This window comes from Zophobas morio, unplaced genomic scaffold (assembly GCF_036711695.1).
Source record: "Zophobas morio isolate AGI-343-1 ecotype UQ-CSIRO unplaced genomic scaffold, CSIRO_AGI_Zmor_V1 ptg000078l, whole genome shotgun sequence".
NCBI classification, from domain to species: Eukaryota; Metazoa; Arthropoda; class Insecta; order Coleoptera; family Tenebrionidae; genus Zophobas; species Zophobas morio.
Genome location: NW_026972183.1, coordinates 176,661 through 237,608, shown reverse-complemented (window position 1 = coordinate 237,608; position 60,948 = coordinate 176,661). Strand labels below are relative to the sequence as shown.

The 60,948-nt window shown below is 32.4% G+C and overlaps 3 protein-coding genes and 2 long non-coding RNA genes across 7 annotated transcripts in view; 3 read left to right on the top strand and 2 right to left on the bottom strand.

Annotated features, from left to right (window-relative positions):
* The first annotated feature begins 10,457 nt into the window (after window positions 1-10,457).
* On the top strand, window positions 10,458-13,747 carry LOC135143922 (uncharacterized). The gene is made up of 4 exons (XM_064075824.1): window positions 10,458-10,593; window positions 12,455-12,619; window positions 12,671-13,415; window positions 13,609-13,747. The coding sequence occupies exons 1-4, from the start codon at window positions 10,458-10,460 to the stop codon at window positions 13,745-13,747; spliced, it is 1,185 nt and encodes a 394-aa protein (XP_063931894.1).
* Window positions 13,418-16,386, top strand: LOC135143943 (uncharacterized). 2 transcript variants are annotated; one of them, XM_064075841.1, is made up of 6 exons: window positions 13,418-14,212; window positions 14,273-14,323; window positions 15,235-15,327; window positions 15,747-15,833; window positions 15,886-16,086; window positions 16,143-16,386. In XM_064075841.1, the coding sequence occupies exons 1-6, from the start codon at window positions 13,747-13,749 to the stop codon at window positions 16,340-16,342; spliced, it is 1,098 nt and encodes a 365-aa protein (XP_063931911.1). In that variant the 5' UTR covers window positions 13,418-13,746; the 3' UTR covers window positions 16,343-16,386. The 2 variants fall into 2 exon arrangements, with proteins under 2 accessions (XP_063931911.1, XP_063931912.1); XM_064075842.1 differs by lacking the exon at window positions 15,235-15,327.
* A 2,915-nt stretch (window positions 16,387-19,301) lies between these two features.
* On the bottom strand, window positions 19,302-26,450 carry LOC135143905 (uncharacterized). 2 transcript variants are annotated; one of them, XM_064075814.1, is made up of 6 exons: window positions 25,901-26,450; window positions 25,795-25,845; window positions 20,360-20,452; window positions 19,855-19,941; window positions 19,602-19,802; window positions 19,302-19,545 (listed from the first exon to the last, which is right to left on the bottom strand). In XM_064075814.1, exons 1-6 carry the CDS (start codon window positions 26,448-26,450, stop codon window positions 19,346-19,348), a joined length of 1,182 nt encoding a protein of 393 aa, XP_063931884.1. In that variant the 3' UTR covers window positions 19,302-19,345. The 2 variants fall into 2 exon arrangements, with proteins under 2 accessions (XP_063931884.1, XP_063931885.1); XM_064075815.1 differs by lacking the exon at window positions 20,360-20,452.
* A 3,515-nt stretch (window positions 26,451-29,965) lies between these two features.
* Window positions 29,966-32,405, bottom strand: LOC135143907 (uncharacterized). Its single transcript, XR_010282940.1, has 3 exons — window positions 32,329-32,405; window positions 30,212-30,376; window positions 29,966-30,160 (listed from the first exon to the last, which is right to left on the bottom strand). It is a non-coding gene; the product is annotated as an uncharacterized LOC135143907 (long non-coding RNA).
* A 28,150-nt stretch (window positions 32,406-60,555) lies between these two features.
* Window positions 60,556-60,948, top strand: part of LOC135143955 (uncharacterized) — a 478-nt gene continuing 85 nt past the window's right edge. The window contains exons 1-2 of the long non-coding RNA XR_010282956.1: window positions 60,556-60,610; window positions 60,658-60,948. The exon at window positions 60,658-60,948 is cut by the window's right edge and continues 85 nt beyond it. This is a non-coding gene — a long non-coding RNA (uncharacterized LOC135143955). The remainder of the gene's footprint in view (window positions 60,611-60,657) is intronic.

The window sequence follows — 60,948 nt, the reverse complement described above, 5'->3', positions numbered from 1 at the left end:
ACTAGAGAGCGGAAAATATGCAGCAAAATTTTGGGAAATATGATCATATGACATGCACCAAATTTATGCAAATATGCAATAACTTTCTTAATATATGCAGAGATATGCAATTGCATATGCTCCAAAAATAAAAAAAAGCGTAATAACCGAACTAAATTTATTTACAAATTGCAAAAACACCTCACCTTTTATTACAAAAAATACATAAATCACATTGCAAAGTGTTTAATTAGATCTCACTGACAAATAAATGACATTTTTTAAGATAATATTCTTATACTCAAAAATAAATATTTGTAAACAGAACGAATTAAAAAATAGTAGTAATCGACTATTTAATTACTATTTTGGTAACAATTTATTTTTAAATATTTTTCGAAATATTCTAACAAAAATTTTTCCGGTGATTCTAAAGTATGTATTTGTAAATAGAAAAACTGCGTACTGCGTCCACAGATGTAAAAATACTTATCGGATTAGAGCAGTCACAACAAAACACAGTTCCTTCTTGAAGAATAAGTTCAGGAAAAGGTTTAATTCATAAATTAATTTGAGTTATCTACACATTGACACACATCTCTATCGCTTTAAATACTTAAATGCAAACTCACGATGAAAAATAATAGGATAACGTCCCTTCGACCATCATAAAACACCATTAATACAACGAACAAAAATATTGAAATGAACGGTATTTCCAAAAGTAATTAGGACCCGAATTTACCTGGAAGGATGGCTTAACACCCGGTGGTTCCTCGAAACTACTATAAAACCCAAACCTTTCCCAGTTATTTGAAGCTCAGGACAATATTTGCAATATTATTAATGAAATTTCGTTTTTATAGAAAAATGCCGATCGAATGGCATTTTTTTTTTCAAAGTAGCACAAAAATTGATAAAAATGCAAAATATGGACCCGTTACGTGAAATATGCAGCAGAAGGTAAATATATGCAAATATGCAATTTTTTTATAGCTGTTACTTAGTTTATATCGTGGATTTCAAGCCGATTGACTCAGTCCGATCCGATTGAAACTAATGGTATAAACGCCGCAGATCGAATGTTGAAGCGGATTGACTATCAAAATTCGATCCGACAAACTAGTCGGATCGAATCGAACCGATCGGATCTAAGACGGATTCAAATGCTTGAAGATGCGATGTAAACGGGCTTGAACTTTTATAGGTTTATTATTTATGTTGACCACTTCACAGATAAAAAAAAAAATAATGTTACACTATTATCTTTCTCCAAACGTCAAACTCAAACCAATTTCAAACTACAAATCAGTAGATCGAACGGACTGTTTTCCGTAATATAAACGCCCGTAGATTAAAGTGAGTTTGACAATTTCGATCGTCTCGAAATTCGATCGGATCGAAATCTACGATATAAACAAACTATGTATTCATTTTTAATTAGCATGATTCGTTCACATATTAAATATCAAGACTTATATGCACAAAATAACGGATATGCAAATTTCGTAAAATCCGCTCTCTAATAATAATCAATACATCGGGTATGTTTCTGTTGTTGTCTTCGTTGGACACCACTGTATTTACAGTATCTAAGCAGGTATACGTTTCCGCCCCTAAAATCCCACGTGCGGCATCCTTTGCCCACGTAAATACAGTACCTGGAATGAAAACAGAAACAGAAATAGTTTTACAACACCTTATCAAAATTTAAAAAAACCACTATGGTATTATTTGAAATTTATTGTTAAAGATTATATGGTCAATTAGATGTGGGTCGTCGTATTCTTTAAAAAGTGACCTTCGTCAGTGAGTTCGTAATGCTTAATTAATAATTATATTCAGAGCGAAAAATACAACGGCTTTATTAAAAATATACCAGAGACAAGTTTTTTTCATTGTAATAATTTCTAAGAATTATTTCTGTAAACTTGTTCACTTGAAATGTTATTTTGTAAGTACCTACTTGGCAAATTATAAATAGAACATCTGTAAGGTGACCAGATTTCAAAAGTCCGAAATCGGAACATTAGTTTCCATTTCCATCGTAATTTGATATATAACTGCTTTGAAAATTTTTAGTTGTAATATACTAACAGTACTGACATATGCTGACATTTAAAACAGTGCTGACAACCATACCGATACAAGTTTTGTTCCCAATTTTTCACAAAATAAAATTACTATTCATGAAAATTAGTGATTTATCCGAGGATTTATTTTTATTCTTATCAGATTTATATAGAAATCGGAACATTCACGGAACGAATGTTTTAATCGGAACATTTATTAGACGAAATTTGAAATAGGAATTATTAGAGTATTGAAATCGATACAGTTCCCATCACATCGGCAAGTCTGGTCACCTTAAACATCTGGGGTAATATAGGGAAGACCCAACGACACAAACAAAGCCATAAAAATTCTTTGCCCATTGTCCCTGAAACGAGACAAGGTTTTGAAGAGTTCATTCGTCGAATTTTGATTTTATAAAGACGTTTATAAAGCGATGATAGGTAGCAAAAAAACTAGAGAGTGGTTAATTTTGATTTTATTAAATTTATTTTATCTAATGAAAAAATAACGCTCAACTTCTGCATTTACTATCCACCAGATGTTTGGGGGGTGCAGTCGGACCTTTGTTGGTTTGGTTTGTCTATGAGTCGGACGATCTCTTTTTTCCGCATTTATGGTTATTGCACTTCACACTCACAGTGAAGCTGTCGAATTCCATTTAGCCATTTCGTTTACAACCACCGAACCTTTCTCGTGAATCCGTAACTCACTTAATTTTTAATGCAGTTTTGTGAAATTGTGCCATTCAGCGTGGGTTGAATTTACACTAGGTAAGTTAATATAATTCTAATGAAGTAATCATTTTAATTTTTACATGCTTCTGTTGTTTTTGATAACTGTACGTAAATAACAACAACAGTTTTTTCAGACAAACTGGAAATACCACCATTAATCACTGAAGATACTCCCGCTGATTTTGAAGAACTTACGGTGATTGTTTTTGAGAGTGAGGCGCTTTGCCATAACATGTTGCAAAGGTATGTTACTGCAATTTTTTATGAACTAGGTGCTAATGAACATAATTTTACTCTAGACTTGAAACAAATACAAAAAATATGTGCGAAATAAAAGAAATTCTAAAGGAAACGAGTGAACAAATCTCCAATATGAAAACGTCATCAAATGTGACAAATCAAAGTAATAGAAGATATGCCGCCAAGACCACAAGTAACCAAATTTTGAGGAATTAGAAGATTATCTCTGCCTACTACAACAAGCAGGTTTCTTTGTAAGTTAAAAAAATACAATTAGTCCAGTCAAATTAGCGATCAACCTCGGAATGAGAGATAATAAGCTGAATTTTCGTATATACCTTCATTTTAGCGTTCTAAAAGTTGTCTCAAAAGTCTCATAAAATCTCGTGTCTGCGTCGTAAATTATTCAAGGTCAAAGGTCAAGAAAAACATTATTTTGCGATTATCTCGGTTTCTATTGCTCTAATGATGTTAACACCTATTATCATAATTGTAGAGCACAAAATTTGGGACAAATTTTATTTGAAACATTTTTTGATACACTTAATTGTTTTTGAGATAGAGGGCAGTGGGCGCGCAGCGTTCATCAATACATACTGTAATGCAATCAACCGTGAATATCTGTGAATACTACCTTGAATTTTGAAAAATTTGTATTATTTATCAGTTAATACATTGCATTTAATAACATTTTGCATATTTTCAATACATTTATTTAATGATACTTACCTACTTTGTGTAATTAAAAACTCTTTAAATGACATTTATTGTAGGTATATCTTAGGTTAGATTATTGTATATCTTAAAGTTATATTAATTTTTTCAAAGTAAATTTTAAGGAAGTAAAACGAGTTAATATATTTTAATTTTATCTTTATTCAGCAGCTGTACATTTCTTACGATTGAAATTGAATTGCAGTGAAAATCTATAAATTTTTAATAATTTAAAGAACAAAAGTATCAATTTTCTTCTTCTTTACCGTCATCTTCTGGACGTTCGGGAATTTCTGTTTCATCTTCGTCATCTTCGGTGCCCTGAATTGTTGTTTCCAGACCTTCCAGTTATAATCATGATAGAAAAATAAGTATTTAAAAACTTACACATTTTAAAGATATAAATAAATTGAGATATACAATAAATATTTCATTAAATGAGTTTTTAATTACACAAAGTAGGTAAGTATTAGTCTATGAATATATTGAAAATATGTAAAATGTTATTAAATACAATGTATTAATTGATTAATAATACAAATTATTCAAAATTCAAGGTAGTATTCACAGATATTCACGGTTGATTGCATTACAGTACGTATGGACGAGCGCTGCGCGCTCACTGTCCTCTATCTCAAAAACGATTGAGCGCATGAAAAAATATTTCAAATCAAATTTGTTCCAAATTTTGTGCTCTACAATTATGATAATAATTGTTAACATCATTGGAGCAATAGAAACTGAGATAATTGCAAAAAACTGTTTATCTTGACCTTTGACCTTGAATAACTTACGACGCAGACACGAGATTTTATGAGACTTTTGAGACAACTTTTAGAACGCCAAAATTAAGGCGTATACAAAAATTCAGCTTATTGTCTCTCATTCCGAGGTTGATCCCTTTTTTATGCTAAAATGACTGGACTAAATATATTTATATGTACTTACATATAACATAATTTTCGATATTATATACAGGTAGATGCCTGTAATACTATAACACTTTTTAGTCACCTACTAAACATGACACATTTCGCTTAACACGTTACATACATAGTGGGTTGCAGAAAAGTCTTATAGTGAAGCACCCTGTATGTTATACATACGCGGTGACTTCCAAATAGATTCGGAAAAAAAAACCTTTAATTGTCACACGGATTCAAAGTAATTAAATTGCTGCTCCAGTTTCGAGAAACAAATACGGAACATCTTGTTAAATGTAAATCATGCGGCAATGATTTATTCAGTTTCCATTGTGACTAAATTTTTTCTTTATTTTTGCTGTGTGTTGCTTAGATGAAAACAAATGGCACTGAATGATATTTTTTCCCCTGAATTAGGACTAGATAAAAGAAATTACTTAAAATTTTCTCTACTTCGTGATGTTGTGGTTTTATTTTCCGAACTTATTTCAGAGTCACTCGATATATACACATAAAAATATTTTCTTCTTTTCTTATTTCAGGAACTGCTATCGTCCCAGACAGGTGGTAATGGGAAAAAGAACAATGTGGGGGGTATATTAAAAAAAAAAAAAAAATTCAGTGAATTTGCTGTAGCTTGTTTGTTCGGTAGGAAAATTCCAAAGTGGCTGGGACAAAAACAATGAATATTATGAAAGGTATTTTTTTTTTGCAATAAATATAATTATTACAATTTTTATTTTTGAAGAAATTACAATGAAAACCCATTCCGCAATAGAAAAAGAAGTAGAACAACGCTGCTCAGAGTGGCTAGGGCATTCTAGTCAACGCCTGAAGAAAGAAAAAACAACGACAGTTTATAGTTTCTGTGTCTTTTTTTAAGTGTAAATTATATTGTATTATTTTCGAATTAGGAAATCATATATATATTTATTTATTTATATTATGAATTTATATTAATTTTTATATTTTATTACTTATTACATATTATATTTTTTCAAACATTGAATAAAATAATAATTTACTGTAAGCTCTAAATTTTACTCTCCATATCCATATCCCTAAATGGTAACTAGATTTTCTGAAATGCCTATTCATATCGCATAGATCATGTTAATAAAATATACTGAGAGTCATATGTTTACGATGTTGCGATATATACGTAACGTCTCTGTCCATTTAATACGTTATATTGGCGTTTAAAATAAAACGTAACAGATACATCAAAATGTAGAGAATCTAGCGACATACTAACACAACGTTATGATGATGTACCAGCGAGCACGTCTCTAGTCTGAAACAGTGTGGATGTCACCAGTATGTTACAAGCATGGGTCACTGTTGATTACATTACATAGCACAGGGAAAGCAAATGTACGCAGTTTGGGATGTAACAGCTAACAAGATCGTAGACAGAGTTAAGTGGCATTAACATCGTTACGACGTAACTGTGTTTACTGGGTTGTATGAATTTATCAACCGTTTTAAACAGAAAATTAGCATTTTACAAGAACCAATTTCCTAGTGTGTTCTTTCAAATTCATTTGATGTTAATGAGGTCACAGAAGTAAAAATTGCGGCTCCGAAAATTAATATCCACAACACAGTGCCATTTTAGCATTTATGGTGCGTAATTCAGAAGTACTGTGTATTTGATTTTCGTCAATTGAAGTTCAAAATGTAAATGTGACAAATAAGTACATTGTTAAAACTATAGATACAGTCATGAACAGAAACTGACAAATTTTAAATTTACATTAATTTTACACTGATGTTCAATTTAGTCAACTTTATCATGCAGAAGTACATCAGTATATGTGATTTACGTCAACTAACAGTTCAGAATGTAAATTTGGCATGTATATCGTATAAAAATTGTGTATACAGTTTGGCGTCATGAATCGAAATTCGCAAATTTTCAATGTATGTTATCATTTAATAAAAATTTTAAAGTATTGATAAATTTAGTAAAATTCATAATTCAGAAGTGACAGTTCAAAATGTAAATTTGATAAATGTATTCTCAAAATTGTAGATACAGTTTGGCATCATGAATTGAAAATGCCAAATCTTCAATACAGGTTATGTGTGCAAAATAAATTTAAAAATACTAGAGGAGTATCAATTTTTTTCAAATTCGTGATTTGGAAGTAATGTGTATGTGACTTCCGTCAATTGACAATTAAAAATATAAATATGTCTAATATATTCTGAAAATTGGAGATAGAGGTATTTGGTATTATTTTTGGCGCCATGAATCGTAATTAATAAATATCAAATTAATTTATTACCAATTTCTTTGTTTTTTTTTTGTTTCAATTTTCACAGAATCCTCTCTAAACATTGAGGTTTTAAGGATACCTACTATGAATATCATTATTTTCTTAGTTAGGACTGTGATTCTTTCACACAGGTTTAGCTGAAAAAAATGTTAAAGGATTAAAATATTTAGGTAAATCATCAAAGCGAAAATTTGAATGTTTACATAATCATCTCAAAATGCATAAGCTACAGTTTGCCTTCATGGATCGAAACTGCCAAATTTTTAATTTGTTCTAATATTTTAAAAAAATAATTAGAAGGACTGATAATTTTGTTAAATCTGGGATTTGGAGGTACCTACATATTATACAACTGCCTTTTTTAACGATGGCCTTAGGGATTTACGTGCTAAAAACTTTGGTTTATGTTAATTAGTTTTCTAGTAAAATTTGGCAGAATCTTAGACAAGTAATTTATAAATCAGCTTAGTACATTTCATTACATACAGCAAAATAATTACGAAATTTCAGCAAAAATGAATGCATTAAATTCGCCACAAATTCACGAAGTAGTTTCTTCACGTATGTAACTAAACTAATTAATGTTCTTTTTTTGTTATAATTCTGTAATTATTTTGTTCTGTACACTAAAATGAACTGAAGTCGATTTATAAAATACTAGTTCAACATTCAGCAAAATTTCACTTGAAAATTACGGCTACAAAACTTACTTAACACGACCCACAATTTTTTTTAATACAAATCACTGTAGTCTGCTTTAAAAAAGGCACTGTACATGTGATTTCAACAAACTGACTACTTACTGAAAATTTTGCGCAAATATCAGATATTCCTAAAATTGTAAAGACAGTTGTTGGGCATCACGTATCGAAACGAAGAGTACGAATCTTTTCATTTAACTGATTTATTTTTTTGTAAAAATTGAGCCTACCAATTGAGAAACCAGTGATATTTTATAATTTTGCCGGATCGTGCCAAATTGTTAAAAATTTAACTTCATCTTTTAAATATCTACTTATAATTGTTTTTTCCATTTTTTACTCACAATTCGTTTTTAAAGCCAACCTAATGATTCTCTATTAAGAATTATACCTAATAGATGAATTGATAATACTGCAAGGTTGTAGTTGATTTCAATTTCGCTCGTTTTTATGACGCATGCACTATGCAATAATATGCATTTCTCTGTCTAAATTCCGCTGTTTTGTGTCGCAATAACACCTTCGTTTCCCGCGTAAAATATTATTTGGACTACAATACGGTGGCTAAGTTCGTGGTCCATTATTGGGTTTATACTCTGTTTATAGTGTGCTGTTTAATTAATTTGTTACAAGATTGTGTGATTCGTGACGGCATCGGCAGTTTCTTCAAGTAAGTTGATTTCATTTAGTGTCGGTACTGATAGAGAATTTACGATATCCTAACCAAAACAAAACAAAAGCCGCCTAATTTTGCTTTTGCAGTAAAATCACAGGTCGTTCACAAGTACATATATGGCAATTTTGATTAAATGAAACTCTTGTCCTTAAAATACTTTTTTCTGCTTTATTTCTTATTCTGCTCATCCGGTATCCAGTGGCGTGGTTAATTTCAGAACGCATTAATTTTTATATATTTTTTAATTAGTAATTTTTTAACGGTTCACTGTACTAATGCTTCGTGATATGTTATCTTACGTAAATATACAGGGTGATTTTTTTGAACCTGAAACTTTCAAATATCTAGAAAAATAAACACTCCAAAAAAATGTCCATAATCAAAATTTAATTATGCCCCGGGGGAAATACATTAGTGGTAAATTTAGCCCCCCGCTTCCTCTCCTTATAGGTGGGGGAGGGGTTTCGAAACTTTAAACAGGGACTGCTGTTTGTTATTGCAGATTCGGAGTCTACGGCAAAAAATACATATGATTTGTTTGAAAAATTTTTTTTTCGATTCGTGGTAGATGGCGCTGAATCGACGAAATTCAAACTTTCTTGATTTCTCCCACTGAGAACCTATGCATACGATTTTGCAATACATTGGCACTAAAAAATACAACATTTTATGGAAATACTCGAAATTCGTCTTCAAAAAAGTTGTACCTTTACCCGTAGATTTCGATTCTGTAATAAAAACTGGTAGTTCCTATTTAACATTTTTTTGTAGAGTACTTATTTTCCGAAATATTTGAAACTTTCAGGTTAAAAAATTACTCTGTATAGTAAACGTCTTCTTATTAGTACGGTATTTTAAGATTTATTTGTGAATGTATGGTACTTCATAAAAAGTCTAAATCTATTTAATAACCTTTCCAAATAGATCATTTAAATATTTGTCCAGTTTGATTACATTTTAAATGTATTGTTGAAAATGAATGTTTATTAATAATTTTAATTCTCCTTTTTAGCCGTGGTATTATGTGTATAAGGTTTGCCCTTATTCGTTACTCCAATGGGGTATTCGATGTATGCGACGAAAAAATTATTAAGAAAAACCAGAGAAGAATAGAGAGAGGATCAAGTAAAGCATTTTACAATGTTAAGGTTATATGTATTGATGGTAAGTATGAAAATCGAATTTACGTAACCACCTATAGTTAAAAATTTAAATTAAAGTAACGTTTCTATCTTTGACTTTCAAGCAATAATACTTAATTTATTCAACTGGTCTAGTGCAATGATTGCAGGGTTATAAAAGTTACCTAGTGTTAAGTCTTATATTCTTGATGCATTACATCCGTATCCTGATATATATAAATAGGGCTGTATTTTCATAAGTGACAGTGGTTGTGAGCTTCGATCCCGAGTAGGTAAAAAGGCAAGGACGTATTATTTCAAATTGAGTAAAATTTCAAGCAGAAAAATTTTCATGATAACGAAATGACTTTATTAATTATAAACACGTCGCTACATGTTTAAATAAAAATTAATTAAACATAAAATTATTATAACAACGCCCAGTATAATTTCATTATATATTATTATTACTTGTGCTTATAAACTTGCAAAAATAAAAATCTGCACAAATGAATATTTTTTTAACTGTTGCTGTCAGAACTATTTACAGAATTACTGTCACTTATTTCGCTGTCAGAATCGCTGCTTCCGGTATTTGTAGTGATAATAACATTTTATTGTTGTTTTTTTTAATGGATTTCTCCACCTTTTAAACGTGCAGCATACACACCTGAGGTGTTTCATAACGAGAAGGGAAAACCGCTTCGTACAATTTTAAATTTAATGTGAAATTTTAGATATATGATCCATCTAACCCTTTGAGAGTACGGAATGCCTAGCTGCTGCTGATATCCGCACAACAATAATAACAGCATGCTTGATAACGACTATTGAATATAATTTTGAACAAATCTTTATTTTTTAAATATCCAGAGATTGAAACACTCTTAAATCTGAACCCTCTCTGTGGGCCAATTTTTAAAATTACCCAGAACAGATGTGACAAGTATCCACAGAAGCCGACCACATTTACGGGGTTGTTAGAAATCATAAAATATTATTTGGTTACAAATGAAATGCACCAAGTACATATATCTTTATAAGGACAAAGTAAATATAATTTTTGTTTTTTTTTATCTTTCAGGAAACTTTGAAGCCTTAGAAGACTTGAAACAACAACTAAATAAAGAAAAAAAACTACTAATTGGTAAGAACGAAATAATTTTATTTCTCCAGCCTGAACTAGTGAAGTAATGAAATAGGGTCCATTTGACAAATGACTGCTTTTATGTTTTCTCGACGTTTCATGACCTCTGAGGCATAAAAAAGGTCCCACGTTTCCGTCTGTCTGTCGTCTTCGTCGATTTTTATTAGACTCGTCGAGCCATATTATAGGTACACGTTGAAATTATTTTTCGCATTTTTGACTTTATTTTTGAATCCACATGCTTGCCACGTAGACATAGCGTAATCGTATTAGGTATTTAATGTATAATGTGGGTGTGTAATTTTAAAAATATGCAATTTTTAGAAATAATGTGTCTTTATGTAAAAATTACTCTTTTAATTTAAGTAGGGCATGCTGATATTTCAAGCAATAGAACAAATAATGTGGAATATCTATCTAGCACACAGGCTCAAAGTGGATTACATTCACTTTTTTTAAACAGGTTATCATCACTTTTAAACAAAAGCGATGTTTGACTGAAAACATTTCATTAGTTAATGAAAGTGGCAACACAGAATTATTTATAAAAATTAGTATAAAAAAAACACTAACAAATTTTCTTTTGAAAAGTAGTACATACTAATGTTTTGTGCTCAATTTTGCTTATTAAAAATATTTGTACCCCTAATTCTAACACTTCAACGATCTTAGTGTATAATATGTTTAATTGTGTGCGCAGTCATTTGGAATGGAGATAATCTTCGCGTTGTAAAAATTATTCTTTACTATTTCATTCTCTGTGATTCCAAATAAAATAAAGCCCTTTACCAACGGTCGAAGATTATTTTGCCACAACTTCACTCGCCCGTGAAGTACTGTCGAACAAATACGGCTTCTTCAAAATTTAATTTGCAAATTTTATTTCTTTATGATAACCGCTATAAATTAAATCTAAAATATGTGTGAACTGTTACAGTACAGGTAAAGGAGCATATTGTGCGTGTGTTTTAAGTGAGTTTGTCCATCACAAAATGTTTGTGATAACGTCATCAACGTTTTAGGAAACATACGTATATCAATTTGAATAGGTGCAATCTAATATTAATAATAACGGTGCTGTATACTCAAATTTTCGAGAACATAAAGTGAGTCGTTCTTACTGTGATCAATAAAATAAATTCCCTCATTTATAAATTTTTTTAAGCCAGCGTTTATAAGTAATTCTAAAAGCTATTAATGCATTGCTAAATCACAAAAATAGAGGCATAGGATATTGCGCATTTTAGATAAGATTTATTTGACAAAATTTTGAAATGTCATCAATTTTTTGGGAGGGGGTAAATGGATAAGTTTAATATTGATTACCGATTTATATTGCTTCCGATAAACGTAATACGTTTGTAACATTTTAGATCGTACGGTTTTGCAGTTTCAAAGTTCAATTACAAAATGTTTTAAGATTTTGTTTTTTTTTTCAAAAAACGTGATGTCTAAGGTAAAAACTCAACAGTAATCCATAAACCACAAGTGGAGGAGTATGTTATTTTATAAATTTTAAAGATGACGTAATCCTATTGTTGGTGGAGATGATTAGACAAATTTTGGTTAGCGCTGTACCCTCTACATCATAAATTAACTATGTGCTAAGAATATTATGTTAAACGTGATATTTTTAACAAACATACAAAATTTGACAACAATCGGTCTAGTAGTTTCGGACATTTTCTATCTCATAAAACTCTTCATAGAAGACAGACAGGCAGACGGAAACGTGGACCACTCGTACTCAGGTGTCATGAAACGTCGAGAAAAGTTCAAAGTAACAAGTCGATCAATGGAGGCAATTAATGCACTAAATAATACAATGTAAAATATGTTTGTCATTATTGTTTTATTTCAGTATCCGAACGTCTAGCAACAAAAAATTATGGAACAAACTCACGCTATTCGTGCAAGCAGAAGTTTTGCATTTTTTGCAAAACTCTCAAAACTAATTTAGCACGTCATTTTGAAATTTGTCACTCAGAAGAGGCAGAAGTAAGAAAATTCTTAAGTTTCAATAAAGGTTAGTTATCAAGTTAGTTGGAATGTGTAATTAAGTAAGTTTAAATTGCAGGTAGTCCTGAACGTTGCGAAATTATAGCAAATCTACGAAAAAGTGGCAATTATAATTACAACAAGAGCAATAAAGAGAATCCCATTCTTATCAGACGAGTGCAAAAAGGTTCACTAGACTCTTTACCATGCCCTAATTGCAAAGGGTTTTATTCACAGATAACACTATCTCGTCATTATGCCTACTGCTGCAAAGATCTGAAAGATAAAAATGCTAGTAGATCTGTTTTAAGAGCTGCTCGTGCCATGGTTAGTAAAATTCATCCGGCGGCATGTTTGCAACTAAAAGAGAAAATTTTGCCGCCAATGAAACAGAATATAATATTGGATACTGTCAAAAAAGATATGCTGTTAATTTTGATTGGCAATTATTTAGTCCCCAAATATAGAGAACACCAGGAGTATATGATACGGAACAAATTGAGGTTTCTAGCGACATATTTTTTAACTGTGAAAAAAATTGATAATAGCATTGACGAATTTCATAAGTTGTTCTACCCTCAACATTTTGATTTGGCACTTGAAGCAGTAAAACAGATGGGAGAAATTGATAATAATTCATCAGTGTACAGTAAATCAACATCCGCATTGACCATAACACATTATCTAAAAATTTGTTGTAATATTTTGCAAAGTCATTATATTCGAGGAGGAGACGATGGAAACGAAAAAGCTGTTAAAAGATTTTTTAAACTCCTGAAAACAGAAGTTCCTGGTAAAATAAATAAACCAGCCCATAGAGATCTGTGTGAAATGAAAAGAAAAAAAATGATGACGAAAAGAAGTATCATTCCAACGACAAAAAATGTTGAAAATTTTAAAATTTACATTTTAAAAAATGCAGCAAAAACTTACAAGACTCATGACTGAAGAATTTTCTTTTACACACTGGAAGACTTTAGCGGAACTCACACTGATGTGTATCAGTGTTTATAATAGAAAACGAGCTGGTGAAGCCCAAAGAATACTTGTGGAGGATTTTCGAAATATACAGACTTTGCGTGATACAGTACTCCCAGAACTGCTCAACAATTTAGGTGACAATAGAATAAAGAAGTTGATTGCACATACAAATTAATGATCAGAGGAAAACTTCACAGAACGGTGGCAGTTATAATTCCCCATTATATAAAGAAATATTTAACATTTATTAATGACTATAGAAGTCAGGCTGGAGTATCGGACGATAACCCTTATATCTTTGGCTTGCCGGGGAAAATGGTAGGACAGCGATACAGAACTTTAGAAACGTGTCGAATAATTAGAAAGTATACAGCTATGGCAAAATTACAAAATCCATGTTCTATAAGAACAACCCTTCTACGAAAACAGTTTGCAACAAAGACCTCAACAATGAACCTTCAGGATCATCAAAAAGAAACCGTCGTTAATTTTATGGGTCATCAACGAAATATACACGACGAGTATTACAGGCAGCAGATAGTTGTAGGTGATTTAATGATAAAGAAAATCTTAGATCAAGAAAGCCAAATGACCATGGACGAAATTTGTGAAAGAAATGAAGACAAAACTATTGATCCAGGTATTTTTGGAAAAGAAATAGGCATTTTGTTATAACACTTATGTTTTTTTTTTTTTTTAGATATAGAACGACCTCTTGTCACAAATTGTTCTGTTAGGACTTGCACTGAAGGTAATCACTTAATACTAAATTCACAAAATATTGCTAAGTTTTTTAATAAAGAACTTAGGAGAGAACTTTTTAATTCCTGAGCATACTCACGGTACCGGCATCATATGTCTACCAGTGTCTAATACATACAAAAAAATGTTTAGACAACTATACAAAAATTAGTGATAGACATCTATATAACACTCGGAGTGGTAATGGTATATACCTCATTATCTCAGAATATATAAAAGCCGTAATTCAATTAATTACTACGGCCCTAAATACTTTAACAGCTTACCTTGCAATATCGCAGCACTTCCGGAGCCACAGTTTAGGAACACTGTGAGACAAAAATTGTTAGAATCTCCACTTTACGACCTAAATATGAGATCTATAAGCCAGGTTTTTAATTAATTCTACTGATGTACAATATACTAAGGTGTAATTGTTTTGTATACGATATATGTGTATTTATGTTCTTTTATTTTGACCTTACTTAATGTCTGTGTACATTTTTAAAGTATAATAAATATTATTTTATTATTATTATTAATATTATTACAAGTATAGACTCAATATTTCGACGTTCGCAAGATTTTAGAGAATTTGGTTACAAACAATTTTGTGTTTTTTTTTCTAAAAATTTGGGTTTCTAAGGTTAAAAAACAATGCGGATCCAGAAAGTATACATTTAGGAGTATGTTACTTTATAAAATTTGAATAACACCTACTATACACAGTTTTAAGGGTGACCTCATCACATTGTTGGTGGCGATAATTAGATTGGTTGGCATTCCAGCATGTTTCGGAGATCATCTGTTATAATAAAAGTCGATACAGTCATGAAACGTTGAGAACACATTAAAGTAGCCATTCGCCCCATGACATGAATGATTGCGATGATTGACAAATTTTAAATTATATATTTTTAGTTGGGAATTTAACTCCTCCGCCAAGTACCAGTCAGGAACCAGTTTTTACGACTCCAAAAAGTAAAATAAAAGTTGTTAGAAAATTTAATTATTGTAAGTATTAGTTTCATACTAAATTGAAAAGTCTTTTCTGCAGACACTTAACGAATATTGGCACCAGAAAGCGTTATGTAACAATTTTTATAACATTATAAACTTTATAATTTAACGTTTCATACGAATATATGTATTTAAACCTTTTAAAAACATTATGATGGTTCAGAAAATATTAAACAATTGATTTTACCAGGATTTTAGTTATTCCGTAAAAGGACATTGACAACATATATTCCGTAATAAATCCGATTCACTTGTAGAAATTAACTTTTAAAATTTTAGTTTCTGTATTCCTAACAGATTGCAATAATTATTCACGTAATTTTTTAAGAAAAAAAATTTGTTAAATCATAGTTCCGCTAGTTTAGGCTAATAAGACTAATAAGCTGCCTATATTTTGAATCTTAACATTTTAGCTCCATCATCCGAACCATACAGCGGTGGAAGTAGTGATGAGTGGGACCCCGGAAATGTTTCCCACATTCAAAAAACCCTTGGTCCAAGTAAGTATACAGTAATACTTATATCCTAAAAATCAGAAACTTTAATTTCTAGTGACTACAAAACGCCGTGTGTGGTTGACACCAAAAAAGTCGACAGCAAAAGTTCTGTTTAAAAACTGCATAGAAAAATTAACAGTACCTAGTCTGGCAGAATGTTCAGAAGCTATTGCTCACTCAAAAACTCTGCAAACCCGAACGGCGCAGCAAGTAAGGCAGTGGGTGCAACACTATATTAAAACCAATTACTTGAAATGTAGGTCTAATGATTTTATTTATTAAAACATTTCAAATCTGAGGAAAAAATTCTAGGTGATACTGCAAAAATTCGACGTCCCTGGAGTACACCAGAAAAGCAGCTTGTTCGTAAAGCTTTTGGCACCTACATTGCGGAAAAATTGTATCCATCAGGATTTGAAATAAGCGAATTAATTAAAAAACATCCCATCCTCAGAAGGCGCTCCACAGCTTCTATAAAAAGTTTTCTGCAACATGAAAGATCAAAAATGTAATCATTGTGTTTGCTTTTATATGTACCCGTAATAAATAATTATAAATAAAGATAATAACCTAATTCAAATTCTGTTTTATGTTTTATTAGAAATAAAGTGAAAATAATGTCTTTAATTTGAAACTAAATTTTCTTAAAGTGCTATATTAGAATGCTGTACCACGAAGTACATACATAAATGAATTTAATCCCATTTCCCCCTAAGTTAGGCACCCAGTAAAACACGATCATAGCGAATTTCCGGTGCATACAGTTTGGCTTCACGTAAGAGTGCACATAATACTTGAGGTCAAACTGTTTGTTAGACATACATATATGTATGCACGGTATGTTGTTACCTCCGAAGTATATACTAATAGTACGTTGTCACCTCATCTACAACGTTCTGACCTCCGGTTTCGGAGGTAGAAACGTTTTGCCTTGTAAATAATTTATTAATCATCCAGGGGGCGCTAGGAGCTTGATTTTCAATTTTCGTCTGGAGGTCATAACGTGCATCCCATAGTCGCAACTTTTTATTTTAGTTTAGCTGTAGACCGTTGGCGCTGGCGTCGCTTACCTTTATACACTGCTAGTATGTTGTTACCTCCGGCATATAAACTGTACGTTCTGACCTCTGAAACTTGGCAACGTCGCCGTCATACATATATCCAACGCATGGTAGAAGGAAACATGGTATACGCATACGTATCGACTGTTACGTCCAATGGCATCAAATTAGCGGCAAATTTAAAATACATTAATTTGCAATCACCCCGAAGGCTAGACAACGTGTTGGAAAACTGTAGCCGGCAGTTTCGATCTTGTTTGATATCATCAGTACAGCACATTCCATCGAGTTGTCTAGCATTCATTGTGCTTAAGATTTTAAACTTGCTAATTTCACACCACTTTTTTTGTTAATCTTTATGCTCCTTGCCTAATAATTGGAGTTTTCACTCTGTTGAGGCATTGTATCAGTAATAATAAGATTAGCAACCAGCTAAACAGCTTTAAATTGAAAATTTTATTTGTGATTATACAGTTATTGCAGTCGTATGTAATATGGGATCGCAAAATTTAGGTTTTTGTGTAACCACTAACCAACATTAGTGTAGAGTGCACATGTTTCTCCAAAATGTTGACCAGTACCAATTTACTGTTACTTTATTTGTCGAAATTACTGTTGGTTCTGAAAAGAGCCGATTTGATGCTTATCGCTGTGCCGCGCTAGGGTCTATCTGAGCCGTACTGCTCCCTTTTGTAGAATATATACCACCCAAAATGTGCAAATGTGTTCTTATTTGTAATCCATCATTGCACTCACATTTTTTAGATTTTCTAAAGCAGGGGACTCAAAAAATTAATGAATGGGTCAATTTATTTTGTTGATTAAATTAGGAACGCCTCACTCCATTTTCCCAGAAAATTTTGGGAATACAATACTGTTATTTTTAGTATTATACTGCATCAATCCAAGTTGATATACGTGTATTTGCAAAAATGTTGATGACGTCATCACAAAACGTTGCTTTTAGCAATAGTAGTAACTTAAATTCGAATTTGAAGACGATTTTGAGACGATTCAAACACCATTTGTGATAGAATGTTTAATGAAACACAGGTTTAACACATAGGACTTTTATAAACAACTAATGACGTAAGTCAAAGAATTCGAGGATACCGAAATTTTAAATACAATAATCAGGGCTAATTGAGGAAATCGAGCTTGGAATGTCCTACATAAAAAAAGAAGAAGAAAAAAGAAGGGCTCGGACTGTGTCCAGAATGGAGGGCCAGATCTCGAAAATCTTGTGTTGTTACTATAAACTAGCATCAAATCGGCTCTTTTCAGAACCAACAGTAATTTCGACAAATAAAGTAACAGTAAATTGGTACTGGTCAACATTTTGGAGAAACATGTGCACTCTACACTAATGTTGGTTAGTGGTTACACAAAAACCTAAATTTTGCGATCCCATATTACATACGACTGCAATAACTGTATAATCACAAATAAAATTTTCAATTTAAAGCTGTTTAGCTGGTTGCTAATCTTATTATTACTGATACAATGCCTCAACAGAGTGAAAACTCCAATTATTAGGCAAGGAGCATAAAGATTAACAAAAAAAGTGGTGTGAAATTAGCAAGTTTAAAATCTTAAGCACAATGAATGCTAGACAACTCGATGGAATGTGCTGTACTGATGATATCAAACAAGATCGAAACTGCCGGCTACAGTTTTCCAACACGTTGTCTAGACTTCGGGGTGATTGCAAATTAATGTATTTTAAATTTGCCGCTAATTTGATGCCATTGGACGTAACAGTCGATACGTATGCGTATACCATGTTTCCTTCTACCATGCGTTGGATATATGTATGACGGCGACGTTGCCAAGTTTCAGAGGTCAGAACGTACAGTTTATATGCCGGAGGTAACAACATACTAGCAGTGTATAAAGGTAAGCGACGCCAGCGCCAACGGTCTACAGCTAAACTAAAATAAAAAGTTGCGACTATGGGATGCACGTTATGACCTCCAGACGAAAATTGAAAATCAAGCTCCTAGCGCCCCCTGGATGATTAATAAATTATTTACAAGGCAAAACGTTTCTACCTCCGAAACCGGAGGTCAGAACGTTGTAGATGAGGTGACAACGTACTATTAGTATATACTTCGGAGGTAACAACATACCGTGCATACATATATGTATGTCTAACAAACAGTTTGACCTCAAGTATTATGTGCACTCTTACGTGAAGCCAAACTGTATGCACCGGAAATTCGCTATGATCGTGTTTTACTGGGTGCCTAACTTAGGGGGAAATGGGATTAAATTCATTTATGTATGTACTTCGTGGTACAGCATTCTAATATAGCACTTTAAGAAAATTTAGTTTCAAATTAAAGACATTATTTTCACTTTATTTCTAATAAAACATAAAACAGAATTTGAATTAGGTTATTATCTTTATTTATAATTATTTATTACGGGTACATATAAAAGCAAACACAATGATTACATTTTTGATCTTTCATGTTGCAGAAAACTTTTTATAGAAGCTGTGGAGCGCCTTCTGAGGATGGGATGTTTTTTAATTAATTCGCTTATTTCAAATCCTGATGGATACAATTTTTCCGCAATGTAGGTGCCAAAAGCTTTACGAACAAGCTGCTTTTCTGGTGTACTCCAGGGACGTCGAATTTTTGCAGTATCACCTAGAATTTTTTCCTCAGATTTGAAATGTTTTAATAAATAAAATCATTAGACCTACATTTCAAGTAATTGGTTTTAATATAGTGTTGCACCCACTGCCTTACTTGCTGCGCCGTTCGGGTTTGCAGAGTTTTTGAGTGAGCAATAGCTTCTGAACATTCTGCCAGACTAGGTACTGTTAATTTTTCTATGCAGTTTTTAAACAGAACTTTTGCTGTCGACTTTTTTGGTGTCAACCACACACGGCGTTTTGTAGTCACTAGAAATTAAAGTTTCTGATTTTTAGGATATAAGTATTACTGTATACTTACTTGGACCAAGGGTTTTTTGAATGTGGGAAACATTTCCGGGGTCCCACTCATCACTACTTCCACCGCTGTATGGTTCGGATGATGGAGCTAAAATGTTAAGATTCAAAATATAGGCAGCTTATTAGTCTTATTAGCCTAAACTAGCGGAACTATGATTTAACAAATTTTTTTCTTAAAAAATTACGTGAATAATTATTGCAATCTGTTAGGAATACAGAAACTAAAATTTTAAAAGTTAATTTCTACAAGTGAATCGGATTTATTACGGAATATATGTTGTCAATGTCCTTTTACGGAATAACTAAAATCCTGGTAAAATCAATTGTTTAATATTTTCTGAACCATCATAATGTTTTTAAAAGGTTTAAATACATATATTCGTATGAAACGTTAAATTATAAAGTTTATAATGTTATAAAAATTGTTACATAACGCTTTCTGGTGCCAATATTCGTTAAGTGTCTGCAGAAAAGACTTTTCAATTTAGTATGAAACTAATACTTACAATAATTAAATTTTCTAACAACTTTTATTTTACTTTTTGGAGTCGTAAAAACTGGTTCCTGACTGGTACTTGGCGGAGGAGTTAAATTCCCAACTAAAAATATATAATTTAAAATTTGTCAATCATCGCAATCATTCATGTCATGGGGCGAATGGCTACTTTAATGTGTTCTCAACGTTTCATGACTGTATCGACTTTTATTATAACAGATGATCTCCGAAACATGCTGGAATGCCAACCAATCTAATTATCGCCACCAACAATGTGATGAGGTCACCCTTAAAACTGTGTATAGTAGGTGTTATTCAAATTTTATAAAGTAACATACTCCTAAATGTATACTTTCTGGATCCGCATTGTTTTTTAACCTTAGAAACCCAAATTTTTAGAAAAAAAAAAACACAAAATTGTTTGTAACCAAATTCTCTAAAATCTTGCGAACGTCGAAATATTGAGTCTATACTTGTAATAATATTAATAATAATAATAAAATAATATTTATTATACTTTAAAAATGTACACAGACATTAAGTAAGGTCAAAATAAAAGAACATAAATACACATATATCGTATACAAAACAATTACACCTTAGTATATTGTACATCAGTAGAATTAATTAAAAACCTGGCTTATAGATCTCATATTTAGGTCGTAAAGTGGAGATTCTAACAATTTTTGTCTCACAGTGTTCCTAAACTGTGGCTCCGGAAGTGCTGCGATATTGCAAGGTAAGCTGTTAAAGTATTTAGGGCCGTAGTAATTAATTGAATTACGGCTTTTATATATTCTGAGATAATGAGGTATATACCATTACCACTCCGAGTGTTATATAGATGTCTATCACTAATTTTTGTATAGTTGTCTAAACATTTTTTTGTATGTATTAGACACTGGTAGACATATGATGCCGGTACCGTGAGTATGTTTAGTTCAGGAAAAAAATGTCTCACATCCGCTTGATAGTTCAAGTTCAGTATTATTCTGACCGCTTTTCTTTGTAACTTAAATATTCTACAAAGATGCGCTGTGTGTCCCCATGCTAGGATGGCATAAGCATAGTGACTTTCGAAAAGGCTATAGTAAACTAATTTAGTAATAGTTATTGGGACTTGTCTGCCGATCTTGCGTAGTAAATATATTGTTTTATTGAGCTTACGGCAAACAGCATCAACGTGAGCGTCCCAGGATAACTTTGAATCCACTATTACTCCAAGGAATTTTATATTTTCAAGATTCTCTGAAGTTATTGTTTTTGTTGAGAAGATCATTGAGGCCGTTTTGTCTTTGTTTAAGAAGAGACCGTTTTTCAGAAACCAATCCGCCACCTTTGTTTGTGCTGAGTTAAGCCTGTCTACTAGTTTATTTGGTTCGTCATCTTTTAATAGCAGAGTTGTATCATCCGCGTATAGGATCATTTTAACATCTACATCTGCCGGTAAATTATTTACGTATATTAGGAAAAGTAAGGGTCCCAAAATGGAGCCTTGAGGCACGCCGTACGCGATCTTGCAAGGAGTAGATGTGGCGGAATTATATACTGTGACTTGATAACGATCTAATAGATAACTTTCTAGTAGTGTGAGAGATTGATCCGTAATTCCAATTTCTATTAATTTGCTGAGCAGTAAATTATGGTCCACATAATCGAATGCCCTAGACAAATCCCAAAACGCGACCCCAATATACATTTTTTCTTCAAATCCTTCAGATATATACGTTATCAATTCCTGAATCGCCAAAGTTGTCGATCTCTTAGCCCTAAACCCAAATTGTGAAGAACATAACAAATCCTTGCTATAGGCAAATTCCGTTAGTTGTTTGTGTAAAAGTTTTTCTACAATTTTTGATAATGTTAGGATTATTGAAATTGGGCGATAATTACTGTAGCTGTACCCACTGTTTTTTTTTATGAACTGGGAGTAGTTTGGAATATTTTAAACATTGTGGAAAAAATGCATGCTTTATACTCAGATTTATTAGTTTTGTCAACGGCGAAATTATTAAGTTTATTATATATTTAACCATGATAATGTCAAGTTCATCCAAGTCCCTACTATTTTTGTTTTTTATTTTAGTTACTGCATCTCTAAGTTCATTAAAACTTATTTCTTTAAAAGTGAACTTTGTAGGGCAATGTTTATTTGTTTGTGTGTCAGCTAGGTCCGCGAGAATTTCCGGGTCATTCGCCATTTTTACTTTTAAGTCATGAACAACATTAACAAAGTGGCTATTAAAATCCTCCGCATTGAGTACCTCAGAACAATTATTATTTTTATTACTATTTCTGCTGGTATTACTTATTTTCCACGCGTCCCCAGGTAAGTTGGGCGAGCTTTTGAGTACGTGTTCTATATTTTTCTTTTTGAGGTAGTTTACTTTGTCCAGAGACTTTAAATACATAGACTGGCTGTTAGTAACATTTCTAATGCATTTTGGTGAAGCCACGGCGCATGGTAGTATGGACGCCATTGCTATAACTTTTATGTCAAATTCAGTAGTCTCTAGCACAGAACGTTTCTAGACCTCGAAATAAAAGTGGTTGTGTGTCGGGACTTACGAGATTGTTTGTAAATATGGCCATTAAAAATGATTTGGTAACTAAAATGTTTGCCTTAACTTTGCAAAGTAGGACCATACATTTTTTTTCTACATAATGAACATTTGTTTAGTATGGATTAGTTGGACGTAAATAATTCTTATTTTAATTTATTGCTTAAATTAATTTTGAGAAATTATTTGACTCTCGGAATAGGTTATGAGTGCCGCTTAAGTACTGAGCGTGAAAAAGCTATCTCTTTAAGACAAAAATTCACGAAATTAATTTTGTTTCAAGGACATTAATATTTTTAAAGGAATTTACATATACATAATAGATATTATTATGCTAAATAAATAATTACAATTTGTTGTCTTTTTTATTTAACATTTTAAATTGCATTTTGTGACCGGAAAATTCAAATTTCGCGCACTTACGGTTATAAGCAATATGGCGGTCGAAGAACTTCACGTTTTTCCTGACACAGCCAGTCTATGTATTAAAGTCTCTGACTTTGTCATTAAGAAGTTTCTTGTACTCTTTGCATGCAATTTTAAAATATTCATTCCCCGGGAAATGTGATTTTAAACTATGAAATAATTCTACATACTCCTTTAACTGTAATACTTCTGTGTTTTTTTTTAGGAATGCGGTACTAGCAGACTTCTCCTTTTTGAAAGTCTTTAGTGGGAATGATTTTTTTGCTGCATTTGATAGTGAAGTTACAAATTGTAGCCATTTTTGTTCTAGACTGAGGCTGACATCCTCAACAAAGAACCAGTTAATTTCAGATACATAGTTATAGAACATATATAATCCGTGTTTTGTAAAAGGTCTGCACGATATTTTACTCCCACAATTTGTTTCGGACTTTGGAACGCTCACGTCGATACTGATGGCATCATGATCTGATAGTCTAGTCTCAATAATTTTAGTTCTGTATGGTGTATTTATATTAGTTATAATGTTGTCAATGCAGTTTAGCTTTCTCGTGTTTTCCTTAACTAGAACTCTCATTTGGTAACTGTGAATAAGATCTAGGAAAGTCATTACCTTATGATCTGGTGAATTAAACGTAATATTAAAATCGCCTATTATTATTGCGTCCTTATCGCCCAACTTTAAAAGAAGGTTGTTAAATAAGTATAAAAATTCTTCAAAATTACATTTTGTCGGTCGGTAAATGGTAATGATATAAACCCCCTTGCCGACTAAGTATATTCCGGCTGCTTCCAAAACTCTTTCTTTACAAACCGATGTTAAATTTACAACCGAGTATCTTATGCTAGTATTTACCAATATCGCGCATCCTCCATATCCGTTGCTACGGCAAAAACTACCAGCGACCTTATATTTGAGTATTGTTAGAATCTCCATTTGCTCCATCTTCAGCCAGTGTTCGCTAAAACAGATAATGTCAAAAGGGTTGTCTAGAAAAAATAATTCTATTGCGTTAATTTAACATCTCAATGACTGAATGTTAATGTAGAAAATATTCAACCAATTGTCAGTTGTTAAACGTTCCTGGGACAATTTGCTACGTTTCCTCTCACTTGTTATCGAGGTCATTTGTGGTGCTGCGGTGGCTTCCTTGGGTGAAAATATCTTGATATTAAAACTCCGCTTGGCCAATATTCCGGTTTGTTAATTTTTTCGAGGTTTTCAAAATTAATGGTTACTTTGAATCTGGCGTGGTTTTCTTCGTGTTTGTTTTCAAGTAGTTCACAGATCATTTCCGGGAAGTCGTTCACGTATCTTGGGTCTGATGATGTTTAGCGTCCTTTTTTGTGTTGTTTAAGGTCGATTTTGGCAATTTCGAGTTTGTTTTGATTGTAGTGTCGCTTCTCGTTTTTATGTGTTCAATCGTGTCGACCATAGCTGCTGTCTCTCTTGATGGTTCGCCTTCAGCGCTGTTGGCGATATCGTTATCAGGTTTCTTACCGACCTTCTTGTCTGTGTTTTCAGGGTTTTTATAGTGTAGTAGGTCAATGTGACTCTTCATTAATTTGATAACACCTCTTAATTCGAGGATTAACTCATCTTTCTGTTTCAAAATGTAATGGAAAAGTTTATAATCTAGTACTTTGTCATCTGCGTCCAGGAAAATGTCACTTTTGAATTCCATATCCTCGGAATCTTCGGAGGTTTCACGGCAAACAGCGGTGTTACATATCCAGTTCTTCTTCTTATGGAAACCTCGTAGATTCACATTAACGCAGCGGGGGTGGAGCTTTTGGTACACACAGAGCACGTAATTAAGGCCTTAGTGTCGTCTTCGGCCGAATCGCAGACAGCACATATAACACGTGCGTTCTTGTCAGATATCACTATTACACTTGTAAGTAGTTTACCAAGGCATTCATAATTTTTACAAGAGCCTGTGAAAGTATAGATTCATAATATTTTGCATGTTTGAGATAGGATTTATTTGTCAAAATTATGAAAGTACGTCATCAATTCTTTGAAAGGGGATAAGCAGATACATTTTGATTAACAACTTATCTTGGCTATGATAATTTTACAATCTTTGCAAGATTTCAGAAGTATTAGGAATTGCAGCTTTAAAGTTATATTGTTACACAATAGTGATTTTTTCCCAAAAATGTGAATGTCTTCAAATTGTTGGTGGGAATAAAAGAATAAAGTTTGGTTGCTAAAATATCATCTACACAACAATCTTTCTGGTAGTTTTGGAGATCACTTACCTAATAAAGTCGCTGATAGACAGCCAGAAACGAGCCAGAAACTTTTTCGTCTTGAACAAAAATAAAACATCGAGAAAATAAAATCAGCCATCAGAATGAACCCCAGCGTATGCTCAGGAATTAAAAAGTTCTCTCCTAAGTTCTTTATTAAAAAACTTAGCAATATTTTGTGAATTTAGTATTAAGTGATTACCTTCAGTGCAAGTCCTAACAGAACAATTTGTGACAAGAGGTCGTTCTATATCTAAAAAAAAAAGATAAGTGTTATAACAAAATGCCTATTTCTTTTCCAAAAATACCTGGATCAATAGTTTTGTCTTCATTTCTTTCACAAATTTCGTCCATGGTCATTTGGCTTTCTTGATCTAAGATTTTCTTTATCATTAAATCACCTACAACTATCTGCTGCCTGTAATACTCGTCGTGTATATTTCGTTGATGACCCATAAAATTAACGACGGTTTCTTTTTGATAATCCTGAAGGTTCATTGTTGAGGTCTTTGTTGCAAACTGTTTTCGTAGAAGGGTTGTTCTTATAGAACATGGATTTTGTAATTTTGCCATTGCTGTATACTTTCTAATTATTCGACACGTTTCTAAAGTTCTGTATCGCTGTCCTACCATTTTCCCCGGCAAGCCAAAGATATAAGGGTTATCGTCCGATACTCCAGCCTGACTTCTATAGTCATTAATAAATGTTAAATATTTCTTTATGTAGCAAGGTTTTGCTTTATCCAGTGGAATTGATTGTTTGGAAATTATAGGTGAATAAAACTGAACGAAACGATTGAAATGTGTATTGCAACAACGTGGTACATCAACTGAACTTGCATTGTCAAGTGCGCACATGCGCAAGCTTATGTCGGTAATACAGTTAGCAAAAGGGTAGTTTTCTATAATATCAACACTCCCACTAGAAAACTACAACTATCAACAAAAATAATTTTAAATTTAAATAAAGTAAAATTAACGCTTCTTGAGTCCCATTTCCTTCAGGTGCTTTTCATGCAGTTCCAGAGGTAATGCTTTGGTCATCACATCAGCTGTCATTTCCTTCGAAGCAATGTGTTGAACTTGTATGGCCTTTGGAAGTTCTTTTTCAAAAAATACAACATCTCTAGCCTCCACAATTTTCTGTTTTCTTATGTGATAGAGCCGGTAGCCTTTCGAACCATTTGCATAGCCCACATGAATGCATTCTTCTGACTTCGGGTCCAATTTTCTGCGTTGTTGTTTAGGCACGTGAACAAATGCCCTACAACCAAACACTTTTAAATAGGATAGATCAGGTTTCTTACCTGTGTAAGCTTCATTTGGTGTGACATCTTTCAATGTTCTTGTCGGTGCTCTGTTGATCAAGTGGACAGCTGTATTTACGGCTTCTGCCCAAAACCTTTTCTTCAAATTGGCACCAATTAATAAGCAACGCGTTTTTTCTATGATGGTGCGGTTCATCCGCTCTGCAACTCCATTTTGTTCGGGCGTATGTGGAATCGTTGTTTGGTGACAAATACCAGACAATTTCAGCAGCTTGAGCAACCTGTTGTTGACATATTCAGTTCCATTGTCAGTCCTCAGAGTCTTGATTCTATTTCCCGTCTGATTTTCTACCATATTCTTGAATTCTTGGAAAACATCGTGTACTTCTGATTTGTTTCTTAGGAAGTAAACAAATACTTTGTGGGTGAAGTCGTCCACAAAAGTGAGAAAGTATTTTGATCCTCCCAATGAATTTTCCTCCATAGGACCACATAGGTCTGAATGGATTAGTTCCAAGGGTCGGCTTGAGTTCTTGACATGTGGCTTAAATGGTAGACGGTGTTGTTTGCCCTGCACACATACCTCGCAAGGTTCACTCAGCGAATTTTTGAAATTCGTTCCCGTAACGACCCCGTTTTTTATTCGGTTCATGCTGTCCGTTGACGGATGGCCTAGTCTGCTATGCCATAGATGTATATTGTCAGCAACCGATACTGAGTTAGCACCGTGCACCTTATTTTTCGGTCGATCCAGTTTGTACATGCCATTCTTCAGTGTGGCACTGGCGATGAGGGCGTTGCTTTTGTCGTATATACTGCATTTACTGCTCTCAAAGTAGACCTTGTGCCCCTTATTGGTTATTTTGCTTACAGACAGCAAGTTAGTTGTCAAATCTGGCACAAACATAACCTCTTTTACGTTTATTTTGTCAGGTGTACCACCTGTACAAACGTCCAAATTTACCTCCCCCACTGCATCGACATTTAGACGATTTTTATTGGCTACTATAATTTCCTGCGTGGATGAAGGAGGTTTGCTTGCGGATGTCAGCCATGTTTTGTCGTTTGTTAGATGGACCGATGCGCCGGAGTCGATATACCATTCATTTTTTTCAACATGATCGTTTCCCGTTGACAAGACTGTTAAGAAGGATTTCGCTTCCTTCGTGTTGGAAGATTTGCCATTTTCTCTCTGCAGGCGAGCCTTTCGTTTAAAACAATTCTTCCCGAGATGACCAATTTTATTACATTCAAAACACCGTGGCCCATTTTTAGTATAGTTCTTCTTTTCGGCGTGGTTTCCGAAGAACGCTACTCCATTTTTGTTTGAACTGCTTGTATCGACCTTGACCTCTTGTAATAGTTTCACCTTGATGGAGTCACTGGTAATGGCGATACCGGAGCTTTCTAGTCCCATTATCATTGGGCGATAATGGTCTGGCAATCCAGCAAGTAATAACGTCCCGAGCCATTCATCACTTACAACAAAACCAATATTCGTCAATTTATGTCCTGTTGAAATAATCTTGTTAACGTATTCTTCTACGGAATCACAATTTTCCAACTGAGTTGTGATTAAGGTACGTAACAGGCCAACTCTTCGCGTAAGTCCTTTATCGTCGAAGGCCTTGATTAAATTTTCCCATGCCTCTTTCGCGGTCTTCGCATTTTGCACGTGGACATAGTTTATGGGGTGTATCGACAGGATTATTTTGGCCTTAGCCTTTGCAACTTGTTTTGCCGTAGTGTTCGTACCCTCAACACATTCCCACAACTCTTCATGCTCCAAATATGTTTGCATTGCGAATTTCCATGAGTTGAAGTTTTCGCGCCCTAGTAGTTTTTCGATCGGTGGTAGCGTGGACGCTGCCATTTTGTTGCCGGAACACAAAAGTTTTTATCACTGAGATATATCGGATTCACCTTATTTTTACACGCGGCCAAACAATCAGCAGTACCCTGGGCCCATAACCTGTAGCAAGGTTTTGCTTTATCCAGTGGAATTGATTGTTTGGAAATTATAGGTGAATAAAACTGAACGAAACGATTGAAATGTGTATTGCAACAACGTGGTACATCAACTGAACTTGCATTGTCAAGTGCGCACATGCGCAAGCTTATGTCGGTAATACAGTTAGCAAAAGGGTAGTTTTCTATAATATCAACACTTTATATAATGGGGAATTATAACTGCCACCGTTCTGTGAAGTTTTCCTCTGATCATTAATTTGTATGTGCAATCAACTTCTTTATTCTATTGTCACCTAAATTGTTGAGCAGTTCTGGGAGTACTGTATCACGCAAAGTCTGTATATTTCGAAAATCCTCCACAAGTATTCTTTGGGCTTCACCAGCTCGTTTTCTATTATAAACACTGATATACATCAGTGTGAGTTCCGCTAAAGTCTTCCAGTGTGTAAAAGAAAATTCTTCAGTCATGAGTCTTGTAAGTTTTTGCTGCATTTTTTAAAATGTAAATTTTAAAATTTTCAACATTTTTTGTCGTTGGAATGATACTTCTTTTCGTCATCATTTTTTTTCTTTTCATTTCACACAGATCTCTATGGGCTGGTTTATTTATTTTACCAGGAACTTCTGTTTTCAGGAGTTTAAAAAATCTTTTAACAGCTTGTTCGTTTCCATCGTCTCCTCCTCGAATATAATGACTTTGCAAAATATTACAACAAATTTTTAGATAATGTGTTATGGTCAATGCGGATGTTGATTTACTGTACACTGATGAATTATTATCAATTTCTCCCATCTGTTTTACTGCTTCAAGTGCCAAATCAAAATGTTGAGGGTAGAACAACTTATGAAATTCGTCAATGCTATTATCAATTTTTTTCACAGTTAAAAAATATGTCGCTAGAAACCTCAATTTGTTCCGTATCATATACTCCTGGTGTTCTCTATATTTGGGGACTAAATAATTGCCAATCAAAATTAACAGCATATCTTTTTTGACAGTATCCAATATTATATTCTGTTTCATTGGCGGCAAAATTTTCTCTTTTAGTTGCAAACATGCCGCCGGATGAATTTTACTAACCACGGCACGAGCAGCTCTTAAAACAGATCTACTAGCATTTTCATCTTTCAGATCTTTGCAGCAGTAGGCATAATGACGAGATAGTGTTATCTGTGAATAAAACCCTTTGCAATTAGGGCATGGTAAAGAGTCTCGTGAACCTTTTTGCACTCGTCTGATAAGAATGGGATTCTCTTTATTGCTCTTGTTGTAATTATAATTGCCACTTTTTCGTAGATTTGCTATAATTTCACAACGTTCAGGACTACCTGCAATTTAAACTTACTTAATTACACATTCCAACTAACTTGATAACTAACCTTTATTGAAACTTAAGAATTTTCTTGCTTCTGCCTCTTCTGAGTGACAAATTTCAAAATGACGTGCTAAATTAGTTTTGAGAGTTTTGCAAAAAATGCAAAACTTCTGCTTGCACGAATAGCGTGAGTTTGTTCCATAATTTTTTGTTGCTAGACGTTCGGATACTGAAATAAAACAATAATGACAAACATATTTTACATTGTATTATTTAGTGCATTAATTGCCTCCATTGATCGACTTGTTACTTTGAACTTTTCTCGACGTTTCATGACACCTGAGTACGAGTGGTCCACGTTTCCGTCTGCCTGTCTGTCTTCTATGAAGAGTTTTATGAGATAGATAATGTCCGAAACTACTAGACCGATTGTTGTCAAATTTTGTATGTTTGTTAAAAATATCACGTTTAACATAATATTCTTAGCACATAGTTAATTTATGATGTAGAGGGTACAGCGCTAACCAAAATTTGTCTAATCATCTCCACCAACAATAGGATTACGTCATCTTTAAAATTTATAAAATAACATACTCCTCCACAAACAAAATCTTATAACATTTTGTAATTGAACTTTGAAACTGCAAAACCGTACGATCTAAAATGTTACAAACGTATTACGTTTATCGGAAGCAATATAAATCGGTAATCAATATTAAACTTATCCATTTACCCCCTCCCAAAAAATTGATGACATTTCAAAATTTTGTCAAATAAATCTTATCTAAAATGCGCAATATCCTATGCCTCTATTTTTGTGATTTAGCAATGCATTAATAGTTTTTAGAATTACTTATAAACGCTGGCTTAAAAAAATTTATAAATGAGGGAATTTATTTTATTGATCACAGTAAGAACGACTCACTTTATGTTCTCGAAAATTTGAGTATACAGCACCGTTATTATTAATATTAGATTGCACCTATTCAAATTGATATACGTATGTTTCCTAAAACGTTGATGACGTTATCACAAACATTTTGTGATGGACAAACTCACTTAAAACACACGCACAATATGCTCCTTTACCTGTACTGTAACAGTTCACACATATTTTTGATTTAATTTATAGCGGTTATCATAAAGAAATAAAATTTGCAAATTAAATTTTGAAGAAGCCGTATTTGTTCGACAGTACTTCACGGGCGAGTGAAGTTGTGGCAAAATAATCTTCGACCGTTGGTAAAGGGCTTTATTTTATTTGGAATCACAGAGAATGAAATAGTAAAGAATAATTTTTACAACGCGAAGATTATCTCCATTCCAAATGACTGCGCACACAATTAAACATATTATACACTAAGATCGTTGAAGTGTTAGAATTAGGGGTACAAATATTTTTAATAAGCAAAATTGAGCACAAAACATTAGTATGTACTACTTTTCAAAAGAAAATTTGTTAGTGTTTTTTTTATACTAATTTTTATAAATAATTCTGTGTTGCCACTTTCATTAACTAATGAAATGTTTTCAGTCAAACATCGCTTTTGTTTAAAAGTGATGATAACCTGTTTAAAAAAACTACCCTTGTGTAATGTATAGAAAATTGTAGACATATTATATTAAAATTTCATAAAAATAAGCCTGTTAACAATGGAGGTATTCCATTGTGTAAATGTTATTTCAAGCCATTTATAGAGCAAGAATTCAGTATAAAGAATTTAAAAACAAGATGATTACATTCACTTTGAGCCTGTGTGCTAGATAGATATTCCACATTATTTGTTCTATTGCTTGAAATATCAGCATGCCCTACTTAAATTAAAAGAGTAATTTTTACATAAAGACACATTATTTCTAAAAATTGCATATTTTTAAAATTACACACCCACATTATACATTAAATACCTAATACGATTACGCTATGTCTACGTGGCAAGCATGTGGATTCAAAAATAAAGTCAAAAATGCGAAAAATAATTTCAACGTGTACCTATAATATGGCTCGACGAGTCTAATAAAAATCGACGAAGACGACAGACAGACGGAAACGTGGGACCTTTTTTATGCCTCAGAGGTCATGAAACGTCGAGAAAACATAAAAGCAGTCATTTGTCAAATGGACCCTATTTCATTACTTCACTAGTTCAGGCTGGAGAAATAAAATTATTTCGTTCTTACCAATTAGTAGTTTTTTTTCTTTATTTAGTTGTTGTTTCAAGTCTTCTAAGGCTTCAAAGTTTCCTGAAAGATAAAAAAAAACAAAAATTATATTTACTTTGTCCTTATAAAGATATATGTACTTGGTGCATTTCATTTGTAACCAAATAATATTTTATGATTTTTAACAACCCCGTAAATGTGGTCGGCTTCTGTGGATACTTGTCACATCTGTTCTGGGTAATTTTAAAAATTGGCCCACAGAGAGGGTTCAGATTTAAGAGTGTTTCAATCTCTGGATATTTAAAAAATAAAGATTTGTTCAAAATTATATTCAATAGTCGTTATCAAGCATGCTGTTATTATTGTTGTGCGGATATCAGCAGCAGCTAGGCATTCCGTACTCTCAAAGGGTTAGATGGATCATATATCTAAAATTTCACATTAAATTTAAAATTGTACGAAGCGGTTTTCCCTTCTCGTTATGAAACACCTCAGGTGTGTATGCTGCACGTTTAAAAGGTGGAGAAATCCATTAAAAAAAACAACAATAAAATGTTATTATCACTACAAATACCGGAAGCAGCGATTCTGACAGCGAAATAAGTGACAGTAATTCTGTAAATAGTTCTGACAGCAACAGTTAAAAAAATATTCATTTGTGCAGATTTTTATTTTTGCAAGTTTATAAGCACAAGTAATAATAATATATAATGAAATTATACTGGGCGTTGTTATAATAATTTTATGTTTAATTAATTTTTATTTAAACATGTAGCGACGTGTTTATAATTAATAAAGTCATTTCGTTATCATGAAAATTTTTCTGCTTGAAATTTTACTCAATTTGAAATAATACGTCCTTGCCTTTTTACCTACTCGGGATCGAAGCTCACAACCACTGTCACTTATGAAAATACAGCCCTATTTATATATATCAGGATACGGATGTAATGCATCAAGAATATAAGACTTAACACTAGGTAACTTTTATAACCCTGCAATCATTGCACTAGACCAGTTGAATAAATTAAGTATTATTGCTTGAAAGTCAAAGATAGAAACGTTACTTTAATTTAAATTTTTAACTATAGGTGGTTACGTAAATTCGATTTTCATACTTACCATCAATACATATAACCTTAACATTGTAAAATGCTTTACTTGATCCTCTCTCTATTCTTCTCTGGTTTTTCTTAATAATTTTTTCGTCGCATACATCGAATACCCCATTGGAGTAACGAATAAGGGCAAACCTTATACACATAATACCACGGCTAAAAAGGAGAATTAAAATTATTAATAAACATTCATTTTCAACAATACATTTAAAATGTAATCAAACTGGACAAATATTTAAATGATCTATTTGGAAAGGTTATTAAATAGATTTAGACTTTTTATGAAGTACCATACATTCACAAATAAATCTTAAAATACCGTACTAATAAGAAGACGTTTACTATACAGAGTAATTTTTTAACCTGAAAGTTTCAAATATTTCGGAAAATAAGTACTCTACAAAAAAATGTTAAATAGGAACTACCAGTTTTTATTACAGAATCGAAATCTACGGGTAAAGGTACAACTTTTTTGAAGACGAATTTCGAGTATTTCCATAAAATGTTGTATTTTTTAGTGCCAATGTATTGCAAAATCGTATGCATAGGTTCTCAGTGGGAGAAATCGAGAAAGTTTGAATTTCGTCGATTCAGCGCCATCTACCACGAATCGAAAAAAAAATTTTTCAAACAAATCATATGTATTTTTTGCCGTAGACTCCGAATCTGCAATAACAAACAGCAGTCCCTGTTTAAAGTTTCGAAACCCCTCCCCCACCTATAAGGAGAGGAAGCGGGGGGCTAAATTTACCACTAATGTATTTCCCCCGGGGCATAATTAAATTTTGATTATGGACATTTTTTTGGAGTGTTTATTTTTCTAGATATTTGAAAGTTTCAGGTTCAAAAAAATCACCCTGTATATTTACGTAAGATAACATATCACGAAGCATTAGTACAGTGAACCGTTAAAAAATTACTAATTAAAAAATATATAAAAATTAATGCGTTCTGAAATTAACCACGCCACTGGATACCGGATGAGCAGAATAAGAAATAAAGCAGAAAAAAGTATTTTAAGGACAAGAGTTTCATTTAATCAAAATTGCCATATATGTACTTGTGAACGACCTGTGATTTTACTGCAAAAGCAAAATTAGGCGGCTTTTGTTTTGTTTTGGTTAGGATATCGTAAATTCTCTATCAGTACCGACACTAAATGAAATCAACTTACTTGAAGAAACTGCCGATGCCGTCACGAATCACACAATCTTGTAACAAATTAATTAAACAGCACACTATAAACAGAGTATAAACCCAATAATGGACCACGAACTTAGCCACCGTATTGTAGTCCAAATAATATTTTACGCGGGAAACGAAGGTGTTATTGCGACACAAAACAGCGGAATTTAGACAGAGAAATGCATATTATTGCATAGTGCATGCGTCATAAAAACGAGCGAAATTGAAATCAACTACAACCTTGCAGTATTATCAATTCATCTATTAGGTATAATTCTTAATAGAGAATCATTAGGTTGGCTTTAAAAACGAATTGTGAGTAAAAAATGGAAAAAACAATTATAAGTAGATATTTAAAAGATGAAGTTAAATTTTTAACAATTTGGCACGATCCGGCAAAATTATAAAATATCACTGGTTTCTCAATTGGTAGGCTCAATTTTTACAAAAAAATAAATCAGTTAAATGAAAAGATTCGTACTCTTCGTTTCGATACGTGATGCCCAACAACTGTCTTTACAATTTTAGGAATATCTGATATTTGCGCAAAATTTTCAGTAAGTAGTCAGTTTGTTGAAATCACATGTACAGTGCCTTTTTTAAAGCAGACTACAGTGATTTGTATTAAAAAAAATTGTGGGTCGTGTTAAGTAAGTTTTGTAGCCGTAATTTTCAAGTGAAATTTTGCTGAATGTTGAACTAGTATTTTATAAATCGACTTCAGTTCATTTTAGTGTACAGAACAAAATAATTACAGAATTATAACAAAAAAAGAACATTAATTAGTTTAGTTACATACGTGAAGAAACTACTTCGTGAATTTGTGGCGAATTTAATGCATTCATTTTTGCTGAAATTTCGTAATTATTTTGCTGTATGTAATGAAATGTACTAAGCTGATTTATAAATTACTTGTCTAAGATTCTGCCAAATTTTACTAGAAAACTAATTAACATAAACCAAAGTTTTTAGCACGTAAATCCCTAAGGCCATCGTTAAAAAAGGCAGTTGTATAATATGTAGGTACCTCCAAATCCCAGATTTAACAAAATTATCAGTCCTTCTAATTATTTTTTTAAAATATTAGAACAAATTAAAAATTTGGCAGTTTCGATCCATGAAGGCAAACTGTAGCTTATGCATTTTGAGATGATTATGTTAACATTCAAATTTTCGCTTTGATGATTTACCTAAATATTTTAATCCTTTAACATTTTTTTCAGCTAAACCTGTGTGAAAGAATCACAGTCCTAACTAAGAAAATAATGATATTCATAGTAGGTATCCTTAAAACCTCAATGTTTAGAGAGGATTCTGTGAAAATTGAAACAAAAAAAAACAAAGAAATTGGTAATAAATTAATTTGATATTTATTAATTACGATTCATGGCGCCAAAAATAATACCAAATACCTCTATCTCCAATTTTCAGAATATATTAGACATATTTATATTTTTAATTGTCAATTGACGGAAGTCACATACACATTACTTCCAAATCACGAATTTGAAAAAAATTGATACTCCTCTAGTATTTTTAAATTTATTTTGCACACATAACCTGTATTGAAGATTTGGCATTTTCAATTCATGATGCCAAACTGTATCTACAATTTTGAGAATACATTTATCAAATTTACATTTTGAACTGTCACTTCTGAATTATGAATTTTACTAAATTTATCAATACTTTAAAATTTTTATTAAATGATAACATACATTGAAAATTTGCGAATTTCGATTCATGACGCCAAACTGTATACACAATTTTTATACGATATACATGCCAAATTTACATTCTGAACTGTTAGTTGACGTAAATCACATATACTGATGTACTTCTGCATGATAAAGTTGACTAAATTGAACATCAGTGTAAAATTAATGTAAATTTAAAATTTGTCAGTTTCTGTTCATGACTGTATCTATAGTTTTAACAATGTACTTATTTGTCACATTTACATTTTGAACTTCAATTGACGAAAATCAAATACACAGTACTTCTGAATTACGCACCATAAATGCTAAAATGGCACTGTGTTGTGGATATTAATTTTCGGAGCCGCAATTTTTACTTCTGTGACCTCATTAACATCAAATGAATTTGAAAGAACACACTAGGAAATTGGTTCTTGTAAAATGCTAATTTTCTGTTTAAAACGGTTGATAAATTCATACAACCCAGTAAACACAGTTACGTCGTAACGATGTTAATGCCACTTAACTCTGTCTACGATCTTGTTAGCTGTTACATCCCAAACTGCGTACATTTGCTTTCCCTGTGCTATGTAATGTAATCAACAGTCACCCATGCTTGTAACATACTGGTGACATCCACACTGTTTCAGACTAGAGACGTGCTCGCTGGTACATCATCATAACGTTGTGTTAGTATGTCGCTAGATTCTCTACATTTTGATGTATCTGTTACGTTTTATTTTAAACGCCAATATAACGTATTAAATGGACATAGACGTTACGTATATATCGCAACATCGTAAACATAACTCTCAGTATATTTTATTAACATGATCTATGCGATATGAATAGGCATTTCAGAAAATCTAGTTACCATTTAGGGATATGGATATGGAGAGTAAAATTTAGAGCTTACAGTAAATTATTATTTTATTCAATGTTTGAAAAAATATAATATGTAATAAGTAATAAAATATAAAAATTAATATAAATTCATAATATAAATAAATAAATATATATATGATTTCCTAATTCGAAAATAATACAATATAATTTACACTTAAAAAAAGACACAGAAACTATAAACTGTCGTTGTTTTTTCTTTCTTCAGGCGTTGACTAGAATGCCGTAGCCACTCTGAGCAGCGTTGTTCTACTTCTTTTTCTATTGCGGAATGGGTCTTCATTGTAATTTCTTCAAAAATAAAAATTGTAATAATTATATTTATTGCAAAAAAAAAATACCTTTCATAATATTCATTGTTTTTGTCCCAGCCACTTTGGAATTTTCCTACCGAACAAACAAGCTACAGCAAATTCACTGAATTTTTTTTTTTTTTTTAATATACCCCCCACATTGTTCTTTTTCCCATTACCACCTGTCTGGGACGATAGCAGTTCCTGAAATAAGAAAAGAAGAAAATATTTTTATGTGTATATATCGAGTGACTCTGAAATAAGTTCGGAAAATAAAACCACAACATCACGAAGTAGAGAAAATTTTAAGTAATTTCTTTTATCTAGTCCTAATTCAGGGGAAAAAATATCATTCAGTGCCATTTGTTTTCATCTAAGCAACACACAGCAAAAATAAAGAAAAAATTTAGTCACAATGGAAACTGAATAAATCATTGCCGCATGATTTACATTTAACAAGATGTTCCGTATTTGTTTCTCGAAACTGGAGCAGCAATTTAATTACTTTGAATCCGTGTGACAATTAAAGGTTTTTTTTTCCGAATCTATTTGGAAGTCACCGCGTATGTATAACATACAGGGTGCTTCACTATAAGACTTTTCTGCAACCCACTATGTATGTAACGTGTTAAGCGAAATGTGTCATGTTTAGTAGGTGACTAAAAAGTGTTATAGTATTACAGGCATCTACCTGTATATAATATCGAAAATTATGTTATATGTAAGTACATATAAATATATTTAGTCCAGTCATTTTAGCATAAAAAAGGGATCAACCTCGGAATGAGAGACAATAAGCTGAATTTTTGTATACGCCTTAATTTTGGCGTTCTAAAAGTTGTCTCAAAAGTCTCATAAAATCTCGTGTCTGCGTCGTAAGTTATTCAAGGTCAAAGGTCAAGATAAACAGTTTTTTGCAATTATCTCAGTTTCTATTGCTCCAATGATGTTAACAATTATTATCATAATTGTAGAGCACAAAATTTGGAACAAATTTGATTTGAAATATTTTTTCATGCGCTCAATCGTTTTTGAGATAGAGGACAGTGAGCGCGCAGCGCTCGTCCATACGTACTGTAATGCAATCAACCGTGAATATCTGTGAATACTACCTTGAATTTTGAATAATTTGTATTATTAATCAATTAATACATTGTATTTAATAACATTTTACATATTTTCAATATATTCATAGACTAATACTTACCTACTTTGTGTAATTAAAAACTCATTTAATGAAATATTTATTGTATATCTCAATTTATTTATATCTTTAAAATGTGTAAGTTTTTAAATACTTATTTTTCTATCATGATTATAACTGGAAGGTCTGGAAACAACAATTCAGGGCACCGAAGATGACGAAGATGAAACAGAAATTCCCGAACGTCCAGAAGATGACGGTAAAGAAGAAGAAAATTGATACTTTTGTTCTTTAAATTATTAAAAATTTATAGATTTTCACTGCAATTCAATTTCAATCGTAAGAAATGTACAGCTGCTGAATAAAGATAAAATTAAAATATATTAACTCGTTTTACTTCCTTAAAATTTACTTTGAAAAAATTAATATAACTTTAAGATATACAATAATCTAACCTAAGATATACCTACAATAAATGTCATTTAAAGAGTTTTTAATTACACAAAGTAGGTAAGTATCATTAAATAAATGTATTGAAAATATGCAAAATGTTATTAAATGCAATGTATTAACTGATAAATAATACAAATTTTTCAAAATTCAAGGTAGTATTCACAGATATTCACGGTTGATTGCATTACAGTATGTATTGATGAACGCTGCGCGCCCACTGCCCTCTATCTCAAAAACAATTAAGTGTATCAAAAAATGTTTCAAATAAAATTTGTCCCAAATTTTGTGCTCTACAATTATGATAATAGGTGTTAACATCATTAGAGCAATAGAAACCGAGATAATCGCAAAATAATGTTTTTCTTGACCTTTGACCTTGAATAATTTACGACGCAGACACGAGATTTTATGAGACTTTTGAGACAACTTTTAGAACGCTAAAATGAAGGTATATACGAAAATTCAGCTTATTATCTCTCATTCCGAGGTTGATCGCTAATTTGACTGGACTAATTGTATTTTTTTAACTTACAAAGAAACCTGCTTGTTGTAGTAGGCAGAGATAATCTTCTAATTCCTCAAAATTTGGTTACTTGTGGTCTTGGCGGCATATCTTCTATTACTTTGATTTGTCACATTTGATGACGTTTTCATATTGGAGATTTGTTCACTCGTTTCCTTTAGAATTTCTTTTATTTCGCACATATTTTTTGTATTTGTTTCAAGTCTAGAGTAAAATTATGTTCATTAGCACCTAGTTCATAAAAAATTGCAGTAACATACCTTTGCAACATGTTATGGCAAAGCGCCTCACTCTCAAAAACAATCACCGTAAGTTCTTCAAAATCAGCGGGAGTATCTTCAGTGATTAATGGTGGTATTTCCAGTTTGTCTGAAAAAACTGTTGTTGTTATTTACGTACAGTTATCAAAAACAACAGAAGCATGTAAAAATTAAAATGATTACTTCATTAGAATTATATTAACTTACCTAGTGTAAATTCAACCCACGCTGAATGGCACAATTTCACAAAACTGCATTAAAAATTAAGTGAGTTACGGATTCACGAGAAAGGTTCGGTGGTTGTAAACGAAATGGCTAAATGGAATTCGACAGCTTCACTGTGAGTGTGAAGTGCAATAACCATAAATGCGGAAAAAAGAGATCGTCCGACTCATAGACAAACCAAACCAACAAAGGTCCGACTGCACCCCCCAAACATCTGGTGGATAGTAAATGCAGAAGTTGAGCGTTATTTTTTCATTAGATAAAATAAATTTAATAAAATCAAAATTAACCACTCTCTAGTTTTTTTGCTACCTATCATCGCTTTATAAACGTCTTTATAAAATCAAAATTCGACGAATGAACTCTTCAAAACCTTGTCTCGTTTCAGGGACAATGGGCAAAGAATTTTTATGGCTTTGTTTGTGTCGTTGGGTCTTCCCTATATTACCCCAGATGTTTAAGGTGACCAGACTTGCCGATGTGATGGGAACTGTATCGATTTCAATACTCTAATAATTCCTATTTCAAATTTCGTCTAATAAATGTTCCGATTAAAACATTCGTTCCGTGAATGTTCCGATTTCTATATAAATCTGATAAGAATAAAAATAAATCCTCGGATAAATCACTAATTTTCATGAATAGTAATTTTATTTTGTGAAAAATTGGGAACAAAACTTGTATCGATATGGTTGTCAGCACTGTTTTAAATGTCAGCATATGTCAGTACTGTTAGTATATTACAACTAAAAATTTTCAAAGCAGTTATATATCAAATTACGATGGAAATGGAAACTAATGTTCCGATTTCGGACTTTTGAAATCTGGTCACCTTACAGATGTTCTATTTATAATTTGCCAAGCAGGTACTTACAAAATAACATTTCAAGTGAACAAGTTTACAGAAATAATTCTTAGAAATTATTACAATGAAAAAAACTTGTCTCTGGTATATTTTTAATAAAGCCGTTGTATTTTTCGCTTTGAATATAATTATTAATTAAGCATTACGAACTCACTGACGAAGGTCACTTTTTAAAGAATACGACGACCCACATCTAATTGACCATATAATCTTTAACAATAAATTTCAAATAATACCATAGTGGTTTTTTTAAATTTTGATAAGGTGTTGTAAAACTATTTCTGTTTCTGTTTTCATTCCAGGTACTGTATTTACGTGGGCAAAGGATGCCGCACGTGGGATTTTAGGGGCGGAAACGTATACCTGCTTAGATACTGTAAATACAGTGGTGTCCAACGAAGACAACAACAGAAACATACCCGATGTATTGATTATTATTAGAGAGCGGATTTTACGAAATTTGCATATCCGTTATTTTGTGCATATAAGTCTTGATATTTAATATGTGAACGAATCATGCTAATTAAAAATGAATACATAGTTTGTTTATATCGTAGATTTCGATCCGATCGAATTTCGAGACGATCGAAATTGTCAAACTCACTTTAATCTACGGGCGTTTATATTACGGAAAACAGTCCGTTCGATCTACTGATTTGTAGTTTGAAATTGGTTTGAGTTTGACGTTTGGAGAAAGATAATAGTGTAACATTATTTTTTTTTTTATCTGTGAAGTGGTCAACATAAATAATAAACCTATAAAAGTTCAAGCCCGTTTACATCGCATCTTCAAGCATTTGAATCCGTCTTAGATCCGATCGGTTCGATTCGATCCGACTAGTTTGTCGGATCGAATTTTGATAGTCAATCCGCTTCAACATTCGATCTGCGGCGTTTATACCATTAGTTTCAATCGGATCGGACTGAGTCAATCGGCTTGAAATCCACGATATAAACTAAGTAACAGCTATAAAAAAATTGCATATTTGCATATATTTACCTTCTGCTGCATATTTCACGTAACGGGTCCATATTTTGCATTTTTATCAATTTTTGTGCTACTTTGAAAAAAAAAATGCCATTCGATCGGCATTTTTCTATAAAAACGAAATTTCATTAATAATATTGCAAATATTGTCCTGAGCTTCAAATAACTGGGAAAGGTTTGGGTTTTATAGTAGTTTCGAGGAACCACCGGGTGTTAAGCCATCCTTCCAGGTAAATTCGGGTCCTAATTACTTTTGGAAATACCGTTCATTTCAATATTTTTGTTCGTTGTATTAATGGTGTTTTATGATGGTCGAAGGGACGTTATCCTATTATTTTTCATCGTGAGTTTGCATTTAAGTATTTAAAGCGATAGAGATGTGTGTCAATGTGTAGATAACTCAAATTAATTTATGAATTAAACCTTTTCCTGAACTTATTCTTCAAGAAGGAACTGTGTTTTGTTGTGACTGCTCTAATCCGATAAGTATTTTTACATCTGTGGACGCAGTACGCAGTTTTTCTATTTACAAATACATACTTTAGAATCACCGGAAAAATTTTTGTTAGAATATTTCGAAAAATATTTAAAAATAAATTGTTACCAAAATAGTAATTAAATAGTCGATTACTACTATTTTTTAATTCGTTCTGTTTACAAATATTTATTTTTGAGTATAAGAATATTATCTTAAAAAATTGGTCTAAAGAGTTTAGACAGTACTTCCCTCGCTGTCGGAAACTTGACGACTGCATGCCTATTGTGTTTTTTTTCTCATTACATTTTTGTAGTGGGAATTTAAAAAAAAATTGCGATGACGTCATCAACATTTTTGCAAGGACACGTATATCAGTTGGGATAGATGTAGTGCAATACTAAGAATAAAATTATTATATTCTCAAATTTTCGGGAAAATGAATTGGGTCGTTTGAATATTGATTTGTAATAATCAATAAAATAACGAAACAATTTACTCACGTATACCTACGTATCAGAGGCAACTAAAAATCGTGTATGTATAAACATTGTTAATTTAAGATGACAGGCGTAACAGCATACGTGAGAGCCAAACACAGAAACTGTAAACAAAACGACCGTCGGTTTTATTGCTTCGACTTCCGCTTATTATATAAAACATTGGGTTTTATTTTAATTCTTGACGGTGAAATTCACAATTGGTTGATTATAAACATGTCTATTTCGCATTCGCGGAACCAAGTGACCGCATAAAACAAATGCAGATCTGTAACGTTAAAGTCGATGTAAATAAGCGTGCTACCCTTATGTTTCAACCGAGTTTTTCCTTTAACAAATTTTGTGTCTACCAAATTGGGTTGGTTGGGGTGTAATACTAATAATAAGTGTTGCCTTTAATTTAATCAATAAAATAAATTGACTTCATTAATTTTTTTGAACCACCTCTTAAGAAAATCTAAAAAATATGAATGGAATGATAAATCACAAGTACAAACTCATCATATTTTTTGCATTTTAGATAGGATTTATTCAGGAAAATTTAAGGGTGACGTCATCAATTTTTTTAGGAGGGATGAACAAATACATTTTGAACAAAAGTTTACCATGCTTATAATAACTTTAAAATATTCCCAAGATTTCAAAGCATTCGGTTTTGTAATTCCTGATTAAATCGATAAAATAAATTCACGCCTTCATTAATTTTTTTCAGTCACCCTGCATATGCAAATCCAAAAATATGAATGGAATGATAAATCACAAGTACAGACTCATCATATTTTGTACATTTTAGATGCGATTTATTCGGAAAACTTTTGAGCTGACGTCATCAGTTTTTTGTAGAAGATAACCAAATATATTTTGACTAAAAATTTATTATGCTCTTTATAACCTTAAAACATCTGCAAGATTTCAAAGCATTCGGTTTTGTAGTTCCTGATTAAATCAATAAAATAAATTTACGCATTCATTAATTTTTTTGAGTCACCCTGTATATGCAAATCCAAAAAATATTAATGGAGTGATAGTTCACAAGTACAGACTCATCATATTTTGTACATTTTAGATATGATTTATTCCACAAACTTTTGAGCTGACGTCATCAAGTTTTTGGAGGGGATAAGCAAATATTTTTTGACTAAAGATTTATGATGCTCTTTATAGCCTTAAAACATCTGCAACATTTCAAAGCATTCTGGTTAGCAGATTAAAAATTAAATTTCAAAATGTTGTTTTATAATTTTGATTTTTTTTCCAAAAATCTGGACGTTTCGGGTGAAAAGTCGATTCAGAGTTGTAAACTACATGTGTAGGACTATGTTATTTTATACAATTGAAAACCCATTTACTATGTACAATTTTGAAGTGACGTCATCGCTTTAGTGGTGGGGATGATTCGACAAATTTTGGTTAGCGTTTTACCATCTACATGATATTCTTAATATAAGTACAAAATTTCACAACAATCGGTCGAGTACTTTCGGAGATTATCTGTCTAATAAAAATCCGTGACAACAGACGGACAGACGGACAGACGGACAGACGGACAGACGGACAGACGGACAGACGGACAGACGGACAGACGGACAGACAGACGGAAATGGGAGACCTATTTCTTCGTCTTCTAGGGGTCATGAAAGATCGAGAAAACGTAAAAGTAGCGAGTCGGCCGACGGACTCGATTACAATACTTCCTTTGCTTACGCTCGGGAAGTAAAAATGTCATTTATTTGTCAGTGAGATCTAATTAAACACTTTGCAATGTGATTTATGTATTTTTTGTAATAAAAGGTGAGGTGTTTTTGCAATTTGTAAATAAATTTAGTTCGGTTATTACGCTTTTTTTTATTTTTGGAGCATATGCAATTGCATATCTCTGCATATATTAAGAAAGTTATTGCATATTTGCATAAATTTGGTGCATGTCATATGATCATATTTCCCAAAATTTTGCTGCATATTTTCCGCTCTCTAGTTATCATACATACACTCTATTACCGACATTAAAAAAAGTCTACACTATTTCGTCATATCTGCTGCTTTATTATCAGTTTTCAGTTAGCTACATATTGGATATGAAATTAAGTGAATTTTTTGAATAAATAATAATTTAAAGATCAACCACGAAAATACTCAAGTATAATTATACATTATACATTACCAGTTTATTTTAGAGCCCAAGATTACATTGGAAAAATCTAAACTGAGTGCGAAAGTCAATACACAAAACTCGATGATCAATTATTGTTTCGTATTCAAAGTATTATTTATTTTCCTTACGATGAAAGTGAAGAAATTATTTAATTCATTTTTATTTAAGAACGATATCGCTGACCTTGAAATAGATTAGTTTTTTAATTTCGATTTTTTTCTTTTTGTTGCTTTTGTTGCCGATCAACATATTTTGCATTAGAATTAATAAAATAATGAAATATATCATTTTTTTTTTTCGAGCTCATTTCAAAATTCTGTATATGTATAATTGTTCCTTTTTGGCAGTGACGCATAGGCAGAGGTTAAAAAATAATGTCTCATTACTAGTCTTAATTCGTATTACCTGTTAGATCGAACATTTTTTAATTCTGATCATAAACTATGTGCATTAAGTCTTTTGTTCTGTTTTATAAAGCGCAGGTCGTTATGGACATATAAAAATAAAATTATAAATAAATATAATTACAGGAAATATAATATGAAAAAAAAAATTAAGAGCAACTCACTATTGGCGTCATCTCGGTTGTGCAAGATTTAAGACAGGGAAGAAATTTCTTTTTTTAAGACTCAGCATCTTTTGTTTATGAATATACTATTTACTTGCAACACAAACATAAATAATAAATATAAAATAGAGCTATATAATACTCGATATGTATGTTTTTAAATGTTTTTTGCTGTTGCCCTGTCACAAACGTTAATTTTCGATTTAACATGCCATTTTGTAAAATCAACTGAAAAACACTTTGCATAATTAACTAATAAAAATAAAATATTCCGAAGCATGTATATATATTAATCAGATATCTGGTAACTACAGTTAACATTACTTATTGGTTACATAACCGTAGTACTCCATTGTGATGTTACAAGGCTTACCTACCAACTATATCGCTGCGACACAATAATGAGATATCTAGTAAATGCAGTTAACATTATGTGTTAGTTACATAACAGGGGTACCACAGTGTGATGTTTAAATGCTTATATGCAAGCTATATCGCTGCGACATAATAATGAGATATGTAGTAAATGTAGTCAACATTACGTGTTTGTCATAGCATGAGTACTCCATTGTGATGTTATATAGCTTACGTTCCAGGTATATCGTTAAGACATAATCATGCGATGTACTTATTGTTCTTTTGTGAGTACGTACCTGTCACGTCAACATCACAACTGGTTTACTGGGAATGCACGAGAGTAAGTACTGCAGATGCACTTCCTACCAACACACTACCAAAAATGTATATAGTTTAATTTTTGTTTTTTTAATTTAGATACAGTTTGGCATCTCAATCTAAACTAACTAATATCCATATAATTCATTTATATATTTCTTTTGTTTAAAATTTCACAAAATTTCACAAAAGGACAGGAGAGGATACCAGCGCAATACTAAAGATTTAAATACTTATTTTTAATTTTTTTCAAAAATTCTAGCTACTTTCGCATCGTAACCAAAGTGCATGTACAAGTTTGAGAATACATTTGTCACATTTACATTTTGGACTGCCAATCCTGAATCACGAATTTTACAAAATTTATCAATACTTTTAGATTTTTCTTAAATAATAGCATAAATTGAAAATTTGTCAATTTCGATTCATGACACCAAAGTGTATACACAATTTTTATAATATACATGCCAAATTTACATTTTGAGCTGTTAGTTGAAAAAAATCACATATACAGTACTTCTGAATTTGACTAAATTCAATAGTACCTTCAAATTTTTCTATACAAACAGCATACATTTAAAATTGGTCACTTTCGATTCATGACGTCAAATTGTATCCACAAATTTGACAATGTATTTGTGAAAATTATATTTTGAACTTCAATTGGCGAAAATCAAATACACAGTACTTCTAAATTATTCACCATAAATGCTAAAGTAGAACTACGTTATGAATATTATTTTAAGAACCGCAATTCTTACTTGTATGAACTCATTCACACCAAATGAATTTAAAAGGCTTCACTAGGAGATCGGTTGTTGTAAAATGCTATTTTCTGTTTAAAAATGTTGATAAATCCATCTAATTCCCGGGAGTAAACACTGTAGATATTCTTCCTAACAACACAATACCAAACATTTAGATAGTTTCAATTTTTTTTCAAATATTTAGGTACAGTTTGGCATCATGAATCGAAAGTGACTAATATCCATATAATTCATTTACATTTCTTTTTTTGTTCAAAATTTCACAGAATTTCACAGAAGTAAAGTAAAGGGTGACAACGCAATACTAAAGATTTAAATACGAAGTATTACTTACCAAGTTGGGCATCATTTATGAAAATTTACAAACAGATGTAGGTATAATTTGTTTTTTTTGTGCTTAAACTTAAAAGAATATTTATTTCAATTCCTTTCGTTTATTGCCTTAAACTATCTTTTCCTTAAAAATTAGGATTTAACCTACTAATGCGAATTTCGTGAATTACTGTAGATGAACTGACAAAATTTCAATAATTTCAAAATATTATAAATAGTCTAAATCGATACCACAAATTTTTTATTTAAGTTAAGTATTATATTTGCAATAAGTATAAAAAGTTTAAAATTAATTAGACAAAACTTTTCTCGTCCCTGGAGTACAGTTCAACAAATCCTACATCTTCGAAAAATATAAATTCAACAAATTTTATATTTGTTAATTTCGATTCATGATGCCAAACTGTTAAGAACAATCGGTCCAGTAGTTTCGGAGACTACGGGTCTAATAAAAATTGACACAAACGACAGACAACAGACGATAGACGACAGATGACAGACGACAGACGATAGACAACAAGACAACAGACGGCAGACAACAGGCGACAGACAACAGACGACAGAGAACAGACGACAGACAACAGACGACAGACAACAAACGCCAGACAACAGTCAGATGGAAACGGCAGACCCACTTTTTCGTATTCTTAAGTGTCATGAAACGTCGAGAAGATATAAAACTAGCAATGCGTCGAATGGATTCGATTACAATACAACAAAAGACTTTATATTACGCGGAAGAATATTCTGAGCAAGCTAAGTGTAAGTATTATGCAGTATATGTTTTGTTATTTAAAAAAAAGTATATTTCTACATTATGAATTGTGTCTGGACATGTTAAGTGGGTGCTGATGTCCTAACAGACCTACTCAGTCGGAAATTCACATCATTAGCAAACAGAAGTGGTTAAGGAAGTAAAAACAAAATTAAGTTTCACTACTTTCGCATTTAGCTTAAGTTGCATGGATTTACGTATTTATTGGACAAACTATTTAGAGGTTTTTAATGGTGTAATGGTCCAATTCAAGCGAAAACTTAAAATTTCAGCAAAAGTGATATACTTAGAAATTAAAAACGTCATTAATTGTCAAAATTTTCTCATTTTGCTGACTATGACATTTTATAAATTTTAGCGTGTGTGTCAAACTGTTGCTGCTTGCGTACAGTACGCATAATGCAGTACTTACTTAATTTTTTCGAAAACAAGCAACTTCTGCAGTAAATAATGTATCTGAACGTAATAATCGGTTTATTAATGTTTCAAAAGCCTAATACAAACTGCAATTTACATCTTAAACAAACAGGAGATACTAGGGAAGTAAGGGTGTAATTAATTGTAATAATTTTCGTATTTTGATGACCTTGACAGGTATCTTTGGTGCCAAACTGCCTGTTGCATGCATACGGTACGCATTTAACAGGCAGTTTCGCATGATGTTTATTTTTTCCTAAAATATTTCATCGTTAAAAAAAGGGATTTTTAACAACAATAGTTATTTATTATACAAGCGGTTAAAGTGAATGTTTAATGAGCGGTCAGTTTAAGGCGAGAGCGGCGTATGCCGCGAGCACCTTAAGACCGCGAGTTACACATTCATTTTAACCGCGAGTGTAATACAAAATTTTATTCAATTTTGACAACCCCAAGTCCCAAATTGTGAAAAAATTGGTGATTCAAAGTTCAGACTCGAGAAACGTCAGAATTGACAGCGACCAAATAAAAGTTTTATATGCGTAGAATTTAGTGTACAATATCAGGTGTGTGTGTGTACCTAGTTTGTGACCCTGGCGACGGTGTTTGTTTATTTTAAACAAACTAAAATGATCGAAAAATTACAAAATCATGCAAGATTCTAACGACAAAACTTGCTCCCAGAAAAGACCAGATCAGAAAGTGTATCAAAAGTTCCTTAGATGGAAAGAGCAGCAAGACACTGGAGAAATTACAGAAATGGTAACCATGGTTTTAAAACAGCAAAATAAAAATTTTATTTCGCTAGCGGTTTAAAAATTTTATGGTGCTACCGGATAAACCAAAGCTTTAGTGGCCTACTGACGGCAAAATAACGTTTGTTTACATGTCAAAATTGAATAAAAGACTTTAAATTACGCGTAAGAATATTCTGAGCAAACTAAGTGTAAGTATTATGCAGTATATGTTTTTTTATTAAAAAAAAAGAATATTTCTGCATTATGAATTGTGTCTGGACATGTTAAGTGGGTGCTGATGTCCTAACAGACCTACTCAGTCGGAAATTCACATCTTTAGCAAACAGAAGTAGTGAAGGAAGTAAAAACAAAATTAAGTTTCACTACTTTCGCATTTAGCTTAAGTTGCCATGGATTTACGTATTTATTGGACAAACTATTTAGAGGTTTTTAATGGTGTAATGGTCCAATTCAAGCGAAAACTTAAAATTTCAGCAAAAGTGATATACTTAGAAATTAAAAACGTCATTAATTGTCAAAATTTTCTCATTTTGCTGACTATGACATTTTATAAATTTTAGCGTGTGTGTCAAACTGTTGCTGCTTGCGTACAGTACGCATAATGCAGTACTTACTTAATTTTTTCGAAAACAAGCAACTTCTGCAGTAAATAATGTATTTGAACGTAATAATCGGTTTATTAATGTTTCAATAGCCTAATACAAACTGTAATTTACATTTTAAACAAACAGGAGATACTAGGGAAGTAAGGGTGTAATTAATTGTAATAATTTTCGTATTTTTATGACCTTGACAGGTATCTTGGGTGCCAAACTGCCTGTTGCATGCATACGGTACGCATTTAACAGGCAGTTTCGCATGATTTTTATTTTTTCCTAAAATATTTCATGGTTTAAAAAAGGGATTTTTGACAACAAAGACCCTATATTACGCGTAAGAATATTCTGAGCAAGTTAAGTGTAAGTATTATGCAGTATATGTTTTGTTATTAAAAAAATATATATTTCTACTTTATGAATTGTGTCTGGACATGTTAAGTGGGTGCTGATGTCCTAACAGACGCACTCAGTTGGAAATTAACATCTTTAGCAAACAGAAGTGATTAGGGAAGTAAAAACAAAATTAAGTTTCACCACTTTCGCATTTTGCTAAAGTTGCCAGGGATTTACGTATTTATTGGACAAACAAATTAGAGGTTTTTAATGGTGTAATGGTCCAATTCAAACGAAAACAAAAAATTTCAGCAAAAATTATATACTTAGAAATTAAAAACGTCATTAATTGTCATAATTTTCTCATTTTGCTGACTGTGACATTTTGATAAATTTTAACGTGTGTGTCAAACTGTTGCCCCTTGCGTACAGTACGCATTATGCAGTACATACTTAATTTTTTCGAAAACAAGCAACTTCTGCAGTAAATAATGTATCTGAACGTAATAATCGGTTTATTAATGTTTCTGTGAATACTACTGTGAATACACTGGAATTGGCCAAAACTAATTGAGGAGAATAAACTTGTCTAGCTTTATTGAAACGTCTTCTTGCGACGACAATCAGAGACTTACTTCGACTACATTCCAACGACATAAAACAAAGAGTAGGGAGCGAGACACCTGCATCCGCTTTGCAGCGTCTGACGTCATTCGTTTCCCAACAAAAACAAGCAAACTTTAAATTCACAAATAAAAATACTTATTCTAACAGTTTCAAAAGCCTAATACAAACTGCAATTTACATCTTAAACAAACAGGAGATACTAGGGAAGTAAGGGTGTAGTTGATTGTAATAATTTTCATATTTTGATGACCGACCTTGACAGGTATCTTTGGTGCCAAACTGCCTGTTGCATGCATACGGTACGCATTTAACAGGCAGTTTCGCATGATTTTTATTTTTTCCTAAAATATTTCATCTCTAAAAAAAGGGATTTTTAACAACAAAAGACTTTATATTACTCGTAAAAATATTGTGAGCAAGTTAAGTGTAAGTATTATGCTGTATATGTTTTGTTATTAAAAAAAAATTGGTCTAAAGAGTTTAGACAGTACTTCCCTCGCTGTCGGAAACTTGACGACTGCATGCCTATTGTGTTTTTTTTCTCATTACATTTTTGTAGTGGGAATTTAAAAAAAAATTGCGATGACGTCATCAACATTTTTGCAAGGACACGTATATCAGTTGGGATAGATGTAGTGCAATACTAAGAATAAAATTATTATATTCTCAAATTTTCGGGAAAATGAATTGGGTCGTTTGAATATTGATTTGTAATAATCAATAAAATAACGAAACAATTTACTCACGTATACCTACGTATCAGAGGCAACTAAAAATCGTGTATGTATAAACATTGTTAATTTAAGATGACAGGCGTAACAGCATACGTGAGAGCCAAACACAGAAACTGTAAACAAAACGACCGTCGGTTTTATTGCTTCGACTTCCGCTTATTATATAAAACATTGGGTTTTATTTTAATTCTTGACGGTGAAATTCACAATTGGTTGATTATAAACATGTCTATTTCGCATTCGCGGAACCAAGTGACCGCATAAAACAAATGCAGATCTGTAACGTTAAAGTCGATGTAAATAAGCGTGCTACCCTTATGTTTCAACCGAGTTTTTCCTTTAACAAATTTTGTGTCTACCAAATTGGGTTGGTTGGGGTGTAATACTAATAATAAGTGTTGCCTTTAATTTAATCAATAAAATAAATTGACTTCATTAATTTTTTTGAACCACCTCTTAAGAAAATCTAAAAAATATGAATGGAATGATAAATCACAAGTACAAACTCATCATATTTTTTGCATTTTAGATAGGATTTATTCAGGAAAATTTAAGGGTGACGTCATCAATTTTTTTAGGAGGGATGAACAAATACATTTTGAACAAAAGTTTACCATGCTTATAATAACTTTAAAATATTCCCAAGATTTCAAAGCATTCGGTTTTGTAATTCCTGATTAAATCGATAAAATAAATTCACGCCTTCATTAATTTTTTTCAGTCACCCTGCATATGCAAATCCAAAAATATGAATGGAATGATAAATCACAAGTACAGACTCATCATATTTTGTACATTTTAGATGCGATTTATTCGGAAAACTTTTGAGCTGACGTCATCAGTTTTTTGTAGAAGATAACCAAATATATTTTGACTAAAAATTTATTATGCTCTTTATAACCTTAAAACATCTGCAAGATTTCAAAGCATTCGGTTTTGTAGTTCCTGATTAAATCAATAAAATAAATTTACGCATTCATTAATTTTTTTGAGTCACCCTGTATATGCAAATCCAAAAAATATTAATGGAGTGATAGTTCACAAGTACAGACTCATCATATTTTGTACATTTTAGATATGATTTATTCCACAAACTTTTGAGCTGACGTCATCAAGTTTTTGGAGGGGATAAGCAAATATTTTTTGACTAAAGATTTATGATGCTCTTTATAGCCTTAAAACATCTGCAACATTTCAAAGCATTCTGGTTAGCAGATTAAAAATTAAATTTCAAAATGTTGTTTTATAATTTTGATTTTTTTTCCAAAAATCTGGACGTTTCGGGTGAAAAGTCGATTCAGAGTTGTAAACTACATGTGTAGGACTATGTTATTTTATACAATTGAAAACCCATTTACTATGTACAATTTTGAAGTGACGTCATCGCTTTAGTGGTGGGGATGATTCGACAAATTTTGGTTAGCGTTTTACCATCTACATGATATTCTTAATATAAGTACAAAATTTCACAACAATCGGTCGAGTACTTTCGGAGATTATCTGTCTAATAAAAATCCGTGACAACAGACGGACAGACGGACAGACGGACAGACGGACAGACGGACAGACGGACAGACGGACAGACGGACAGACAGACGGAAATGGGAGACCTATTTCTTCGTCTTCTAGGGGTCATGAAAGATCGAGAAAACGTAAAAGTAGCGAGTCGGCCGACGGACTCGATTACAATACTTCCTTTGCTTACGCTCGGGAAGTAAAAAAGAAAATTTCTGCATTATGAATTGTGTCTGGACATGTTAAATGGATGCTGATGTCCTAACAGACCCACTCAGTCGGAAATTGACATCTTTAGCAAACAGAAGTGGTTAGGGAATTAAAAACAAAATTAAGTTTCACTACTTTCGCATTTTGCTTAAGTTGCCAGGGATTTACGTATTTCTTGGACAAACTAATTAGAGGTTTTTAATGGTGTAAAAGTCCAATTCAAGCGAAAACTTAAAATTTCAGCAAAAGTGATATACCTAGAATTTAAAAACGTCATTAATTGTCAAAATTTTCTCATTTTGCTGACTATGACATTTTTTAAATTTTAGCGTGTGTGTCAAACTGTTGCTGCTTGCGTACAGTACGCATAATGCAGTACTTACTTAATTTTTTCGAAAACAAGCAACTTCTGCAGTAAATAATGTATCTGAACGTAATAATCGGTTTATTAATGTTTCAAAAGCCTAATACAAACTGCAATTTACATCTTAAACAAACAGGAGATACTAGGGAAGTAAGGGTGTAATTAATTGTAATAATTTTCGTATTTTGATGACCTTGACAGGTATCTTTGGTGCCAAACTGTCTGTTGCATGCATACGGTACGCATTTAACAGGCAGTTTCGCATGATTTTTATTTTTTCCTAAAATATTTCATCTCTAAAAAAAGGGATTTTTAACAACAAAAGACTTTATATTACGCGGAAGAATATTCTGAGCAAGCTAAGTGTAAGTATTATGCAGTATATGTTTTGTTATTTAAAAAAAAGTATATTTCTACATTATGAATTGTGTCTGGACATGTTAAGTGGGTGCTGATGTCCTAACAGACCTACTCAGTCGGAAATCCACATCATTAGCAAACAGAAGTGGTTAAGGAAGTAAAAACAAAACTAAGTTTCACTACTTTCGCATTTAGCTTAAGTTGCCATGGATTTACGTATTTATTGGACAAACTAATTAGAGGTTTTTAATGGTGTAATGGTCCAATTCAAGCGAAAACTTAAAATTTCAGCAAAAGTGATATACCTAGAATTTAAAAACGTCATTAATTGTCAAAATTTTCTCATTTTGCTGACTATGACATTTTTTTAAATTTTAGCGTGTGTGTCAAACTGTTGCTGCTTGCGTACAGTACGCATAATGCAGTACTTACTTAATTTTTTCGAAAACAAGCAACTTCTGCAGTAAATAATGTATCTGAACGAAATAATCGGTTTATTAATGTTTCAAAAGCCTAATAAAAACTGGAGTTTACATCTTAAACAAACAGGAGATACTAGGGAAGTAAGGGTGTAATTAATTGTAATTATTTTCGTATTTTGATGACCTTGACAGGTATTTTGGGTGCCAAACTGCCTGTTGCATGCATACGGTACGTATTTAACAGGCAGTTTCGCATGATTTTTATATTTTCCTAAAATAATTCATCTTTAAAAAAAGGGATTTTTAACAACAAAAGATTTTATATTACGCGTGAGAATATTCTGAGCAAGCTAAGTGTAAGTGTTATGCAGTCTATGTTTTGTTATTAAAAAAAATTGGTCTAAAGAGTTTAGACAGTACTTCCCTCGCTGTCGGAAACTTGACTACTGCATGCCTATTGTGTGTGTGAGTAAAGTAAATTTACGCTTTCATTTATTTTCTTGAATCACCCTGTATATGCAAATCCAAAAAATATGAATGGGGTGATAGATCACAAGTACAGACTGATCATATTTTGTACATTTTAGATATGATTTATTCGGCAAATTTTCGAGCTGACGTCATCAAGTTTTTGGAGGGGATAAGCAAATATATTTTGACTAAACATTTATTATGCTCTTTATAACCTTAAAACATCTGCAAGATGTCAGAGCATTCCGTTTTGTAGTTCCTGATTAAATCAATAAAATATATTTACGCATTCATTAATTTTTTTGAGTCACTCTGTATATGCAAATCCAAAAAATATGAATGGAGTGATAAATGACAAGTACAGCCTCATCATATTTTGTACATTTTAGATATGATTTATTCGGCAAACTTTCGAGCTGACGTCATCAAGTTTTTGGAGGGGATAAGCAAATATATTTTGACTAAACATTTATTATGCTCTTTATGACCTTAAAACATCTGCAAGATTTCAGAGCATTCGGTTTTGTAGTTCCTGATTAAATCAATAAAATATATTTACGCATTCATTAATTTTTTTGAGTCACCCTGTATATGCAAATCCAAAAAATATGAATGGAGTGATAGATCACAAGTACAGACTCATCATATTTTGTACATTTTAGATATGATTTATTCCACAAACTTTTGAGCTGACGTCATCAAGTTTTTGGAGGGGATAAGCAAATATTTTTTGACTAAAGATTTATGATGCTCTTTATAGCCTTAAAACATCTGCAACATTTCAAAGCATTCTGGTTAGCAGATTAAAAATTAAATTTCAAAATGTTGTTTTATAATTTTGATTTTTTTTTCAAAAATCTGGACGTTTCGGGTGAAAAGTCGATTCAGAGTTGTAAACTACATGTGTAGGACTATGTTATTTTATACAATTGAAGACCCATTTACTATGTACAATTTTGAAGTGACGTCATCGCATTAGTGGTGGGGATGATTAGACAAATTTTGGTTAGCGTTTTACCATCTACATGATATTCTTAATATGAGTACAAAATTTCACAACAATCGGTCGAGTACTTTCGGAGATTATCTGTCTAATAAAAATCCGGGACAACCGACGGACAGACGGACGGACAGACGGACAGACGGACAGACGGACAGACGGACGGACGGACGGACAGACGGACAGACAGACGGAAATGGGAGACCTATTTCTTCGTCTTCTAGGGGTCATGAAAGATCGAGAAAACGTAAAAGTAGAGAGTCGGCCGACAGACTCGATTACAATACTTCCTTTGCTTACGCTCGGGAAGTAAAAAAGAATATTTCTACATTATGAATTGTGTCTGGACATGTTAAGTGGGTGCTGATGTCCTAACAGACCTACTCAGTCGGAAATTGACATCTTTAGCAAACAGAAGTGGTTTGGGAAGTAAAAACAAAATTAAGTTTCACCACTTTCGCATTTTGCTTAAGTTGCCAGGGATTTACGTATTTATTGGACAAACTAATTAGAGGTTTTTAATGGTGTAATGGTCCAATTTAAACGAAAACAGAAAATTTCAGCAAAAGTGATATACTTAGAAATTAAAAACGTCATTTATTGTCATAATTTTCGCATTTTGCTGACCATGATATTTTGATAGATTTTAACGTGTGTGTCAAACTGTTGCCGCTTGCGTACCATACGCATACTGCAGCACTTACTTAATTTTTTCGAAAACAAGCAACTTCTGCAGTAAGTAATGTATTTGAACGTAATAATCTGTTTATTAATGTTTCAATAGCCTAATACAAACTGTAATTTACATCTTAAACAAACAGGAGATACTAGGGAATGAAGGGTGTAATTAATTGTAATAATTTTTGTATTTTGATGACCTTGAGAGGTATCTTTGGTGCTAAACTGCCTGTTGCATGCATACGGTACGCATTTAACAGGCAGTTTCGCATGATTTTTATTTTTTACTAAAATATTTCATCTCTAAAAAAAGGGAGTTTTAACAACAAAAACTTCTGAGCAAGCTAAGTGTAAGTATTATGCAGTATATGTTTTGTTATTTAAAAAAAAGTATATTTCTACATTATGAATTGTGTCTGGACATGTTAAGTGGGTGCTGATGTCCTAACAGACCTACTCAGTCGGAAATTCACATCATTAGCAAACAGAAGTGGTTAAGGAAGTAAAAACAAAATTAAGTTTCACTACTTTCGCATTTAGCTTAAGTTGCCATGGATTTACGTATTTATTGGACAAACTATTTAGAGGTTTTTAATGGTGCAATGGTCCAATTCAAGCGAAAACTTAAAATTTCAGCAAAAGTCATATACTTGGAAATTAAAAACGTCATTAATTGTCATAATTTTCTCATTTTGCTGACTTTGATATTTTGATAAATTTTAACGTGTGTGTCAAACTGTTGCCGCTTGCGTACAGTACGCATTATGCAGTACATACTTAATTTTTTCGAAAACTAGCAACTCTTCTGCAGTAAATAATGTAACTGAACGTAATAATCGGTTTATTAATGTTTCAAAAGCCTAATACAAACTGCAATTTACATCTTAAACAAACAGGAGATACTAGGGAAGTAAGGGTGTAATTGATTGTAATAATTTTCGTATTTTGATGACCGACCTTGACAGGTATTTTTGGTGCCAAACTGCCTGTTGCATGCATACGGTACGCATTTAACCGGCAGTTTCGCATGTTTTTTTTTCCTATAATATTTCATCATCAAAAAAATTGGTCTGAAGAGTTTAGACAGTACTTCCCTCGCTGTCGGAAACTTGACGACTGCATGCCTATCGTGTTTTTTTTACGCTTTCATTAATTTTTTTGAATCACCCTGTATATGCAAACCCAAAAAATATGAATGGAGTGATAGATCACAAATACAGACTGATCATATTTTGTACATTTTAGATATGATTTATTCGGCAAACTTTCGAGCTGACGTCATCAAGTTTTTGGAGGGGATAAGCAAATATTTTTTGACTAAACATTTATTATGCTCTTTATGACCTTAAAACATCTGCAAGATTTCAGAGCATTCGGATTAAATCAATGAAATATATTTACGCATTCATTATTTTTTTTAGTCACCCTGTATATGCAAATCCAAAAAATATGAATGGAGTGATAAATTACAAGTACAGACTCATCATATTTTTACAGTTTAGATAGGATTTGTTCGGCAAACTTTCGAGCTGACGTCATCAATTTTTTGGAGGGGGTAAGCAAATATATTTTGACTAAACATTTATTATGCTCTTTATAACCTTAAAACATCTGCAAGATTTCAAAGCATTCGGTTTTGTAGTTTCTGAGTCAATCAGTAAAATAAATTTACGCATTCATTAATTTTTTTGAATCACCCTGTATATGCAAATCCAAAAAATATGAATGGAGTGATAGATCACAAGTACAGACTCATCATATTTTGTACATTTTAGATATGATTTATTCCACAAACTTTTGAGCTGACGTCATCAAGTTTTTGGAGGGGATAAGCAAATATTTTTTGACTAAAGATTTATGATGCTCTTTATAGCCTTAAAACATCTGCAACATTTCAAAGCATTCTGGTTAGCAGATTAAAAATTAAATTTCAAAATGTTGTTTTATAATTTTGATTTTTTTTCCAAAAATCTGGACGTTTCGGGTGAAAAGTCGATTCGGAGTTGTAAACTACATGTTAGGACTATGTTATTTTATACAATTGAAAACCCATTTACTATGTACAATTTTGAAGTGACGTCATCGCATTAGTGGTGGGGATGATTAGACAAATTTTGGTTAGCGTTTTACCATCTACATGATATTCTTAATATAAGTACAAAATTTCACAACAATCGGTCGAGTACTTTCGGAGATTATCTGTCTAATAAAAATCCGGGACGGCAGACGGACAGACGGACGGACAGACGGACGGACAGACGGACGGACAGACGGACGGACAGACGGACGGACAGACGGACGGACAGACGGACAGACAGACGGAAATGGGAGACCTATTTCTTCGTCTTCTAGGGGTCATGAAAGATCGAGAAAACGTAAAAGTAGAGAGTCGGCCGACGGACTCGATTACAATACTTCCTTTGCTTACGCTCGGGAAGTAAAAAGGGATTTTTAACAACAAAAGGCTTCATATTACGCATAAGAATATTCTGAGCAAGTTAAATGTAAGTAGTCTGCAGTATGTGTTTAAAAAAAAAAGTATATTTCCACTTTATGAATTGTGTCTGGACATGTTAAGTGGGTGCTGATGTCCTAACAGACCCACTCAGGCGGAAATTGACATCTTTAGCAAACAGAAGTGATTAGGGAAGTAAAAACAAAATTAAGTTTCACTACTTTAGCATTTTGCTTAAATTGCCAGGGATTTACGTATTTATTGGACAAACTAATTAGAGGTTTTTAATGGTGTAATGGACCAATTCAAGCGAAAATTTAAAATTTCAGCAAGAGTGGCATACTTGGAAACTAAAAACGTCATTAATTGTCATAATTTTCGCATTTTGCTGACACTGTCAGGTAAATAAGTTTGTGCCAAAATGCCTGTTGCATGCATGCGGTACGTATTTAACAGGCAGTTTCGCATGATTTGTATTTTTCCACAAAACTGTAAATCTAAAAAAAGCGGTTTTCTCTACTTTTACGTTTTCTCTACCTTCCGTGACACCTACAGTACGAAGGTGTCCCGTTTCTGTCTGTCTGGCCGTCTGTCTGTACATCTGTCTGCGGTCCCGGATTTTTATGAATTATGATACAGATAATCTACGAGCCACCGATTGTTGTCAAATTTTGTATTTATATTAGGAATATCTTGTAGGTAATATTAATTCCCGCTTGAATTGGGCTATTGGAACATCGAAAACCATTAGCACACCCAGATACAATCTATCCCATAGAAATTCCTAGTTTTTTAAGCAAATACAGTATAATCAGCGTGCTTAGAATATTCTTATGAGTAACATAGAGTGTTTTGTTCTTAAAAATCACTTCCTTTTTGATTTAAAATTTTGGGGGAAAATAAATGTCATGCGAAACTCCCTGTTAAATGCGTACCGAACGCATACAACAGGTAGTTTGGCACACACTTTAGTCCCGGTCACTGTTAGCAAAATGCGAAATAAAGACAACAAATAATGCCTTTACTTCCCTAGTATTTTCTATTTGTTAAAGGTTTCAATTTCCGCTTGACTTGGGCTATTGGAACATCTAAAACCACTTTGAATTTCCAGATACAAACAATTGTGTCGAAATGTTTTATTTTTTAAAAAAGTAATTCTAGGGGTGACGTACTTAGAATATTCTTATACGTAACACAAATCCTTTTGTGTTACGTATAAGAATGCCAAAGTGCCTTTTAAATATAATTAAATTTTGTTTGGCCATCTATCGTCGAGGGGCTGAACTATGCCGTATTTTCCTTATGTGCGAAACTGACTAATTTATGCGTTTGATCTACTACAGTGTTGCCATAGTGTGCCGACCGTGCCAAAGTTCCGGGATTATATACATATATACCTGTATGTACCACTTCGTAAGAATGTGCAAAGTTCACAACAAACTTCGCAGAAGTGGTGGTGTAAGAATTTTCATATTAATGAGTATCCACAAACATACCATAAACAGTTGTGTTCTTTCAAGGTGAGTTTCCGGTAACTCACATCACTTAATGATTGTTGAAGAGGCTGGAATACAGGGGAGATGTGTTGTGGAAGTTTGTTTAAAAGAACACCTTAGCAAATTTTTCATTTCAAATAAAATAGTGTTTCACAGTTGGTTCTTGCACTCGTATCGAAATAATCTGTAGTAAATAGTTTCCGAAACACACTTTGGAATTATATTGGTGTGGGATTTATACAATTCCCAAATTGACGTCTCACAGAGCCAAACAAATACATATGTCAAACAATACTGATT

Excerpts from the sequence above, each read along its gene's own strand:
- LOC135143922 (XM_064075824.1), top strand. The coding sequence starts at position 10,458 with ATGAAATGCACCAAGTACATATATCTTTATAAGGACAAAGTAAATATA. Across the intron at positions 10,594-12,454 it reads AGAAAAAAAACTACTAATTG|TATCCGAACGTCTAGCAACA; the intron begins GTAAGAACGAAA and ends GTTTTATTTCAG. Across the intron at positions 12,620-12,670 it reads ATTCTTAAGTTTCAATAAAG|GTAGTCCTGAACGTTGCGAA; the intron begins GTTAGTTATCAA and ends TTTAAATTGCAG.
- LOC135143943 (XM_064075841.1), top strand. The coding sequence starts at position 13,747 with ATGATCAGAGGAAAACTTCACAGAACGGTGGCAGTTATAATTCCCCAT. Across the intron at positions 14,324-15,234 it reads TGTTAGGACTTGCACTGAAG|TTGGGAATTTAACTCCTCCG; the intron begins GTAATCACTTAA and ends ATATATTTTTAG. Across the intron at positions 15,328-15,746 it reads TGTTAGAAAATTTAATTATT|CTCCATCATCCGAACCATAC; the intron begins GTAAGTATTAGT and ends TTAACATTTTAG.
- LOC135143905 (XM_064075814.1), bottom strand. The coding sequence starts at position 26,450 with ATGTGCGCACTTGACAATGCAAGTTCAGTTGATGTACCACGTTGTTGC. Across the intron at positions 19,942-20,359 it reads TGTTAGAAAATTTAATTATT|CTCCATCATCCGAACCATAC; the intron begins GTAAGTATTAGT and ends TTAACATTTTAG. Across the intron at positions 19,546-19,601 it reads TAAAACCAATTACTTGAAAT|GTGATACTGCAAAAATTCGA; the intron begins GTAGGTCTAATG and ends AAAAAATTCTAG.